This window comes from Salvelinus namaycush, unplaced genomic scaffold (assembly GCF_016432855.1).
Source record: "Salvelinus namaycush isolate Seneca unplaced genomic scaffold, SaNama_1.0 Scaffold1422, whole genome shotgun sequence".
In the NCBI taxonomy this organism is placed as follows: Eukaryota; Metazoa; Chordata; class Actinopteri; order Salmoniformes; family Salmonidae; genus Salvelinus; species Salvelinus namaycush.
Window position 1 is genome coordinate 1 of NW_024058145.1, and position 66,104 is coordinate 66,104.

At 44.0% G+C, this 66,104-nt stretch overlaps 1 protein-coding gene across 1 annotated transcript; it reads right to left on the reverse strand.

Annotated features, from left to right (window-relative positions):
• Nucleotides 1–8,756: 8,756 nt before the first annotated feature.
• On the reverse strand, nucleotides 8,757–52,919 carry LOC120036672 (protein FAM193B-like; the record flags this gene model as incomplete). Its single annotated transcript, XM_038983061.1, has 8 exons — nucleotides 52,645–52,919; nucleotides 50,972–51,250; nucleotides 34,259–34,445; nucleotides 33,753–33,965; nucleotides 32,227–32,716; nucleotides 19,643–19,832; nucleotides 9,741–9,977; nucleotides 8,757–9,011 (listed from the first exon to the last, which is right to left on the reverse strand). Coding segments are annotated over exons 1-8 (2,007 nt in total), but the record flags the coding sequence as incomplete, so codon positions are not given.
• Nucleotides 52,920–66,104: the final 13,185 nt, after the last annotated feature.

The window sequence follows — 66,104 nt, forward strand, 5'->3', positions numbered from 1 at the left end:
ACATTTAAAACCGCTAAACTGCCAGTTTAATAAACCAACATTTAAAACCGCTAAACTGCCAGTTTAATAAACCAACATTTAAACCGCTAAACTGCCAGTTTAATAAACCAACATTTAAAACAGCTAAACTCCCTTAAATCAGGGTTTCAGCTGTTTATCAGATTGCACATAATACACTCACTGAAACACTGATATGAACAGATTGAGGACTGGTTTCCTGAACACAGATTAAGCCTAGTCCTACATCTCTTTCGATGGAGACGCTCCATTGAGCTTGATGTTTTGGTCCAGGACTATGCTTGATTTGTGTCTGAGAAACCACCCCTAAAAGACACCAACTCCAGATAACATTCGACGGGTCGCAATCAACCGGTCGATCTCCAAACATATCTGTAAAAAAAAAAAAAAGAAGCCTCGAGTTCCTATTTATTTCCCTTCGTTTAGCGCTGTTGACGGTAGGTGCACTTGATTCAACAGCCCTCGTGCCGGGAAGGCGAAGCCTGGAGCGCACAGCAAAGCTGATAACCTTAAATGATGCCGGAGGCAGAAATAATGCCGTGTGACTTGAGTTTACACCATCAGCTGGATCTGTGTCCCCTTTCCTCAGCGGAGGGACGGTGAGTCAGGTGAGAGGCTGCCTCACCGCTGCTCCCTCCCTCAGACTGAGCATCAGACGCAGCCCATCAGTCCAGTAACTCAGCTGGGCCTTACCAGTAATACAACAAATTACCACTGTGATCAAATACCAATTACAAATATATATCATTTCTAAATGGTCTGAGAAGAGCAGCATTGGCATGGCACTTCATGCATAGCCAATATGCTGTGATAATGTATTGGGTCTATAGCCTACTGAGCATAGCCAATATGCAGTGATAATGTATTGGGCCTATAGCCTACTGAGTATAGCCAATATGCAGTGATAATGTATTGGGCCTATAGCCAATATGCAGTGATAATATATTGGGCCTATAGCCTACTGAGTATAGCCAATATGCAGTGATAATGTATTGGGCCTATAGCCAATATGCAGTGATAATGTATTGGGTCTATAGCCTACTGAGCATAGCCAATATGCAGTGATAATGTATTGGGCCTATAGCCTACTGAGTATAGCCAATATGCAGTGATAATGTATTGGGCCTATAGCCAATATGCAGTGATAATGTATTGGGCCTATAGCCTACTGAGTATAGCCAATATGCAGTGATAATGTATTGGGCCTATAGCCTACTGAGCATAGCCAATATGCAGTGATAATGTATTGGGTCTATAGCCTACTGAGCATAGCCAATATGCAGTGATAATGTATTGGGCCTATAGCCTACTGAGCATAGCCAATATACAGTGATAATGTATTAGGCCTATAGCCAATATGCAGTGATAATGTATTAGGCCTATAGCCAATATACAGTGATAATGTATTAGGCCTATAGCCAATATGCAGTGATAATGTATTAGGCCTATAGCCAATATACAGTGATAATGTATTAGGCCTATAGCCAATATGCAGTGATAATGTATTAGGCCTATAGCCAATATGCAGTGATAATGTATTAGGCCTATAGCCAATATGCAGTGATAATGTATTAGGCCTATAGCCAATATACAGTGATAATGTATTAGGCCTATAGCCAATATGCTGTGATAATGTATTAGGCCTATAGCCAATATACAGTGATAATGTATTAGGCCTATAGCCAATATGCAGTGATAATGTATTGGGCGTATAGCCTACTGAGCATAGCCAATATGCAGTGATAATGTATTAGGACTATAGCCTACTGAGCATAGCCAATATGCAGTGATAATGTATTGGGCCTATAGCCTACTGAGCATAGCCAATATGCAGTGATAATGTATTGGGCCTATAGCCTACTGAGCATAGCCAATATGCAGTGATAATGTATTGGGCCTATAGCCTACTGAGCATAGCCAATATGCTGTGATAATGTATTGGGTCTATAGCCTACTGAGCATAGCCAATATGCAGTGATAATGTATTGGGCCTATAGCCTACTGAGCATAGCCAATATGCTGTGATAATGTATTAGGCCTATAGCCAATATGCAGTGATAATGTATTAGGTCTACAGCCTACTGAGCATAGCCAATATGCAGTGATAATGTATTAGGCCTATAGCCAATATGCAGTGATAATGTATTAGGCCTATAGCCAATATGCAGTGATAATGTATTAGGCCTATAGCCAATATGCAGTGATAATGTATTAGGCCTATAGCCAATATGCAGTGATAATGTATTAGGCCTATAGCCAATATGCAGTGATAATGTATTAGGCCTATAGCCAATATGCAGTGATAATGTATTAGGCCTATAGCCAATATGCAGTGATAATGTATTAGGCCTATAGCCAATATGCAGTGATAATGTATTGGTCCTAAAGCCTACCGCACAAAACTCACTGCAGAACTGTTTTTAAATAGGTTTACGTTGATTTAAAAAAACATCTGAGCAGTAGATCTTGCATTTTTACTCAGAAAGTGATCTTAAATCAGAAATCACTGCTGACCACTGCAGTAGACAATGTGCGAATAATAATATGTAAGAAAAAAAACATATTTTACCATCAATAGATAGACAAACAATACAATAGGCCCTGCCATAGACTAGTGTCCTGTCCAGGGGTTGTCAAGCTGCCTCACTACAGAAACAGGAGATGGACTAGTGTCCTGGTACATCAAGCTGTCTCACTACAGAAACAGGAGATGGACTAGTGTCCTGTCCAGGAGGTGTCCTGGTACATCAAGCTGCCTCACTACAGAAACAGAGGATAGACTAGTGTCCTGTCCAGGGGGTGTCAAGCTGCCTCACTACAGAAACAGGAGATAGACTAGTGTCCTGTACATCAAGCTGTCTCACTACAGAAACAGGATATAGACTAGTGTCCTGTCCAGGGGGTGTCCTGTACATCAAGCTGTCTCACTACAGAAACAGGAGATGGACTAGTGTCCTGTCCAGGGGGTGTCCTGTACATCAAGCTGCCTCACTACAGTAACAGGATATAGACTAGTGTCCTGTACATCAAGCTGTCTCACTACAGTAACAGGATATAGACTAGTGTCCTGTACATCAAGCTGCCTCACTACAGTAACAGGATATAGACTAGTGTCCTGTACATCAAGCTGCCTCACTACAGTAACAGGAGATAGACTAGTGTCCTGTACATCAAGCTGCCTCACTACAGTAACAGGATATAGACTAGTGTCCTGTACATCAAGCTGTCTCACTACAGTAACAGGATATAGACTAGTGTCCTGTCCAGGGGGTGTCCTGGTACATCAAGCTGCCTCACTACAGAAACAGGAGATAGACTAGTGTCCTGTCCAGGGGGTGTCCTGTACATCAAGCTGTCTCACTACAGAAACAGGAGATAGACTAGTGTCCTGTCCAGGGGGTGTACTGGTACATCAAGCTGCCTCACTACAGAAACAGGAGATAGACTAGTGTCCTGTCCAGGGGGTGTCCTGTACATCAAGCTGTCTCACTACAGTAACAGGAGATAGACTAGTGTCCTGTCCAGGGGGTGTACTGGTACATCAAGCTGCCTCACTATAAAGTGCTAGAGAAACACAGACAGGGGCATTCCTGAGATGCCTCTTCAGAAAGGACAATATTAATCACTGATGCATTTTGGTAATGTCATAGTCTTGGGTAAATTAATACATTTTCTAATAAGTTCAATACGTTTATCAAATCAAAGTTTGTCACGTGCGCCGAATACAACAGTGAAATGCTGACTTACAGGCTCTAACCAACAGTGCAAAAAAGGTATTAGATGAACAATAGGTAGGTAAAGAAATAAAACAGTAAAAAGACAGTGAAAAATAACAGTAGAGAGGCTACATACAGTAGAGGGGCTACGTACAGTAGAGAGGCTACATACAGTAGAGGGGCTATATACAGTAGAGAGGCTACATACAGTAGAGAGGCTATAACAGTAGAGAGGCTATAACAGTAGAGAGGCTACATACAGTAGAGAGGCTACATACAGTAGAGAGGCTACATACAGTAGAGAGGCTACATACAGTAGAGAGGCTACATACAGTAGAGGGGCTATATACAGTAGAGAGGCTACATACAGTAGAGAGGCTACATACAGTAGAGAGGCTATATACAGTAGAGAGGCTATAACAGTAGAGAGGCTACATACAGTAGCGAGGCTACATACAGTAGAGAGGCTACATACAGTAGAGAGGCTATAACAGTAGAGAGGCAACATTCAGTAGAGAGGCTACATACAGTAGCGAGGCTACATACAGTAGAGAGGCTACATACAGTAGAGAGGCTACATACAGTAGCGAGGCTACATACAGTAGCGAGGCTACATACAGTAGCGAGGCTACATACAGTAGAGAGGCTACATACAGTAGAGAGGCTACATACAGTAGAGAGGCTACATACAGTAGAGAGGCTATATACAGTAGAGAGGCTATAACAGTAGAGAGGCTATAACAGTAGAGAGGCTACATACAGTAGAGAGGCTATATACAGTAGAGAGGCTATAACAGTAGAGAGGCTATATACAGTAGAGAGGCTACATACAGTAGAGAGGCTACATACAGTAGAGAGGCTATATACAGTAGAGAGGCTACATACAGTAGAGAGGCTACATACAGTAGAGAGGCTATAACAGTAGAGAGGCTACATACAGTAGAGAGGCTACATACAGTAGAGAGGCTACATACAGTAGAGAGGCTACATACAGTAGAGAGGCTACATACAGTAGAGAGGCTACATACAGTAGAGAGGCTATATACAGTAGAGAGGCTACATACAGTAGAGAGGCTACATACAGTAGAGAGGCTACATACAGTAGAGAGGCTACATACAGTAGCGAGGCTACATACAGTAGCGAGGCTACATACAGTAGCGAGGCTACATACAGTAGCGAGGCTATATACAGTAGAGAGGCTATAACAGTAGAGAGGCTACATACAGTAGAGAGGCTATATACAGTAGAGAGGCTATATACAGTAGAGAGGCTATAACAGTAGAGAGGCTATATACAGTAGTGAGGCTATATACAGTAGTGAGGCTATATACAGTAGAGAGGCTACATACAGTAGAGAGGCTACATACAGTAGAGAGGCTATATACAGTAGTGAGGCTATATACAGTAGAGAGGCTACATACAGTAGAGAGGCTACATACAGTAGAGAGGCTATAACAGTAGAGAGGCTACATACAGTAGAGAGGCTACATACAGTAGAGAGGCTACATACAGTAGAGAGGCTACATACAGTAGAGAGGCTATATACAGTAGAGAGGCTACATACAGTAGAGAGGCTACATACAGTAGAAAGGCTATAACAGTAGAGAGGCTACATACAGTAGAGAGGCTACATACAGTAGCGAGGCTACATACAGTAGCGAGGCTACATACAGTAGCGAGGCTACATACAGTAGAGAGGCTATATACAGTAGCGAGGCTACATACAGGAGAGGCTATAACAGTAGAGAGGCTATATACAGTAGAGAGGCTATATACAGTAGAGAGGCTATATACAGTAGAGAGGCTATATACAGTAGAGAGGCTATATACAGTAGCGAGGCTATAACAGTAGAGAGGCTATATACAGTAGAGAGGCTACATACAGTAGAGAGGCTATATACAGTAGAGAGGCTATATACAGTAGAGAGGCTATATAAAGTAGAGAGGCTATAACAGTAGAGAGGCTACGTACAGTAGAGAGGCTACGTACAGTAGAGAGGCTACGTACAGTAGAGAGGCTACATACAGTAGCGAGGCTACATACAGTAGAGAGGCTACATACAGTAGAGAGGCTACATACAGTAGAGAGGCTACATACAGTAGAGAGGCTATATACAGTAGAGAGGCTATATACAGTAGAGAGGCTATATACAGTAGAGAGGCTATATACAGTAGAGAGGCTATATACAGTAGAGAGGCTATATACAGTAGAGAGGCTATATACAGTAGAGAGGCTATATACAGTAGAGAGAGGCTATATACAGTAGAGAGAGGCTATATACAGTAGAGAGGGGCTATATACAGTAGAGAGGGGCTATATACAGTAGAGAGGGGCTATATACAGTAGAGATTCTATATACAGTAGAGAGGCTATATACAGTAGAGAGGCTACATACAGTAGAGAGGCTACATACAGTAGAGAGGCTATATACAGTAGAGAGGCTATATACAGTAGTGAGGCTATATACAGTAGAGAGGCTATATACAGTAGAGAGGCTATATACAGTAGAGAGGCTATATACAGTAGAGAGGCTATATACAGTAGAGAGGCTATATACAGTAGAGAGGGGCTATATACAGTAGAGATTCTATATACAGTAGAGAGGCTACATACAGTAGCGAGGCTACATACAGTAGCGAGGCTACATACAGTAGCGAGGCTACATACAGTAGAGAGGGGCTATATACAGTAGAGAGGCTGTATACAGTAGAGGCTATATACAGTAGAGAGGCTATATACAGTAGAGGCTATATACAGTAGAGAGGCTATATACAGTAGAGAGGCTATATACAGTAGAGAGGCTATATACAGTAGAGAGGCTATATAAAGTAGAGAGGCTATAACAGTAGAGAGGCTACGTACAGTAGAGAGGCTACGTACAGTAGAGAGGCTACGTACAGTAGAGAGGCTACGTACAGTAGAGAGGCTATATACAGTAGCGAGGCTACATACAGTAGAGAGGCTACATACAGTAGAGAGGCTACATACAGTAGAGAGGCTATATACAGTAGAGAGGCTATATACAGTAGAGAGGCTATATACAGTAGTGAGGCTATAACAGTAGTGAGGCTATATACAGTAGAGAGGCTATATACAGTAGAGAGGCTATATACAGTAGAGAGGGGCTATATACAGTAGAGAGGGGCTATATACAGTAGAGAGGGGCTATATACAGTAGAGAGGGGCTATATACAGTAGAGAGGGGCTATATACAGTAGAGAGGGGCTATATACAGTAGAGAGGGGCTATATACAGTAGAGAGGCTATATACAGTAGAGAGGCTACATACAGTAGAGAGGCTATATACAGTAGAGAGGCTATATACAGTAGTGAGGCTATAACAGTAGTGAGGCTATATACAGTAGAGAGGCTATATACAGTAGAGAGGCTATATACAGTAGAGAGGCTATATACAGTAGAGAGGCTATATACAGTAGAGAGGGGCTATATACAGTAGAGATTCTATATACAGTAGAGAGGCTACATACAGTAGAGAGGCTACATACAGTAGCGAGGCTACATACAGTAGCGAGGCTACATACAGTAGCGAGGCTACATACAGTAGAGAGGGGCTATATACAGTAGAGAGGCTGTATACAGTAGAGAGGCTATATACAGTAGAGGCTATATACAGTAGAGAGGCTATATACAGTAGAGAGGCTATATACAGTAGAGAGGCTATATACAGTAGAGAGGCTATGTACAGTAGAGAGGCTATATACAGTAGAGAGGCTATATACAGTAGAGAGGCTATATACAGTAGAGAGGCTATGTACAGTAGAGAGGCTATATACAGTAGCGAGGCTATATACAGTAGCGAGGCTATATACAGTAGCGAGGTTATATACAGTAGCGAGGTTATATACAGTAGTGAGGTTATATACAGTAGAGAGGTTATATACAGTAGAGAGGCTATATACAGTAGAGAGGCTATATACAGTAGAGAGGGGCTATATACAGTAGAGAGGGGCTATATACAGTAGAGAGGCTACATACAGTAGAGAGGCTACATACAGTAGAGAGGCTACATACAGTAGAGAGGCTACATACAGTAGAGAGGCTATATACAGTAGAGAGGGGCTATATACAGTAGAGAGGGGCTATATACAGTAGAGAGGGGCTATATACAGTAGAGAGGGGCTATATACAGTAGAGAGGGGCTATATACAGTAGAGAGGGGCTATATACAGTAGAGAGGCTATATACAGTAGAGAGGCTATATACAGTAGAGAGGCTATATACAGTAGAGAGGCTATATACAGTAGAGAGGCTACATACAGTAGAGAGGCTATATACAGTAGAGAGGCTACATACAGTAGAGAGGCTACATACAGTAGAGGGGCTATATACAGTAGAGGGGCTATATACAGTAGAGGGGCTACATACAGTAGAGAGGCTATATACAGTAGAGAGGCTACATACAGTAGAGAGGCTATATACAGTAGAGAGGCTATATACAGTAGAGAGGCTACATACAGTAGAGAGGCTACATACAGTAGAGAGGCTACATACAGTAGAGGGGCTATATACAGTAGAGGGGCTACATACAGTAGAGAGGCTATATACAGTAGAGAGGCTACATACAGTAGAGAGGCTATATACAGTAGAGAGGCTATATACAGTAGAGGCTATATACAGTAGAGAGGCTATATACAGTAGAGAGGCTACATACAGTAGAGAGGCTATATACAGTAGAGAGGCTATATACAGTAGAGAGGCTACATACAGTAGAGAGGCTACATACAGTAGAGAGGCTATATACAGTAGAGAGGCTATATACAGTAGAGAGGTTATATACAGTAGAGAGGCTATATACAGTAGTGAGGCTACATACAGTAGAGAGGCTATATACAGTAGCGAGGCTATATACAGTAGAGAGGCTATATACAGTAGAGAGGCTATATACAGTAGAGAGGCTATATACAGTAGAGAGGCTATATACAGTAGAGAGGCCTTGGTCCACAGTAGTGCATAATTTAGGGAATAGGGTGCCTGCCCTTAGGGACGCAGTTATCCTTACCTTGATGGTGTTCTTGATCTCCTCTAGCCGAGAAGTCAGGAAGGAGTTGACCCTCTCTAGTTCCAGCTGGGGCCACTCCAGCAGCCGACTAGCCTCCGGGCCTTCACCGTCCTCCCCGTCCACATCCTCCTCCTCCTCCTCCTCCTCCTCCTCCTGGCTGAAGTGGTCTGGGTCCTCACTGGGCTCTGGAGGGGTTGAAGGGGGGTCGCTACCAGCTCCCTCACAATCACCACTACCTGCCTGGCTCTGCTTCTCCTGAGGTGGGGAGAGACAGACGGTCAGACAGACGGACACGGTCAGACGGACAAACACGGTCAGACAGACGGACTTACGGTTCGACAGTCAGACAGACGGTTAGACGGTCAGACAGACAGACGGTCAGACAGACAGACGGTCAGACAGACAGACAGACGGTCAGACAGACAGACGGTCAGACAGACAGACAGATGAGTACTGAGACAGACAGAATACATCTAATTACAACTATGAAAATGTGTTTACTTCCCATTATAAATTAATTATTAGCATATAAACACAGAGCATCCTGTCCAGGGGGTGTACTGGTACTTCAAGCTGTCTCACTACAGAAACAGGAGATAGACTAGTGTCCCTTAAATCAATTCACATTTTTAAATGTAACCTTTATTTAACTAGGCAAGTCAGTTCTTATTTACATAAACCCGGACGACGCTGGGCCAATTGTGCGCCGCCCTATCGGAATCCCAATCACAGCCGGTTGTGATAGAGCCTGGATTCGAACCAGGGTGTCTGTAGGTGACGCCTCTAGCACTGAAATGCAGTGCCTTAGACCGCTGCTCCACTCGGGAGACCAAGCTGCCTCACGTAACAGAAACAGGCGATTACTACAAATATTACGTACTTACACAAATATACATGTAGACGCCCCAAACAAACACCAAACACTTTAAGATGTATTAACTGATCTGTATTGATGAGTATTCCCACCATGTAATTTGACATCACCTTCTTCTTCTGTTTATGACGTGCCCGCTTGGCAGCCTTAGCGCTGTTGGCTGGTTTGTGCTCTGAGGAGTTGATGAAGTCCAACAGCTCGTCCACGTCTCGGTGGTCGATGGAGGTGGACACGGACGGGTCAGAGTCCCGTCTCTGGGGAAGACACTCCTCCTTACGACGCGTCAGACGGGACCGGAGCTTCTCACGGATCTCTGTGTAGTTACGGCTGGTCGGAGCGGCCGGGGGCTGGAGGGAGGAGAGGACATGATCAGAGGAGACTTCAATAGCATGTGTTTCATTTCAATACCTATCTGTCTTCCTTTGCTCTTGTTCACTCCCCTTTAGACATCTGTGAAGGCTGGATATGGTGACAGTAACATGGCAGAAACTAGTTGGAGCGTACACCTATCCAGCCATCTCAGAATTAGTGGAAGGATGGCAGAAGGGAGGGGAGCATCTTTGTGGATTGAAACCCGAGCCACAATCTTTGTTGTAGTATGTTTATTGGCTAGAGAGAGACCAAGATGAAAAGGTAGGAGAGAGAGTGCTGAAAGAGCAGTGGGTGGGACTCCAACCCATGCTGGCAGCAGTACATCGTACGTGTGAGCCACAGGCAGCGGTTTAAGACTGTTAGACCACCCCAGGCCACCGGATTTCACATTTAACAACCAATGGGTTTACGTTTGGCCCCAACATGAACACAATGTTTGCCAAGTGAAAAGCCAAGTGCTCCATAAATCCATTACTAAAGAGACGGACCGCTCTGTGTCCAAAGAACTTGGCAGAAGCAGCAGTCAAAAATTACTTTTGTCACTCGCTGTTTATATCGTTCCTGCTTTTAATGCTAATTCAATAAATGACTAAGTGTGCCATACTATACATTAGGGCTGAGAATTGCCAGGGACCTCACGATTCTATATGTATTGCGATTCGAGACTGTGATTTCATTGCGATTCGAGACTGATTTCATTGCGATTCGAGACTGATTTCATTGCGATTCGAGACTGATTTCATTGCGATTCGAGACTGTGATTTCATTGCGATTCGAGACTGTGATTTCATTGCGATTCGAGACTGATTTCATTGCGATTCGAGACTGTGATTTCATTGCGATTCGAGACTGATTTCATTGCGATTCGAGACTGTGATTTCATTGCGATTCGAGACTGTGATTTCATTGCGATTCGAGACTGATTTCATTGCGATTCGAGACTGTGATTTCATTGCGATTCGAGACTGTGATTTCATTGCGATTCGAGACTGTGATTTCATTGCGATTCGATGTTCCAAACATAGTACTCGCCACATGTGAGGCTGTCTACGAGTACCCGTCGGATGTTGCACAGAACAAAAATACAGTGACAATGTAGCAAATAACTCACACAAAACAAACAGAAGAAAACGTAATTCTACAGACCAACTGCGTAGCTACATTTAGCCTCTGCATTATTATCATTATTATTATCATTAAGTAGTAGGGGGAAAAAGCAATAATATTTTTTGTGGAAATTGTAATATTGGTTGTTTTGGATACTTTAAAACCATTTTCATTATTGTAATTAGCTAGCATGCTCAATGTGAAAACGCTAGCTCAAAACTTCCCTGAGAGAGAGTCGCAGCCGATTTGGCCCACTCAAGATAACATGCTACAAATCAACGAAGTTTGGCTGGTATAGACACAGAATAATTAGCTAGCTAGTAATGTAGTGAGATAAAGTTGTCATTCCCAATCAACTCTTTTTATTTTCACAACGGAGCCAACGTTCATAAAAAGGGTCACACTTTCTTCTGATGTTGATTGATCAGTGTGCAGGCCCATTGATCAGTGTGCAGGCCCATTGATCAGTGTGCAGGCCCATTGATCAGTGTGTAGGCCCATTGATCAGTGTGTAGGCCCATTGAGCTGTGGGTAGGCCTATTGATCAGTGGGTAGGCCTATTGATCAGTGCATTGATCAGTGTGTAGGCCCATTGATCAGTGTTGTAGGCCCATTGATCAGTGTGTAGGCCTATTGATCAGTGTGTAGGCCCATTGATCAGTGTGCAGGCCCATTGATCAGTGTGCAGGCCCATTGATCAGTGTTGTAGGCCCATTGATCAGTGTGTAGGCCTATTGATCAGTGTGTAGGCCCATTGATCAGTGTTGTAGGCCCATTGATCAGTGTTGTAGGCCCATTGATCAGTGTTGTAGGCCCATTGATCAGTGTTGTAGGCCCATTGATCAGTGTGCAGGCCCATTGATCAGTGTGCAGGCCCATTGATCAGTGTGTAGGCCCATTGATCAGTGTGCAGGCCCATTGATCAGTGTGTAGGCCCATTGATCAGTGTGTAGGCCTATCAGCTGTGGGTAGGCCTATTGATCAGTGGGTAGGCCTATTGATCAGTGCATTGATCAGTGTGCAGGCCCATTGATCAGTGTGTAGGCCCATTGATCAGTGTGCAGGCCCATTGATCAGTGTGTAGGCCCATTGATCAGTGTGTAGGCCCATTGATCAGTGTGCAGGCCCCTTGATCAGTGTGTAGGCCCCTTGATCAGTGTGCAGGCCCATTGATCAGTGTGTAGGCCCATTGATCAGTGTGTAGGCCCATTGATCAGTGTGCAGGCCCATTGATCAGTGTGTAGGCCCATTGATCAGTGTGTAGGCCCATTGATCAGTGTGCAGGCCCATTGATCAGTGTGTAGGCCCATTGATCAGTGTTGCAGGCCCATTGATCAGTGTTGCAGGCCCATTGATCAGTGTTGCAGGCCCATTGATCAGTGTTGCAGGCCCATTGATCAGTGTTGCAGGCCCATTGATCAGTGTTGCAGGCCCATTGATCAGTGTTGCAGACCCATTGATCAGTGTTGCAGGCCCATTGATCAGTGTTGCAGGCCCATTGATCAGTGTTGCAGGCCTATTGATCAGTGGGTAGGCCTATTGATCAGTGCATTGATCAGTGTGTAGGCCTATTGATCAGTGTGTAGGCCTATCAGCTGTGGGTAGGCCAATCAGCTGGTCATAATGACATGAAAAGTGAACACAATATATTAACAGTATTGCAGTAATTTCAGCAGTTCAGAACGATCTAGATTTTAGGTAGCAACGCAACTGATATCCTATTCTAAAAACTTGCTGTCATAATCTGTCATTTTGAGCCCTGGCCACTCCCCTCACAGATGGAAAAGCATTGGATAGGTGTATATGACTTACCTACCCACACAGTTACACCAATCCACTGCTTTTAATCTTTGAGGGGGTGTGACCGAGTGCTCAGGGGATTGGGCTCCTGTCATCGTAACCCACCCAGTCTTTTTCTAGTTGAAGCTGACTTCTCAGATAGCCATGTTGTTAGGTGTCTGATTTAGCTAGCTAGTTGTCATTACTTTGAACTGACAAGTATTCTCTGGGATTACCGCTAATCAAGGATTATTTTACGATCGTCTGTCACCTCATCACGGATGGAGAGATGAGAGCATCTTCAATGAGGAGCCAGAAAGGTATATTAAGCTAATTAGCTAGCTAGTTAAGTACACCACAAATGGCATGTACACGCTCAAATGCATCTGCGGGGGCTGCTTCTATTGGTCGAAACGCCGCATCGCAGAACACAAGGCTGCTATTAGAAATCAAAACACAAGACCATCGAAGCCAACCACGGCTCACCTTCCTCCCTGCGCTTCGTAAACCATAGAACACGTTTCACCAAGAGGAAGTGACATCGTACGTAAAACTAAAACAAAGAGAAGGCCTTCCTTCCCCAGATCTGTGCCTCGACACAATCCTGTCTCGGAGTTCTACGGACAATTCCTTCGACCTCGTGGCTTGGTTATTGCTCTGACATGCACTGTCAACTGTGGGACATTATATGGACAGGTGGGTGCCTTTCCAAATCATGTCCAATCAAGTTGTAGAGACATCTCCAATCAAGTTGTAGAAACATCTCAAGGATGATCAATGGAAACAGGATGCACCTGAGCTCTATTTCAAGTCTCATAGGAAAGGGTCTGAATTTTTCATATATTATATTTACCCTTTATTTAATTAGGCAAGTCAGTTAAGAACAAATTCTTATCTAAAAACCCGTTTACGCTTTGTCATTATTTGGGGTATTTATTGTGTGCAGATTGATGAGGATATATATTATTTAATCCAGTTTAGAATAAGTCTAACATAACAAAAAGTTGAAAGTCAAGGGGTCTGAATACTTTCCGCAAGGCACTGTATATCTTGACATGGCCTATTGATTAACCAGACGCTCTTTAATATTAGTATTATTTGCCATTCTTCTTCTCGTCCATTGTTGTGTCATAATGGGCCACTGGGCCAGACAGATCTTGGTGAGAGTGAAACGTCTGGCTTCCTCTCTTTCTCCCCAAGACCCAACCTCACAACAATCACTTCTTCCTCTCTGACAAGACGGGCTCAACTCGATATTTGCATTTGAGGTTTGGTCCAACATCACGGGTCATAAGGACACCAACACATGGAGACATAGTGTAATGGAGAAGATAAACAAGGTGGTTGGAACGGTTGTTTCACCTCAGGTTTCAGGCAGAGCAGACACTACTAAAACAGATGTACCAATGAACTTTCATCCATGGAAAATGAAATGCTCAGTTTGTCCCGTGAGCATTACGGGGACCACGTACCGCTATCAGCATTTTAATCAAATAAAAAGGTTATACTAGCTGTTTATTTCGTTTTAAAACATTTTTCAATAAGCATAAAACTATTATATAAAGAATTGGTGACTGGTTTTCATTCTGAGAAGGTAGGACACTTGATTTGAACATGTGAACAAAGTGGACAGTCTAGCACGCTGTTCAAACGGGTGGAGACGGACAGGAGGTCGTGTTCCTAATTCAACCGTTTTGCCTTGTTAGTTGTATTCAGAACTTATACCTTGATCCAAGTTGGCTAAACTTGAAGTCTAAATATTAGCTGGCTACTCACTAGCAGGTGGGCTTGTTCTTGAGAGATTGTTTATGAGACCGGTGTTCATTTACTACATTAGTAAATGTGCATCATGCATGGTTCTGGTTACATTTAAACAAAAATATCATTTTTATAGAAGACCTGAAAGCCAGATCAGGGATTATTGCAAAAAAAAAAGCAGGTACAACTATTTTGATAAAATAAATTATTAGAGTGTGTTATGATTATGGAAGGCATATATTTAGCCATAGGTATAATTTACCAAGACCTGAATTCATTAGATTATTGCTGACTGTTTTAAATGCAGTGTATTTGACAACTAATTGTACAAAGCTTATTTCGAGAAAATATTTTTTAAAGTTGTTAAAAAAATGAAGCTGAGTTCTAGTCCATATGGCCCAGTCCTATCCCATCCTGTACAACAGATGGCAGTGAGCTATGAGTTCTAGTCCATATGGCCCAGTCCTATCCCATCCTGTACAACGGATGGCAGTGGGCTATGAGTTCTAGTCCATATGGCCCAGTCCTATCCCATCCTGTACAACGGATGGCAGTGGGCTATGAGTTCTAGTCCATATGGCCCAGTCCTATCCCATCCTGTACAACGGATGGCAGTGGGCTATGAGTTCTAGTCCATATGGCCCAGTCCTATCCCATCCTGTGCAACAGATGGCAGTGGGCTATGAGTTCTTGGCCATATGGCCCAGTCCTATCCCATCCTGTACAACGGATGGCAGTGGGCTATGAGTTCTTGGCCATATGGCCCAGTCCTATCCCATCCTGTACAACGGATGGCAGTGAGCTATGAGTTCTAGTCCATATGGCCCAGTCCTATCCCATCCTGTACAACAGATGGCAGTGAGCTATGAGTTCTAGTCCATATGGCCCAGTCCTATCCCATCCTGTACAACGGATGGCAGTGAGCTATGAGTTCTAGTCCATATGGCCCAGTCCTATCCCATCCTGTACAACAGATGGCAGTGAGCTATGAGTTCTAGTCCATATGGCCCAGTCCTATCCCATCCTGTACAACGGATGGCAGTGGGCTATGAGTTCTAGTCCATATGGCCCAGTCCTATCCCATCCTGTACAACGGATGGCAGTGGGCTATGAGTTCTAGTCCATATGGCCCAGTCCTATCCCATCCTGTACAACGGATGGCAGTGAGCTATGAGTTCTAGTCCATATGGTCCAGTCCTATCCCATCCTGTACAACAGATGGCAGTGAGCTATGAGTTCTAGTCCATATGGCCCAGTCCTATCCCATCCTGTACAACGGATGGCAGTGAGCTATGAGTTCTAGTCCATATGGCCCAGTCCTATCCCATCCTGTACAACGGATGGCAGTGAGCTATGAGTTCTAGTCCATATGGCCCAGTCCTATCCCATCCTGTACAACGGATGGCAGTGGGCTATGAGTTCTAGTCCATATGGCCCAGTCCTATCCCATCCTGTACAACGGATGGCAGTGAGCTATGAGTTCTAGTCCATATGGCCCAGTCCTATCCCATCCTGTACAACGGATGGCAGTGGGCTATGAGTTCTAGTCCATATGGCCCAGTCCTATCCCATCCTGTACAACGGATGGCAGTGAGCTATGAGTTCTAGTCCATATGGCCCAGTCCTATCCCATCCTGTACAACAGATGGCAGTGAGCTATGAGTTCTAGTCCATATGGCCCAGTCCTATCCCATCCTGTACAACGGATGGCAGTGAGCTATGAGTTCTAGTCCATATGGCCCAGTCCTATCCCATCCTGTACAACGGATGGCAGTGATCTAAAATAAATACATATTTTGTTATATGCTCCAACTCATTTCTAACTTAAATCCTTTAAAAAAAAAAAATTGTTGTTGTTGCTAAGCCCATCACACAGTGCAGTACCTAGATTTGATCAACTATCAAGCCTTCACTACCTGCCTCTCCTTTTTTAGTATTGTTCAAGGTAGGCTATAGCCACTGTTGTTATAATGACAGTCCTATTGAAGACACGCTGCTATAGCTAACGGTGGCCTAAATGTTACACTGTCACCAGGTATTCCATCATCCGTGTAACACACAAAACAAATTAGCTAGCTAACAAGAGAATGTTGATTCATTGAGAGGGAGGGAGAGAGAGAGGTCAGTTTGAAGAGTAACATAACCCCTTTGTGAGTGTGAGTGTGTGTGTGTGTGTGTGTGTGTGTGTGTGTGTGTGTGTGTGTGTGTGTGTGTGTTTAAAAACATTTGGGTCTCCATGACAATTTTTTTTTTTTATGTGGACCTCAATAAATACGAGTGATAAAGCACTAAAATATGTTTTTCTCCCTCAAGGTTAGATGATGAAGGGAACGGGCAGGCTCACGGATCTGGTGCCCAGCTCTGGATCCAAGATGGTGGCCGTCACCACGGAGCTAAAAGGTAGGAATAATGTCCTAGTAGTTTGTGTGTGTTAGAGATCTATTTGCATTTGTTTGACAGAGAGAGAGAGAGAGTCAAATTCATTCATATCAACATGAACTAAATCCTCCCCTCCCACTACCAGCCGGGCTTTCAACAACACCAGGTCGCAGTCAACACTAGTACTATTTTAGATGTATCGTGTGGTAGTGGTGTACTACCAAGTCCTTCTCTTCTCTCATGACATCCAGTTTTCTAGATTGCCAAATCAAAACAAATCATTCATGTTTTTACATTTTAAGGATGTTGTTGTTGACAGTTCATCATCTCACTAAAATGTATTATTTAGGCTCCAGATATGTATCTGTTATTTTACAATATAATCTTTAGTTCTAGTCATGATTATTTAAATCAATTCCAACAGTTACCTGTTTTAATAATAATACATCTAATCTCTTCGGGAAACAAATCACGCTGTTTTCTCTCGTTGGAATTAGAAAACAATGTAACATCTTTACGGTTTTATCCGTTCTATCCGTTTTGATTTGGGTCAACTTTTAAAAGCTCATAACTCGGATTCTGATAAATAAATCTCAAGCGATTAAAAAAAGATAAAAAAAGAATCTGGATTTGAGAGTTTGTAGTTTTCAGAACTATATAAAAAAATAAAAAATTGAAACGTCAATTTCACGCTGTGAAGGGTTTCCCTAGGCCCGCCACGTGTGTCTGCTGCAGAAGAACAAGAGAGCCATGATTAAAGTGAGTTTTGATCAGTCCTGGGGGGGAAAAGTGCTGAAAACAAATTGGCTCACTATTTAAAAAGAAGATGGAGGACAAGCTTTGTTTTGTTGCAGGTACAGCCGACTAGAGCAAAAAATAATATTGCGATATGTTCAAAAATATTGTAATACAGTGCATTCGGAAAGTATTCAGACCCCTTGACTTTTTCCACATTGCTACATTACAGCCTTATTCTAAAATGGATTAAATCGTTTTTTCCCCTCATCAATTTACACACAATACCCCATAATGACAAAGGAAAACGTTTTTTAAAATATATTTTTAAGAAATGTTAAATGTTTTATTACACATGGCGTGGGTGTGTGCTTAGGGTCGTTGTCCTGTTGGAAGGTGAACCTTCGCCCCAGTCTGAGGTCCTGAGCTCTCTGGAGCAGGTTTTCATCAAGGATCTCTCTGTACTTTGCTCCGCTCATCTTTCCCTCGATCCTGACTAGTCTCCTAGTCCCTGCCATGCTTCAGCGTAGGGATGGTGCCAGGTTTCCTCCAGATGTGACGCTTTGCATTCAGGCCAAATAGTTCAATCTTGGTTTCATCAGACAAGATAATCTTGTTTCTCATGGTCTGAGAGTCCTTTAGGTGCCTTTTGGCAAACTCTAAGAGTGGCTTCCATCTGGCCACTCTACCATAAAGGCCTAACTGATGGAGTGCTGCAGAGATGGTTGTCCTTCTGGAAGGTTCTCCCATCTCCACAGAGGAACTCTGGAGCTCTGTCAGAGTGACCATCGGGTTCTTGGTCACCTCCCTGACCAAGGCCCTTCTCCCCCGATTGCTCAGTTTGGCCGGGCGGCCAGCTCTAGGAAGAGTCTTGGTGGTTCCAAACTTCTTCCATTTAAGAATGATGAAGACCACTGTGTTCTTGGGGACCTTCAATGCTGCAGAAAGGTTTTGGTACCCTTCCCCAGATCTGTGCCCCAACACAATCCTGTCTCGGAGCTCTACAGACAATTCCTTCGACCTCATGGCTTGGTTTTTGCTCGGTCAACTGTGGGACCTTATATAGACAGGTGTGTGCCTTTCCAAATCATATCCAATCAATTGAATTTACCACTGGTGGACTCCAATCAAGTTGTAGAAACATCTCAAGGATGATCAATGGAAACAGGATGCACCTGAGCTCAATTTCAAGTCTCATAGCAAAGGGTCTGAATACTTATGTAAATAAGGTATCTGTTTTTAGAAACTCATCCAAAAAAGAAACGTCCCTTTTCCAGGACCCTGTCTTTCAAAGATAATTCGTAGAAATCCAAATAACTTCACAGATCTTCGTTGTAAAGGGTTTAAACACTGTTTCCCATGTTTGTTCAATGAACCATAAACAATTAATGCACATGCACCTGTGGAACGGTCGTTAAGACACTAACAGCTTACAGACGGTATTTTGCTGAAAATAAACGCAGTTGACAGTGAGGATGTTTCATTTTTGGCTGAGTTAATTTCATAAATTTGCTAAACTTACTAAAAACCTGTTTTTGCTTTGTCATTATGGGGTATTGTGATGTCATTAGGGGGTATTGTGATGTCATTAGGGGGTATTGTGATGTCATTAGGGGGTATTGTGATGTCATTAGGGGGTATTGTGATGTCATTAGGGGGTATTGTGATGTCATTAGGGGGTATTGTGATGTCATTATGTGGTATTGTGTGTAGATTGATGAGGAAAAACATGTATTTAATCAATTTTAGAATAAGGCTGTAACGTATCAAAATGTGGAAAAAGGGAAGGGGTCTGAATACTTTCCTAATGCACTGTATACCATCAAAAATCATATTCGATATGTAGCTGTATGCATTTTTCCCCCATCACTACTATACATACCGCGTTGTGTCCGAAGAACTCACAGTAGCAGCAGTCACAGTACTTCCCATCCTTCTGGTTGTTTGAGGAGGAAGCACAGGAGCTCCTCTCCGAACTAGAGTCCTCGTCCTCTCCCTCCTCCAGCTCCGAAGGGGGGTGACACAACCCCCCCGCCCCGTTAGACAGCTTATGTCCTTTACACGCCTGGTCCCTGGAGCATGGACACGGGATGCAGAGAACAGATAGTGCAGTCAGATGTAGAGACAGAGAAAGACAGAAACCATGCTTAGTGAGGTGACTTTTAGAAGAATTCAGCAGTGATGACAGGTAGAACCACGTCTTATCACTAGATTCTAGAGCAGTGATGACAGGTAGAACCATGTCTTATCACTAGATTCTAGAGCAGTGATGACAGGTAGAACCGTGTCTTATCACTAGATTCTAGAGCAGTGATGACAGGTAGAACCGTGTCTTATCACTAGATTCTAGAGGAGGCCATCTGAAACAATGTGTGTTCCAGAATCTCATGCAAATCATTTCGAGTCCTCGCATGTTAGCGTGAAATGTTGCTGAAATGTACAACTTAATTTAATAAAATGTCACTGCATTAGGGCAATACACCCCAAACAAACACATCTTAGAGTTTGACATTTAGTCAGTGGTTATCAATTGAACCAGATAAATAGTTTGGACATTAGTAGCAATCGAATACAAACCTTGAATTAAGTATTTACCTACTAGATTGTATAATAAACCTAAATTGTTCTTCTCCCATGAAACCATCATTATTCACATTACCTATCACTATTCACATTACCTATCATTATTCACATTACCTATGCTAGCTGTCTATTACTGCACAGTGCTTGAAAACAACCAACTATCTATGGAGCACCACTACTGTGGAAACATCACACTATGTATGGAACATCACTACTGTAGAAACACCACACTATGTATGGAACATCACACTATGTATGGAACATCACTACTGTAGAAACATCACTACTGTAGAAACATCACTACTGTAGAAACACCACACTATGTATGGAACATCACTACTGTAGAAACATCACTACTGTAGAAACATCACTACTGTAGAAACATCACTACTGTAGAAACATCACACTATGTATGGAACATCACACTATGTATGGAACACCACTACTGTAGAAACACCACACTATGTATGGAACATCACACTATGTATGGAACATCACTACTGTAGAAACACCACTACTGTAGAAACATCACACTATGTATGGAACATCACACTATGTATGGAACACCACTACTGTAGAAACACCACACTATGTATGGAACATCACACTATGTATGGAACACCACTACTGTAGAAACACCACACTATGTATGGAACATCACTACTGTAGAAACACCACTACTGTAGAAACATCACACTATGTATGGAACATCACTACTGTAGAAACACCACTACTGTAGAAACATCACATTATGTATGGAACATCACTACTGTAGAAACATCACTACTGTAGAAACATCACATTATGTATGGAACATCACTACTGTAGAAACATCACACTATGTATGAAACATCACTACTGTAGAAACATCACACTATGTATGGAACATCACCACTGTAGAAACATCACTACTGTAGAAACACACTATGTATGGAACATCACTACTGTAGAAACATCACTACTGTAGAAACATCACACTATGTATGGAACATCACACTATGTATGGAACATCACTACTGTAGAAACATCACTACTGTAGAAACAACACACTATGTATGGAACATCACCACTGTAGAAACATCACTACTGTAGAAACATCACTACTGTAGAAACACACTATGTATGGAACATCACTACTGTAGAAACATCACTACTGTAGAAACATCACTACTGTAGAAACATCACACTATGTATGGAACATCACTACTGTAGAAACATCACTACTGTAGAAACATCACTACTGTAGAAACATCACTACTGTAGAAACATCACTACTGTAGAAACATCACTACTGTAGAAACATCACTACTGTAGAAACATCACATTATGTATGGAACATCACTACTGTAGAAACATCACTACTGTAGAAACACCACTACTGTAGAAACACCACTACTGTAGAAACATCACATTATGTATGGAACATCACTACTGTAGAAACATCACACTATGTATGAAACATCACTACTGTAGAAACATCACACTATGTATGGAACATCACCACTGTAGAAACATCACTACTGTAGAAACAACACACTATGTATGGAACATCACTACTGTAGAAACATCACTACTGTAGAAACATCACACTATGTATGGAACATCACACTATGTATGGAACATCACTACTGTAGAAACATCACTACTGTAGAAACATCACTACTGTAGAAACATCACTACTGTAGAAACATCACTACTGTAGAAACAACACACTATGTATGGAACATCACCACTGTAGAAACATCACTACTGTAGAAACATCACTACTGTAGAAACACACTATGTATGGAACATCACTACTGTAGAAACATCACACTATGTATGGAACATCACTACTGTAGAAACATCACTACTGTAGAAACATCACTACTGTAGAAACATCACTACTGTAGAAACATCACACTATGTATGGAACATCACACTATGTATGGAACATCACTACTGTAGAAACATCACTACTGTAGAAACATCACACTATGTATGGAACATCACTACTGTAGAAACATCGCTACTGTAGAAACATCACTACTGTAGAAACATCACACTATGTATGGAACATCACACTATGTATGGAACATCACTACTGTAGAAACATCACTACTGTAGAAACATCACACTATGTATGGAACATCACTACTGTAGAAACAACACACTATGTATGGAACATCACTACTGTAGAAACATCACACTATGTATGGAACATCACTACTGTAGAAACAGCACACTATGTATGGAACATCACTACTGTAGAAACAACACACTATGTATGGAACATCACTACTGTAGAAACATCACACTATGTATGGAACATCACTACTGTAGAAACATCACACTATGTATGGAACATCACTACTGTAGAAACATCACACTATGTATGGAACATCACTACTGTAGAAACATCACTACTGTAGAAACATCACACTATGTATGGAACATCACTACTGTAGAAACATCACACTATGTATGGAACATCACTACTGTAGAAACATCACTACTGTAGAAACATCACACTATGTATGGAACATCACTACTGTAGAAACATCACACTATGTATGGAACATCACTACTGTAGAAACATCACACTATGTATGGAACATCACTACTGTAGAAACATCACACTATGTATGGAACATCACTACTGTAGAAACATCACTACTGTAGAAACATCACACTATGTATGGAACATCACTACTGTAGAAAAATCACTACTGTAGAAACATCACTACTGTAGAAACATCACACTATGTATGGAACATCACTACTGTAGAAACATCACACTATGTATGGAACATCACTACTGTAGAAACATCACTACTGTAGAAACATCACACTATGTATGGAACATCACTACTGTAGAAACATCACACTATGTATGGAACATCACTACTGTAGAAACATCACACTATGTATGGAACACCATTACTGTAGAAACAACACACTATGTATGGAACATCACTACTGTAGAAACATCACACTATGTATGGAACATCACTACTGTAGAAACAACACACTATGTATGGAACACCACTACTGTAGAAACATCACTACTGTAGAAACATCAATACTGTAGAAACATCACATTATGTATGGAACATCACTACTGTAGAAACATCACATTATGTATGGAACATCACTACTGTAGAAACATCACACTATGTATGAAACATCACTACTGTAGAAACATCAATACTGTAGAAACATCACATTATGTATGGAACATCACTACTGTAGAAACATCACACTATGTATGGAACATCACTACTGTAGAAACACCACTACTGTAGAAACATCAAACTATGTATGGAACATCACTACTGTAGAAACACCACTACTGTAGAAACATCACACTATGTATGGAACATCACTACTGTAGAAACATCACACTATGTATGGAACATCACACTATGTATGGAACAACACTACTGTAGAAACATCACACTATGTATGGAACATCACTACTGTAGAAACATCACACTATGTATGGAACATCACTACTGTAGAAACATCACACTATGTATGGAACATCACTACTGTAGAAACAACACACTATGTATGGAACACCACTACTGTAGAAACAACACACTATGTATGGAACATCACTACTGTAGAAACATCACTACTGTAGAAACATCACACTATGTATGGAACATCACTACTGTAGAAACAACACACTATGTATGGAACACCACTACTGTAGAAACATCACACTATGTATGGAACATCACTACTGTAGAAACATCACACTATGTATGGAACATCACTACTGTAGAAACATCACTACTGTAGAAACATCACACTATGTATGGAACATCACTACTGTAGAAACATCACACTATGTATGGAACATCACTACTGTAGAAACATCACTACTGTAGAAACATCACACTATGTATGGAACATCACTACTGTAGAAACATCACACTATGTATGGAACATCACTACTGTAGAAACATCACTACTGTAGAAACATCACACTATGTATGGATCATCACTACTGTAGAAACAACACACTATGTATGGAACACCACTACTGTAGAAACAACACATTATGTATGGAACATCACTACTGTAGAAACAACACACTATGTATGGAACACCACTACTGTAGAAACAACACACTATGTATGGAACATCACTACTGTAGAAACATCACACTATGTATGGAACATCACTACTGTAGAAACATCACACTATGTATGGAACATCACTACTGTAGAAACATCACTACTGTAGAAACATCACACTATGTAAAAACACCACTACTGTAGAAACAACACACTATGTATGGAACATCACTACTGTAGAAACATCACACTATGTATGGAACATCACTACTGTAGAAACATCACATTATGTATGGAACACCACTACTGTAGAAACATCACACTGTGTATGGAACATCACTACTGTAGAAACATCACACTATGTATGGAACATCACTACTGTAGAAACATCACACTGTGTATGGAACATCACTACTGTAGAAACATCACTACTGTAGAAACATCACACTATGTATGGAACACCACTACTGTAGAAACATCACAATATGTATGGAACATCACTACTGTAGAAACATCACTACTGTAGAAACATCACACTATGTATGGAACATCACACTATGTATGGAACATCACTACTGTAGAAACATCACTACTGTAGAAACATCACACTATGTATGGAACATCACTACTGTAGAAACATCACTACTGTAGAAACATCACTACTGTAGAAACATCACTACTGTAGAAACATCACACTGTGTATGGAACATCACTACTGTAGAAACATCACTACTGTAGAAACATCACTACTGTAGAAACATCACTACTGTAGAAACATCACTACTGTAGAAACATCACTACTGTAGAAACATCACTACTGTAGAAACATCACACTATGTATGAAACATCACTACTGTAGAAACATCACTACTGTAGAAACATCACTACTGTAGAAACATCACTACTGTAGAAACATCACACTATGTATGGAACATCACTACTGTAGAAACATCACTACTGTAGAAACATCACTACTGTAGAAACATCACTACTGTAGAAACCTCACATTATGTATGGAACACCACTACTGTAGAAACACCACACTATGTATGGAACACCACTACTGTAGAAACAACACACTATGTATGGAACATCACACTATGTATGGAACACCACTACTGTAGAAACAACACACTATGTATGGAACATCACTACTGTAGAAACATCACTACTGTAGAAACATCACACTATGTATGGAACATCACTACTGTAGAAACAACACACTATGTATGGAACACCACTACTGTAGAAACATCACACTATGTATGGAACATCACTACTGTAGAAACATCACACTATGTATGGAACATCACTACTGTAGAAACATCACACTATGTATGGAACATCACTACTGTAGAAACATCACTACTGTAGAAACATCACACTATGTATGGAACATCACTACTGTAGAAACATCACACTATGTATGGAACATCACTACTGTAGAAAAATCACTACTGTAGAAACATCACACTATGTATGGATCATCACTACTGTAGAAACAACACACTATGTATGGAACACCACTACTGTAGAAACAACACATTATGTATGGAACATCACTACTGTAGAAACAACACACTATGTATGGAACACCACTACTGTAGAAACAACACACTATGTATGGAACATCACTACTGTAGAAACATCACACTATGTATGGAACATCACTACTGTAGAAACATCACTACTGTAGAAACATCACACTATGTAAAAACACCACTACTGTAGAAACAACACACTATGTATGGAACATCACTACTGTAGAAACATCACACTATGTATGGAACATCACTACTGTAGAAACATCACACTATGTATGGAACATCACTACTGTAGAAACATCACACTATGTATGGAACATCACTACTGTAGAAACATCACATTATGTATGGAACACCACTACTGTAGAAACATCACACTATGTATGGAACATCACTACTGTAGAAACATCACACTATGTATGGAACATCACTACTGTAGAAACATCACACTGTGTATGGAACATCACTACTGTAGAAACATCACTACTGTAGAAACATCACTACTGTAGAAACATCACTATGTATGGAACACCACTACTGTAGAAACATCACATTATGTATGGAACATCACTACTGTAGAAACATCACTACTGTAGAAACATCACACTATGTATGGAACATCACACTATGTATGGAACATCACTACTGTAGAAACATCACTACTGTAGAAACATCACACTATGTATGGAACATCACTACTGTAGAAACATCACTACTGTAGAAACATCACACTGTGTATGGAACATCACTACTGTAGAAACATCACTACTGTAGAAACATCACTACTGTAGAAACATCACTACTGTAGAAACATCACTACTGTAGAAACATCACTACTGTAGAAACATCACTATTGTAGAAACATCACTACTGTAGAAACATCACACTATGTATGAAACATCACTACTGTAGAAACATCACTACTGTAGAAACATCACTACTGTAGAAACATCACTACTGTAGAAACATCACACTATGTATGGAACATCACTACTGTAGAAACATCACTACTGTAGAAACATCACTACTGTAGAAACATCACTACTGTAGAAACCTCACATTATGTATGGAACACCACTACTGTAGAAACACCACACTATGTATGGAACACCACTACTGTAGAAACAACACACTATGTATGGAACATCACACTATGTATGGAACACCACTACTGTAGAAACAACACACTATGTATGGAACATCACTACTGTAGAAACATCACTACTGTAGAAACATCACACTATGTATGGAACATCACTACTGTAGAAACAACACACTATGTATGGAACACCACTACTGTAGAAACATCACACTATGTATGGAACATCACTACTGTAGAAACATCACACTATGTATGGAACATCACTACTGTAGAAACATCACACTATGTATGGAACATCACTACTGTAGAAACATCACTACTGTAGAAACATCACACTATGTATGGAACATCACTACTGTAGAAACATCACACTATGTATGGAACATCACTACTGTAGAAACATCACTACTGTAGAAACATCACACTATGTATGGAACATCACTACTGTAGAAACATCACACTATGTATGGAACATCACTACTGTAGAAACATCACTACTGTAGAAACATCACACTATGTATGGATCATCACTACTGTAGAAACAACACACTATGTATGGAACACCACTACTGTAGAAACAACACATTATGTATGGAACATCACTACTGTAGAAACAACACACTATGTATGGAACACCACTACTGTAGAAACAACACACTATGTATGGAACATCACTACTGTAGAAACATCACACTATGTATGGAACATCACTACTGTAGAAACATCACTACTGTAGAAACATCACACTATGTAAAAACACCACTACTGTAGAAACAACACACTATGTATGGAACATCACTACTGTAGAAACATCACACTATGTATGGAACATCACTACTGTAGAAACATCACACTATGTATGGAACATCACTACTGTAGAAACATCACACTATGTATGGAACATCACTACTGTAGAAACATCACATTATGTATGGAACACCACTACTGTAGAAACATCACACTATGTATGGAACATCACTACTGTAGAAACATCACACTATGTATGGAACATCACTACTGTAGAAACATCACACTGTGTATGGAACATCACTACTGTAGAAACATCACTACTGTAGAAACATCACTATGTATGGAACACCACTACTGTAGAAACATCACATTATGTATGGAACATCACTACTGTAGAAACATCACTACTGTAGAAACATCACACTATGTATGGAACATCACACTATGTATGGAACATCACTACTGTAGAAACATCACTACTGTAGAAACATCACACTATGTATGGAACATCACTACTGTAGAAACATCACTACTGTAGAAACATCACACTGTGTATGGAACATCACTACTGTAGAAACATCACTACTGTAGAAACATCACTACTGTAGAAACATCACTACTGTAGAAACATCACTACTGTAGAAACATCACTACTGTAGAAACATCACACTATGTATGAAACATCACTACTGTAGAAACATCACTACTGTAGAAACATCACTACTGTAGAAACATCACACTATGTATGGAACATCACTACTGTAGAAACATCACTACTGTAGAAACATCACTACTGTAGAAACATCACTACTGTAGAAACATCACTACTGTAGAAACCTCACATTATGTATGGAACACCACTACTGTAGAAACACCACACTATGTATGGAACACCACTACTGTAGAAACAACACACTATGTATGGAACATCACACTATGTATGGAACACCACTACTGTAGAAACAACACACTATGTATGGAACATCACACTATGTATGGAACATCACTACTGTAGAAACATCACTACTGTAGAAACATCACATTATGTATGAAACATCACTACTGTAGAAACATCACTACTGTAGAAACATCACTACTGTAGAAACATCACTATGTATGGAACATCACTACTGTAGAAACATCACACTATGTATGGAACATCACTACTGTAGAAACATCACACTATGTATGGAACATCACACTATGTATGGAACATCACACTATGTATGGAACATCACTACTGTAGAAACATCACTACTGTAGAAACATCACACTATGTATGGAACATCACTACTGTAGAAACATCACTACTGTAGAAACATCACACTATGTATGGAACATCACTACTGTAGAAACATCACACTATGTATGGAATATCACTACTGTAGAAACATCACTACTGTAGAAACATCACACTATGTATGGAACATCACTACTGTAGAAACATCACACTATGTATGGAACATCACTACTGTAGAAACATCACTACTGTAGAAACATCACACTGTGTATGGAACATCACTACTGTAGAAACATCACTACTGTAGAAACATCACACTATGTATGGAACATCACTACTGTAGAAACATCACTACTGTAGAAACATCACACTATGTATGGAACATCACTACTGTAGAAACATCACACTATGGAACATCACTACTGTAGAAACATCACTACTGTAGAAACATCACACTATGTATGGAACATCACTACTGTAGAAACATCACTACTGTAGAAACATCACACTATGTATGGAACATCACTACTGTAGAAACATCACACTATGTATGGAACATCACTACTGTAGAAACATCACACTATGTATGGAACATCACTACTGTAGAAACATCACACTATGTATGGAACATCACTACTGTAGAAACACCACACTATGTATGGAACACCACTACTGTAGAAACATCACTACTGTAGAAACATCACACTATGTAATGAACATCACTACTGTAGAAACATCACTACTGTAGAAACATCACACTATGTATGGAACATCACTACTGTAGAAACACCACTACTGTAGAAACATCACACTATGTATGGAACATCACTACTGTAGAAACATCACTACTGTAAAAACACCACACTATGTATGGAACATCACTACTGTAGAAACATCACACTATGTATGGAACATCACTACTGTAGAAACACCACTACTGTAGAAACAACACACTATGTATGGAACATCACTACTGTAGAAACATCACTACTGTAGAAACACCACACTATGTATGGAACATCACTACTGTAGAAACATCACACTATGTATGGAACACCACTACTGTAGAAACATCACATTATGTATGGAACATCACTACTGTAGAAACATCACTACTGTAGAAACATCACACTATGTATGGAACATCACTACTGTAGAAACATCACACTATGTATGGAACATCACTACTGTAGAAACATCACTACTGTAGAAACATCACTACTGTAGAAACATCACTACTGTAGAAACATCACTACTGTAGAAACATCACTACTGTAGAAACAACACACTATGTATGGAACATCACTACTGTAGAAACATCACACTATGTATGGAACATCACTACTGTAGAAACATCACTACTGTAGAAACATCACACTATGTATGGAACATCACTACTGTAGAAACATCACACTATGTATGGAACACCACACTATGTATGGAACATCACACTATGTATGGAACATCACACTATGTATGGAACATCACACTATGTATGGAACATCACACTATGTATGGAACACCACACTATGTATGGAACATCACACTATGTATGGAACATCACTACTGTAGAAACATCAATACTGTAGAAACATCACACTATGTATGGAACATCACACTATGTATGGAACATCACACTATGTATGGAACACCACAACCGTAGTTGGAAGTTGAAAGTGACAACCAAAACCTGTCTCATCACTAGATAGTATCTATCACTACATTGAACCTACAGTGGCATGAAAAAGTATGTGAACCCTTTGGATTTAATAACTGGTTGACCCTCCTTTGGCAGCAATAACTTCAACCAAACGTTTTCTGTAGTTGCGGATCAGACCTGCACAACGGTCAGGAGGAATTTTGGACCAAACTGTTTCAGTTCAGCAATGTTCTTGGGATGTCTGGTGTGAACCGCTCGAGGTCATGCCACAGCATCTCAAATCGGGTTGAGGTCAGGACTCTGACACTCCAGAAGGTGTATTTTCTTCTGTTGATTTATTTTGTTTTGGGTCGTTGTCCTGTTGCATCACCCAACTGCTGTTGAGCTTCAATTGGCGGACAGATAGCCTTACATTCTCCTGCAAAATGTCTTGATAATCTTGGGAATTCATTTTTCCGTCGATGATAGCAAGCTGTCCAGGTCCTGAGGCAGCAAAGCAGATCCAAACCATGAAGCTCCCTCCACCATACTTTACAGTTGAGAAGAGGCTTTGATGTTGGTGTGCTGTGCCTTTTCTTCTCCACATAGTGTTGTGTGTTCCTTCCAAACAACTCATCTGTAGTTTCATCTGTCCACAGAATATTTTTCCAGTAGCGCTGTGGAACATCCAGGTGCACTTTTGCGGATTTCAGACGTGCAGCAATGTTTATTTTGGACAGCAGTGGCTTCTTCTGTGGTGTCCTCACATGAACACTATTCTTGTTTAGTGTTTTACGTATCTTAGACTCGTCAACAGAGATGTTAGCGTGTTCCAGAGATGTCTGTAAGTCTTTAGCTGACACTCTAGGATTCTTCTTAAACTCGTTGAGCGTTCTGCGCTGTGCTCTTCTAGTCATCTTTGCAGGACGGCCACTCCTAGGGAGAGTAGCAACAGTGCTGAACTTTCTCCATTTATAGACTATTTTTCTTACCGTCGTGGACTGACGAACATCAAGGCTTTTAGAGATACTTTTGTAACCCTTTCCAGCTTTATGCAAGTCAACAATTCTTAATCTTATGTCTTCTGAGATCTCTTTTGTTCGAGGCATGGTTCACATCAGGCACTGCTTCTTGTGAATAGAAAACTCAAATTTTGTGAGTGTTTTTTTATAGGGCAGGGCAGCTCCAACCAACATCTCCAATCTGGTGTCATTGATTGGACTCCAGGTCAGCTGACTCCTGACTCCAATTAGCTTTTGGAGAAGTCATTAGCCTAGGGGTTCACATACTTTTTCCAACCTACACTGTGAATGTTTAAATAATGTATTCAATATAGACAAGAAAAATACAATAATTTGTGTGTTATTAGTTTAAGCAGATTGTGTTTGTCTATTGTTGTGACTTAGATGAAGATCAGATCACATTTGATGACCAATTTATGCAGAAGTCCAGGTAATTCCAAAGGGTTCATAGACTTTTTCTTGCCACTGTACATTGTTCTTCTCCATCTAATTCCTGTGAAACTAATCTACCAAACTACCAACCTGCATGCTCCAGCGGTCAGGTGTTGCCCAGCGGTCAGGTGTTGCCCAGCGGTCAGGTGTTGCCCAGCGGTCAGGTGTCCCACGTTGGAAGAGGGCAGTGCCCCTCCACTGTGGCCATTGCATGGGTGGTTACAGCCCATCAGGGAGGGGCCCAGTTTGCTGTGCTGACCGTTCACAGGAGGAATGTGTGAGTTCTTACATGCCAAGGGCTTATGGAGGGCCCCTGTTGGGCAGTCAGGGCCACCCAGGGCCCCCAGCTTGGCCCCTGCCGCGGGGACGTGGAGGTTTGGTACCAGCGGGGAGAAGGGAGCGTGAGCAGCTAGACCGGGAGAGGAGGAGGATGTGACATGGCCGTGCTGCTGCCCTCCGGAGCTCTGCTTGAGGGGCAGGGGAGAGGAATGCTGAGAGGAGGAGGAGAGGCCAGTGGGGCTGTTGGGGGGGACAGACAGGTCTGAGTGTTGGTGGTGGTCGCTGGGGTGGAATGCTTCGCCTGGAGGAGAGACAAACGTGTTGAGTATATTGGACAAACATAGTTGTGATTCCCAGTGGATACAGATGTCTGCTTCTCTCTAGATGTGTAATCTATGGGCCATATCTCTGCTTCTCTCTAGATGTGTAATCTATGGGCCATATCTCTGCTTCTCTCTAGATGTGTAATCTATGGGCCATATCTCTGCTTCTCTCTAGATTATTAATCTATGGGCCATATCTCTGCTTCTCTCTAGATGTGTAATCTATGGGCCATATCTCTGCTTCTCTCTAGAGGTGTAATCTATGGGCCATATCTCTGCTTCTCTCTAGATGTGTAATCTATGGGCCATATCTCTGCTTCTCTCTAGATTAATAATCTATGGGCCATATCTCTGCTTCTCTCTAGAGGTGTAATCTATGGGCCATATCCCTGCTTCTCTCTAGATTATTAATCTATGGGCCATATCTCTGCTTCTCTCTAGAGGTGTAATCTATGGGCCATATCTCTGCTTCTCTCTAGATTATTAATCTATGGGCCATATCTCTGCTTCTCTCTAGAGGTGTAATCTATGGGCCATATCTCTGCTTCTCTCTAGATTATTAATCTATGGGCCATATCTCTGCTTCTCTCTAGATTATTAATCTATGGGCCATATCTCTGCTTCTCTCTAGAGGTGTAATCTATGGGCCATATCCCTGCTTCTCTCTAGATTATTAATCTATGGGCCATATCTCTGCTTCTCTCTAGAGGTGTAATCTATGGGCCATATCCCTGCTTCTCTCTAGATTATGAATCTATGGGCCATATCTCTGCTTCTCTCTAGAGGTGTAATCTATGGGCCATATCTCTGCTTCTCTCTAGAGGTGTAATCTATGGGCCATATCTCTGCTTCTCTCTAGATTATTAATCTATGGGCCATATCTCTACTTCTCTCTAGAGGTGTAATCTATGCGCTATTGTCAACAGGACACGTGAACAGTAATTCAGGTTAGATGCCGGTATGTCTTGAATTCTCTGTGTCCTAAAAAGGTTGAGAGAAAAAGAGAGATCTCACCAGGCGGAGTTGGTCGTCGGCACATGGTTTTGAAATGCTTTGGGGTGGTCTTACAGAGGTCCCCGGAGGTAGAGAGCGGGTTCCCGGGGGACGAACCACTGGAATTCTGGGAAGGGTGACTGTAGGGGCACACCTTGGCCCCAGGCGTTTTAGCAGATTTCCCAGGAGCCTCGTGAGAGACTCGCTTCTCGTGACACGCTGGTCCCCCTGTTCCTATTGGACCAGAGGAGGAGGGAGGGATAATGAAAAGGAGGAGAGAAGGAAGAAGGTTTTACTCAGAGGAGTAACAGGTTGTGTTTCTGTAGTCAGTAGCTAGCTACACACTGAAGTACAGTTCCCTCCATTTTGTCAGTGTAAATGTTACAATTTTGTTATAGTAAATTAAATGAAAACACGCCAAATAATGAAATGTCTAAATTAGTTTGCATCTGTTTACGACTTAACCTTGAGAGATCTGAGCAGAGAGAGAGAGAGAGAGAGAGGTGTGGGGTCAAGGTGTGTTTTACCTTGCTGTGCGTGCGAGGCAGTGCTGTGGTTACAGTGGATCCCTCCGTTGCTGTGAGCCGAGTTCCAGAGACCAGAAAGCTTGTGGGCTGAGAGGAAGGAAGATGGGTCCCAGTCTACGGAGCTCTGCTCTGGGTAACCTTCACCACAACTCTGAGCCTTACACGACGACGAGTGGGACAACGGAACCTGAGGGGAGGAGAGAGAGAAGATGCTAGTTCAGGACATGGTTGATTAGGTACAGCCTTTCCCCCCCCCCCCACTAACATTTGATGCTGTAGCTAGAGCAGAAATGAAGGAAGACAATGCTATTGATTTACATTAACTGGAGCTGTCTGACTGGTACCTGGGAGATGAGGAGACAGGAGAAACAGATGTTAGTTCAGGGTCAAAACACTGCACCACTTTTAACCAGGAGGCCTGGTCAAAACACTGCACCACTTTTAACCAGGAGGCCTGGTCAAAACACTGCACCACTTTTAACCAGGAGGCCTGTAGGTCTGGTCAAAACACTGCACCACTTTTAACCAGGAGGCCTGGTCAAAACACTGCACCACTTTTAACCAGGAGGCCTGGTCAAAACACTGCACCACTTTTAACCAGGAGGCCTACAGGGCTGGTCAAAACACTGCACCACTTTTAACCAGGAGGCCTGGTCAAAACACTGCACTACTTTAAACCAGGAGGCCTGGTCAAAACACTGCACTACTTTAAACCAGGAGGCCTGTAGGCCTGGTCAAAACACTGCACTACTTTTAACCAGGAGGCCTACAGGGCTGGTCAAAACACTGCACTACTTTTAACCAGGAGGCCTGATCAAAACACTGCACTACTTTTAACCAGGAGGCCTGATCAAAACACTGCACTACTTTTAACCAGGAGGCCTGTAGGGCTGGTCAAAACACTGCACTACTTTTAACCAGGAGGCCTGATCAAAACACTGCACTACTTTTAACCAGGAGGCCTGATCAAAACACTGCTCTACTTTTAACCAGGAGGCCTGATCAAAACACTGCACTACTTTTAACCAGGAGGCCTGGTCAAAACACTGCACCACTTTTAACCAGGAGGCCTGGTCAAAACACTGCACTACTTTAAACCAGGAGGCCTGGTCAAAACACTGCACTACTTTTAACCAGGAGGCCTGGTCAAAACACTGCACTACTTTTAACCAGGAGGCCTGATCAAAACACTGCACTACTTTAAACCAGGAGGCCTGATCAAAACACTGCACTACTTTTAACCAGGAGGCCTGTAGGGCTGGTCAAAACACTGCACTACTTTTAACCAGGAGGCCTGTAGGCCTGGTCAAAACACTGCACCACTTTTAACCAGGAGGCCTGGTCAAAACACTGCACTACTTTAAACCAGGAGGCCTGGTCAAAACACTGCACTACTTTTAACCAGGAGGCCTGGTCAAAACACTGCACTACTTTTAACCAGGAGGCCTGATCAAAACACTGCACTACTTTAAACCAGGAGGCCTGATCAAAACACTGCACTACTTTTAACCAGGAGGCCTGGTCAAAATACTGCACTACTTTTAACCAGGAGGCCTGTAGGGCTGGTCAAAACACTGCACTACTTTTAACCAGGAGGCCTGGTCAAAACACTGCACTACTTTTAACCAGGAGGCCTGATCAAAACACTGCACTACTTTAAACCAGGAGGCCTGATCAAAACACTGCACTACTTTTAACCAGGAGGCCTGGTCAAAACACTGCACTACTTTAAACCAGGAGGCCTGATCAAAACACTGCACTACTTTTAACCAGGAGGCCTGGTCAAAACACTGCACTACTTTTAACCAGGAGGCCTGATCAAAACACTGCACTACTTTCAACCAGGAGGCCTACAGGGCTGGTCAAAACACTGCACTACTTTTAACCAGGAGGCCTGTAGGCCTGGTCAAAACACTGCACTACTTTTAACCAGGAGGCCTGTAGGCCTGGTCAAAACACTGCACTACTTTTAACCAGGAGGCCTGTAGGGCTGGTCAAAACACTGCTCTACTTTTAACCAGGAGGCCTGATCAAAACACTGCACTACTTTTAACCAGGAGGCCTGGTCAAAACACTGCTCTACGGCAAACTCAGCTCCATCATTCATTGAATCAGATGGCTCGTTCGTCACAAAACCCACTGATATTGTCAAATACTTTAATGATTTTTTTTTATTAGCAAGATTAGCAAACGTAGACATGACATGCCAGCAACAAACACTGACACTACACATCCAAGTATGTCTGAACAAATTATGAAAGACAAGAATTGTAATTTTGAATTTCAGTAAAGTGAGTGTGGAAGAGGTGAAACAATTATTGTTGTCTATCGACAATGACAAGCCACCGGACTCTGACAACTTGGATGGAAAATGACTGAGGATAATAGCGGACGATATTACCACTGCTATTTGCCATATCTTCAGTCTAAGCCTACTAGAAAGTGTGTGGCCTCAGGCCTGGAGGGAAGCTAAAGTCATTCCGCTACCTAAGAATAGTAAAGCCCCCTTTACTGGCTCAAATAGCCGACCAATCAGCCTGTTACCAACCCTTAGTAAACTTCTGGAAAAAATGGTGTTTGCCCAGATACAATGCTATTTCACAGTAAACAAATTGACAACAGACTTTCAGCATGCTAATAGGGAACTCAACAAGCACAGCACTTACACAAATGACTGATTAGCTGAGAGAAATTGATGATAAAAAGATTGTGGGAGCTGTTTTGTTAGACTTCAGTACGGCTTTTGACATTATCGATCGTAGTCTGCTGCTGGAAAAACGTGTGTTGTGGCTTTACACCCCCTGCTATAATGTGTTGTGGCTTTACACCCCCTGCTATAATGTGTTGTGGCTTTACACCCCCTGCTATAATGTGTTGTGGCTTTACACCCCCTGCTATAATGTGTTATGGCTTTACACCCCCTGCTATAATGTGTTGTGGCTTTACACCCCCTGCTATAATGTGTTGTGGCTTTACACCCCCTGCTATAATGTGTTGTGGCTTTACACCCCCTGCTATAATGTGTTGTGGCTTTACACCCCCTGCTATATTGTGTTGTGGCTTTACACCCCCTGCTATGATGTGTTGTGGCTTTACACCCCCTGCTATGATGTGTTGTGGCTTTACACCCCCTGCTATAATGTGTTGTGGCTTTACACCCCCTGCTATAATGTGTTGTGGCTTTACACCCCCTGCTATAATGTGTTGTGGCTTTACACCCCCTGCTATAATGTGTTGTGGCTTTACACCCCCTGCTATATTGTGTTGTGGCTTTACACCCCCTGCTATGATGTGTTGTGGCTTTACACCCACTGCTATGATGTGTTGTGGCTTTACACCCCCTGCTATAATGTGTTGTGGCTTTACACCCCCTGCTATAATGTGTTGTGGCTTTACACCCCCTGCTATAATGTGTTGTGGCTTTACACCCCCTGCTATAATGTGTTGTGGCTTTACACCCCCTGCTATAATGTGTTGTGGCTTTACACCCCCTGCTATGTGTTGTGGCTTTACACCCCCTGCTATGATGTGTTGTGGCTTTACACCCCCTGCTATAATGTGTTGTGGCTTTACACCCCCTGCTATAATGTGTTGTGGCTTTACACCCCCTGCTATAATGTGTTGTGGCTTTACACCCCCTGCTATATTGTGTTATGGCTTTACACCCCCTGCTATAATGTGTTGTGGCTTTACACCCCCTGCTATATTGTGTTATGGCTTTACACCCCCTGCTATAATGTGTTGTGGCTTTACACCCCCTGCTATAATGTGTTGTGGCTTTACACCCCCTGCTATAATGTGTTGTGGCTTTACACCCCCTGCTATAATGTGTTATGGCTTTACACCCCCTGCTATAATGTGTTCTGGCTTTACACCCCCTGCTATAATGTGTTGTGGCTTTACACCCCCTGCTATAATGTGTTATGGCTTTACACCCCCTGCTATAATGTGTTGTGGCTTTACACCCCCTGCTATAATGTGTTATGGCTTTACACCCCCTGCTATATTCTGTTGTGGCTTTACACCCCCTGCTATAATGTGTTGTGGCTTTACACCCCCTGCTATAATGTGTTGTGGCTTTACACCCCCTGCTATAATGTGTTGTGGCTTTACACCCCCTGCTATAATGTGTTATGGCTTTACACCCCCTGCTATATTCTGTTGTGGCTTTACACCCCCTGCTATAATGTGTTGTGGCTTTACACCCCCTGCTATAATGTGTTCTGGCTTTACACCCCCTGCTATAATGTGTTGTGGCTTTACACCCCCTGCTATAATGTGTTATGGCTTTACACCCCCTGCTATATTCTGTTGTGGCTTTACACCCCCTGCTATAATGTGTTGTGGCTTTACACCCCCTGCTATAATGTGTTGTGGCTTTACACCCCCTGCTATAATGTGGATGAAGAGTTACCTGTCTAACAGAACACAGAGGGTGTTCTTTAACCTTTATTTAAACTAGGAAAGTCAGTTAAGAACAAATTCTTATTTATAATGACGTCCTACTGGGGAACAGTGGGTTAACTACCTTGTTCAGGGGAACAGTGGGTTAACTGCCTTGTTCAGGGGAACAGTGGTTTAACTACCTTGTTCAGGGGAACAGTGGGTTAACTTCCTTGTTCAGGGGGAACAGTGGGATAACTACCTTGTTCAGGGGAACAGTGGGTTAACTGCCTTGTTCAGGGGAACAGTGGGTTAACTGCCTTGTTCAGGGGAACAGTGGGTTAACTGCCTTGTTCAGGGGAACAGTGGGTTAACTGCCTTGTTCAGGGGAACAGTGGGTTAACTGCCTTGTTCAGGGGAACAGTGGTTTAACTACCTTGTTCAGGGGAACAGTGGGTTAACTACCTTGTTCAGGGGAACAGTGGGTTAACTGCCTTGTTCAGGGGAACAGTGGGTTAACTTCCTTGTTCAGGGGGAACAGTGGGATAACTACCTTGTTCAGGGGGAACAGTGGGTTAACTACCTTGTTCAGGGGAACAGTGGGTTAACTACCTTGTTCAGGGGAACAGTGGGTTAACTGCCTTGTTCAGGGGAACAGTGGTTTAACTACCTTGTTCAGGGGAACAGTGGGTTAAACTTCCTTGTTCAGGGGGAACAGTGGGATAACTACCTTGTTCAGGGGAACAGTGGGTTAACTGCCTTGTTCAGGGGAACAGTGGGTTAACTGCCTTGTTCAGGGGAACAGTGGGTTAACTGCCTTGTTCAGGGGAACAGTGGGTTAACTACCTTGTTCAGGGGAACAGTGGGTTAACTTCCTTGTTCAGGGGGAACAGTGGGTTAACTTCCTTGTTCAGGGGGAACAGTGGGTTAACTGCCTTGTTCAGGGGGAACAGTGGGTTAACTGCCTTGTTCAGGGGAACAGTGGGTTAACTGCCTTGTTCAGGGGAACAGTGGGTTAACTGCCTTGTTCAGGGGAACAGTGGGTTAACTGCCTTGTTCAGGGGGAACAGTGGGTTAACTGCCTTGTTCAGGGGGAACAGTGGGTTTAACTGCCTTGTTCAGGGGGAACAGTGGGTTTAACTGCCTTGTTCAGGGGAACAGTGGGTTAACTGCCTTGTTCAGGGGAACAGTGGGTTAACTGCCTTGTTCAGGGGAACAGTGGGTTAACTGCCTTGTTCAGGGGAACAGTGGGTTAACTGCCTTGTTCAGGGGAACAGTGGGTTAACTGCCTTGTTCAGGGGAACAGTGGGTTAACTGCCTTGTTCAGGGGAACAGTGGGTTAACTGCCTTGTTCAGGGGAACAGTGGGTTTAACTGCCTTGTTCAGGGGAACAGTGGGTTTAACTGCCTTGTTCAGGGGAACAGTGGGTTTAACTGCCTTGTTCAGGGGAACAGTGGGTTTAACTGCCTTGTTCAGGGGAACAGTGGGTTTAACTGCCTTGTTCAGGGGGAACAGTGAGTTAACTGCCTTGTTCAGGGGGAACAGCGAGTTAACTGCCTTGTTCAGGGGAACAGCGGGTTAACTGCCTTGTTCAGGGGAACAGCGGGTTAACTGCCTTGTTCAGGGGAACAGCGGGTTAACTGCCTTGTTCAGGGGAACAGCGGGTTAACTGCCTTGTTCAGGGGAACAGCGGGTTAACTGCCTTGTTCAGGGGGAACAGCGGGTTTAACTGCCTTGTTCAGGGGGAACAGCGGGTTTAACTGCCTTGTTCAGGGGGAACAGCGGGTTTAACTGCCTTGTTCAGGGGGAACAGCGGGTTTACTGCCTTGTTCAGGGGGAACAGCGGGTTAACTGCCTTGTTCAGGGGAACAGCGGGTTAACTGCCTTGTTCAGGGGAACAGCGGGTTAACTGCCTTGTTCAGGGGAACAGCGGGTTAACTGCCTTGTTCAGGGGAACAGTGGGGTTAACTGCCTTGTTCAGGGGAACAGTGGGGTTAACTGCCTTGTTCAGGGGAACAGTGGGGTTAACTGCCTTGTTCAGGGGAACAGTGGGGTTAACTGCCTTGTTCAGGGGAACAGTGGGGTTAACTGCCTTGTTCAGGGGAACAGTGGGGTTAACTGCCTTGTTCAGGGGAACAGTGGGGTTAACTGCCTTGTTCAGGGGAACAGTGGGGTTAACTGCCTTGTTCAGGGGAACAGTGGGGTTAACTGCCTTGTTCAGGGGAACAGTGGGGTTAACTGCCTTGTTCAGGGGAACAGTGGGGTTAACTGCCTTGTTCAGGGGAACAGTGGGGTTAACTGCCTTGTTCAGGGGAACAGTGGGGTTAACTGCCTTGTTCAGGGGAACAGTGGGGTTAACTGCCTTGTTCAGGGGAACAGTGGGGTTAACTGCCTTGTTCAGGGGAACAGTGGGGTTAACTGCCTTGTTCAGGGGAACAGTGGGGTTAACTGCCTTGTTCAGGGGAACAGTGGGGTTAACTGCCTTGTTCAGGGGAACAGTGGGGTTAACTGCCTTGTTCAGGGGAACAGTGGGGTTAACTGCCTTGTTCAGGGGAACAGTGGGGTTAACTGCCTTGTTCAGGGGAACAGTGGGGTTAACTGCCTTGTTCAGGGGAACAGTGGGGTTAACTGCCTTGTTCAGGGGAACAGTGGGGTTAACTGCCTTGTTCAGGGGAACAGTGGGGTTAACTGCCTTGTTCAGGGGAACAGTGGGTTAACTGCCTTGTTCAGGGGAACAGTGGGTTAACTGCCTTGTTCAGGGGAACAGTGGGTTAACTGCCTTGTTCAGGGGAACAGTGGGTTAACTGCCTTGTTCAGGGGAACAGTGGGTTAACTGCCTTGTTCAGGGGAACAGTGGGTTAACTGCCTTGTTCAGGGGAACAGTGGGTTAACTGCCTTGTTCAGGGGAACAGTGGGTTAACTGCCTTGTTCAGGGGAACAGTGGGTTAACTGCCTTGTTCAGGGGAACAGTGGGGTTAACTGCCTTGTTCAGGGGGAACAGTGGGGTTAGCTGCCTTGTTCAGGGGGAACAGTGGGGTTAGCTGCCTTGTTCAGGGGAACAGTGGGGTTAACTGCCTTGTTCAGGGGAACAGTGGGGTTAACTGCCTTGTTCAGGGGAACAGTGGGGTTAACTGCCTTGTTCAGGGGAACAGTGGGTTAACTGCCTTGTTCAGGGGAACAGTGGGTTAACTGCCTTGTTCAGGGGAACAGTGGGTTAACTGCCTTGTTCAGGGGAACAGTGGGTTAACTGCCTTGTTCAGGGGAACAGTGGGTTAACTGCCTTGTTCAGGGGAACAGTGGGTTAACTGCCTTGTTCAGGGGAACAGTGGGTTAACTGCCTTGTTCAGGGGAACAGTGGGTTAACTGCCTTGTTCAGGGGAACAGTGGGTTAACTTCCTTGTTCAGGGGAACAGTGGGGTTAACTGCCTTGTTCAGGGGAACAGTGGGGTTAACTGCCTTGTTCAGGGGAACAGTGGGTTAACTGCCTTGTTCAGGGGAACAGTGGGTTAACTGCCTTGTTCAGGGGGAACAGTGGGGTTAACTGCCTTGTTCAGGGGGAACAGTGGGGTTAACTGCCTTGTTCAGGGGAACAGTGGGTTAACTGCCTTGTTCAGGGGAACAGTGGGTTAACTGCCTTGTTCAGGGGAACAGTGGGTTTAACTGCCTTGTTCAGGGGAACAGTGGGTTTAACTGCCTTGTTCAGGGGAACAGTGGGTGAACTGCCTTGTTCAGGGGAACAGTGGGTTAACTGCCTTGTTCAGGGGAACAGTGGGTTAACTGCCTTGTTCAGGGGAACAGTGGGTTAACTGCCCTGTTCAGGGGAACAGTGGGTTAACTGCCTTGTTCAGGGGAACAGTGGGTTAACTGCCCTGTTCAGGGGAACAGTGGGTTAACTGCCTTGTTCAGGGGGAACAGTGGGTTAACTGCCTTGTTCAGGGGGAACAGTGGGTTAACTGCCTTGTTCAGGGGAACAGTGGGTTAACTGCCTTGTTCAGGGGAACAGTGGGTTAACTGCCTTGTTCAGGGGAACGGTGGGTTAACTGCCTTGTTCAGGGGAACGGTGGGTTAACTGCCTTGTTCAGGGGAACGGTGGGTTAACTGCCTTGTTCAGGGGAACGGTGGGTTAACTGCCTTGTTCAGGGGAACGGTGGGTTAACTGCCTTGTTCAGGGGAACAGTGGGTTAACTGCCTTGTTCAGGGGGAACAGTGGGTTAACTGCCTTGTTCAGGGGAACAGTGGGTTAACTGCCTTGTTCAGGGGAACGGTGGGTTAACTGCCTTGTTCAGGGGAACGGTGGGTTAACTGCCTTGTTCAGGGGAACAGTGGGTTAACTGCCTTGTTCAGGGGAACAGTGGGTTAACTGCCTTGTTCAGGGGAACAGTGGGTTAACTGCCTTGTTCAGGGGAACAGTGGGTTAACTGCCTTGTTCAGGGGGAACAGTGGGTTAACTGCCTTGTTCAGGGGGAACAGTGGGTTAACTGCCTTGTTCAGGGGGAACAGTGGGTTAACTGCCTTGTTCAGGGGAACAGTGGGTTAACTGCCTTGTTCAGGGGAACAGTGGGTTAACTGCCTTGTTCAGGGGAACAGTGGGTTAACTGCCTTGTTCAGGGGAACAGTGGGGTTAACTGCCTTGTTCAGGGGAACAGTGGGTTAACTGCCTTGTTCAGGGGAACAGTGGGTTAACTGCCTAGTTCAGGGGAACAGTGGGTTTAACTGCCTTGTTCAGGGGAACAGTGGGTTAACTTCCTTGTTCAGGGGAACAGTGGGTTTAACTGCCTTGTTCAGCATATTTTTACCTTGTCAGCTTGGGGATTCAGTCCAGAAACCTTTTGGTTACTGGCCCAATGCTCTAACCACTAGGCTACCTGCCGCCTCTACGCTCTAACCACTAGGCTACCTGCCGCCTCTACGCTCTAACCACTAGGCTACCTGCCGCCTCTACGCTCTAACCACTAGGCTACCTGCCGCCTCTACGCTCTAACCACTAGGCTACCTGCCGCCTCTACGCTCTAACCACTAGGCTACCTGCCGCCTCTACGCTCTAACCACTAGGCTACCTGCCGCCTCTACGCTCTAACCACTAGGCTACCTGCCGCCTCTACGCTCTAACCACTAGGCTACCTGCCGCCCCTACGCTCTAACCACTAGGCTACCTGCCGCCCCTACGCTCTAACCACTAGGCTACCTGCAGCCCCTACACTCTAACCACTAGGATACATGCCGCCTCTACACTCTAACCACTAGGCCAGGTAGAATCAGGAATTCCCCAGGGCAGCTGTCTAGTCCCCTTACTTTTTCCATCTTTACTAATGACATGCCACTGGCTTTGAGTGAAGCCAGTGTGTCTATGTATGCGGATGACTCAACACTATACACGTCAGTTACTACAGCGACTGAAAACAGTTAGTTTAGTTAGTTAGTCCTAAATATTTCAGAAACTAAAAACATTTTATTTGGGACAAATCATTCACTAAACCCTAAACCTCAACTAAACCTTGTATTAAATAATGTGGAAATGGAGCAAGTTGAGTTGACTAAACTGCTTGGAGTAACCCTAGATTGTAAACTGTCATGGTCAAAACATATTGATTCAACAGTAGCTAAGATGGGGAGAAATCTGTCCATAATAAAGCACTGCTCTACCTTCTTAACAACACACTTAACAAGGCAGGTCCTACAGACCCTGGTTTTGTCACCTGACCACACATACTGTTCAGTCGTGTGGTCAGGTGCTACAAAGAGGGACCTCGGGAAACTACAATTGTCTCAGAACAGGGCAGCGTGTCTGGCCCTTGGATGTACACAGAGAGCTAACATTAATAATATGCATCTAAATCTCTCATGGCTCAAAGTGGAAGAGAGATTGACTTCATCACTACTTGTTTATTAAGTAAGAGGTGTTGACAAGCTGAAGGTACCGAGCTGTCTGTTTAAAAATACTAGCACACAGCTCAGACACCCCACAAGACATGTCACCAGAGGTTTCTTCACAGTCCCCAAGTCCAGAACAGACTATGGGAGGCACACAGTACTACATAGAGCCATGACTACATGGATCCATAATAAACCCCAGGAAGAGAAGCTGCTGCCTTGGCAGGAACTAATGGGGATCCATAATAAACCCCAGGAAGAGTAGCTGCTGCCTTGGCAGGAACTAATGGGGATCCATAATAAACCCCAGGAAGAGTAGCTGCTGCCTTGGCAGGAACTAATGGGGATCCATAATAAACCCCAGGAAGAGTAGCTGCTGCCTTGGCAGGAACTAATGGTGATCCATAATAAACCCCAGGAAGAGTAGCTGCTGCCTTGGCAGGAACTAATGGGGATCCATTATAAACCCCAGGAAGAGTAGCTGCTGCCTTGGCAGGAACTAATGGGGATCCATTATAAACCCCCAGGAAGAGTAGCTGCTGCCTTGGCAGGAACTAATGGGGATCCATAATAAACCCCAGGAAGAGTAGCTGCTGCCTTGGCAGGAACTAATGGGGATCCATAATAAACCCCAGGAAGAGTAGCTGCTGCCTCAGCAGGAACTAATGGGGATCCATAATAAACCTCAGGAAGAGTAGCTGCTGCCTTGGCAGGAACTAATGGGGATCCATTATAAACCCCTGGAAGAGTAGCCGCTGCCTTGGCAGGAACTAATGGGGATCCATAATAAACCCCAAGAAGAGTAGCTGCTGCCTTGGCAGGAACTAATGGGGATCCATAATAAACCCCAGGAAGAGTAGCTGCTGCCTTGGCAGGAACTAATGGGGATCCATTATAAACCCCTGGAAGAGTAGCTGCTGCCTTGGCAGGAACTAATGGGGATCCATAATAAACCCCAGGAAGAGTAGCTGCTGCCTTGGTAGGAACTAATGGGGATCCATAATAAACCTCAGGAAGAGTAGCTGCTGCCTTGGCAGGAACTAATGGGGATCCATAATAAACCCCAGGAAGAGTAGCTGCTGCCTTGGCAGGAACTAACGGGGATCCATAATAAACCTCAGGAAGAGTAGCTGCTGCCTTGGCAGGAACTAACGGGGATCCATAATAAACCCCAGGAAGAGAAGCTGCTGCCTTGGCAGGAACTAATGGGGATCCATAATAAACCCCAGGAAGAGTAGCTGCTGCCTTGGCAGGAACTAATGGGGATCCATTATAAACCCCTGGAAGAGTAGCTGCTGCCTTGGCAGGAACTAATGGGGATCCATAATAAACCCCAGGAAGAGTAGCTGCTGCCTTGGTAGGAACTAATGGGGATCCATAATAAACCTCAGGAAGAGTAGCTGCTGCCTTGGCAGGAACTAATGGGGATCCATAATAAACCCCAGGAAGAGTAGCTGCTGCCTTGGCAGGAACTAACGGGGATCCATAATAAACCTCAGGAAGAGTAGCTGCTGCCTTGGCAGGAACTAACGGGGATCCATAATAAACCCCAGGAAGAGAAGCTGCTGCCTTGGCAGGAACTAATGGGGATCCATAATAAACCTCAGGAAGAGTAGCTGCTGCCTTGGCAGGAACTAACGGGGATCCATAATAAACCTCAGGAAGATTAGCTGCTGCCTTGGCAGGAACTAATGGGGATCCATTACAAACCCCAGGAAGAGAAGCTGCTGCCTTGGCAGGAACTAATGGGGATCCATAATAAACCCCAGGAAGAGTAGCTGCTGCCTTGGCAGGAACTAATGGGGATCCATAATAAACCCCAGGAAGAGTAGCTGCTGCCTTGGCAGGAACTAATGGTGATCCATAATAAACCCCAGGAAGAATAGCTGCTGCCTTGGCAGGAACTAATGGGGATCCATAATAAACCCAGGAAGAGTAGCAGCTGCCTTGGCAGGAACTAATGGGAGTCTAGTTTTACCAGAACACATTGTGTTTTACAGCAAAGACCTGAGTAAGAGGATAGAGGAGTTGAAGAAGCACTTGAGCAGTCTCCTGGATGTGTGTTGCATTTAAATAGGGACAGGAGAGAAGACATTAGTTCAGGGTGAGAGGCGGGGCCCTGAGTTTCTCCTGACCTCACCAGGAGGGTGGAAGCTAAAACTAGGTACCATTTGTCCTGGTCATTTACATGACCTTGCCTTGGCCATACAATAGACTAGCATCCCGTCTAGGCTAGGGGTGTACTTGTACATCAAGCTGCCTCACACTACAGAAACAGTAGATGGACTCCTGCCCTATGGGCCGTTCTGGTTCACTGTACAGAAACAGTAGATGGACTCCTGCCCTATGGGCCGTTCTGGTTCACTGTACAGTAACAGGAGATGGACTCCTGCCCTATGGGCCGTTCTGGTTCACTCTACAGAAACAGGAGATGGACTCCTGCCCTATGGGCCGTTCTGGTTCACTCTCCAGAAACAGGAGATGGACTCCTGCCCTATGGGCCGTTCTGGTTCACTGTACAGAAACAGGAGATGGACTCCTGCCCTATGGGCCGTTCTGGTTCACTCTACAGAAACAGGAGATGGACTCCTGCCCTATGGGCCGTTCTGGTTCACTGTACAGAAACAGGAGATGGACTCCTGCCCTATGGGCCGTTCTGGTTCACTGTATAGAAACAGGAGATGGACTCCTGCCCTATGGGCCGTTCTGGTTCACTATACAGAAACAGGAGATGGACTCCTGCCCTATGGGCCGTTCTGGTTCACTGTATAGAAACAGGAGATGGACTCCTGCCCTATGGGCCGTTCTGGTTCACTGTACAGAAACAGGAGATGGACTCCTGCCCTATGGGCCGTTCTGGTTCACTATACAGAAACAGGAGATGGACTCCTGCCCTATGGGCCGTTCTGGTTCACTGTACAGAAACAGGAGATGGTCTCCTGCCCTACGGGCCGTTCTGGCTCACTATACAGAAACAGGAGATGGACTCCTGCCCTACGGGCCGTTCTGGTTCACTCTACAGAAACAGGAGATGGACTCCTGCCCTACGGGCCGTTCTGGTTCACTATACAGAAACAGGAGATGGACTCCTGCCCTACGGGCCGTTCTGGTTCACTGTACAGTAACAGGAGATGGACTCCTGCCCTATGGGCCGTTCTGGTTCACTGTACAGAAACAGGAGATGGACTCCTGCCCTATGGGCCGTTCTGGTTCACTCTACAGAAACAGGAGATGGACTCCTGCCCTATGGGCCGTTCTGGTTCACTGTACAGAAACAGGAGATGGACTGCTGCCCTATGGGCCGTTCTGGTTCACTCTCCAGAAACAGGAGATGGACTCCTGCCCTATGGGCCGTTCTGGTTCACTGTACAGAAACAGGAGATGGACTCCTGCCCTATGGGCCGTTCTGGTTCACTCTCCAGAAACAGGAGATGGACTCCTGCCCTATGGGCCGTTCTGGTTCACTCTCCAGAAACAGGAGATGGACTCCTGCCCTATGGGCCGTTCTGGTTCACTGTACAGAAACAGGAGATGGACTCCTGCCCTATGGGCCGTTCTGGTTCACTCTACAGAAACAGGAGATGGACTCCTGCCCTATGGGCCGTTCTGGTTCACTGTACAGAAACAGGAGATAGACTCCTGCCTAGACAAAAATCCATATTGTGATAAATTGCCTGAATGAACAATGAAAAGAACGATACGTTTATAACATGAATAATGTGCTCCACAGTTTAACATGAATAATGTGCTCCAACATGAATAATGTGCTCCACAGTTTAACATGAATAATGTGCTCCACCGTTTAGCATGAATAATGTGCTCCAACATGAATAATGTGCTCCACAGTTTAACATGAATAATGTGCTCCGCCGTTTAGCATGAATAATGTGCTCCACCGTTTAACATGAATAATGTGCTCCACCGTTTAGCATGAATAATGTGCTCCACCGTTTAACATGAATAATGTGCTCCACCGTTTAGCATGAATAATGTGCTCCACCATTTAACATGAATAATGTGCTCCGCCATTTAACATGAATAATGTGCTCCACCGTTTAACATGAATAATGTGCTCCACCATTTAACATGAATAATGTGCTCCACCGTTTAACATGAATAATGTGCTCCACCGTTTAGCATGAATAATGTGCTCCACCGTTTAACATGAATAATGTGCTCCACCGTTTAGCATGAATAATGTGCTCCACCGTTTAACATGAATAATGTGCTCCACCATTTAACATGAATAATGTGCTCCACCATTTAACATGAATAATGTGCTCCACCATTTAACATGAATAATGTGCTCCACCGTTTAGCATGAATAATGTGCTCCACCGTTTAGCATGAATAATGTGCTCCACCGTTTAGCATGAATAATGTGCTCCACCGTTTAGCATGAATAATGTGCTCCACCGTTTAGCATGAATAATGTGCTCCACCGTTTAGCATGAATAATGTGCTCCACCGTTTAGCATGAATAATGTGCTCCACCGTTTAACATGAATAATGTGCTCCGCCGTTTAACATGAATAATGTGCTCCACAGTTTAACATGAATAATGTGCTCCACCGTTTAACATGAATAATGTGCTCCACCGTTTAACATGAATAATGTGCTCCACCATTGTTTTTATTCTCCTTTAAACCACTACTACCAGTTTAATGGTTGAAGCCATTAATTGTCCCATGAACAATCACACGTATTATCAAACTTATTTAAATTTCAAAATTTGACATTTGTCTAGTATAGAGCTACTTATCGTAATGAACGAGATCAGCAAAATGCCTGTGATAAGTGGTTGGTCGGTGTCGATCATTGTAGGTTTATTATCCCAGCTCTACTCCAACCTCATGGGTCTGTCTGGCTCTTACAAAACTAGTTACACTACATGACCAAAAGTATGTGGACACCTGCTCGTTTAACATCTCATTACAAAATCATGGGCATTAATATGGAGTTGGTCCCCCCCTCTTTGCTGCTATAACAGCCTCCACTCTTCTGGGAAGGCTTTCCACTAGATGTTGGAACATTGCTGCTATAACAGCCTCCACTCTTCTGGGAAGGCTTTCCACTAGATGTTGGAACATTGCTGCTATAACAGCCTCCACTCTTCTGGGAAGGCTTTCCACTAGATGTTGGAACATTGCTGCCAGGACTTGCTACCATTCAGCCACGAGCATTAGTGAGGTCGGGCACTGATGTTGGGCGATTAGGCCTGGCTCGCAGTCGGTGTTCCAATTCATCCCAAAGCTTTTCGATGGGGTTGAGGTCAGGGCTCTGTGTAGGCCAGTCAAGTTCTTACACACCGATCTCGACAAACCATTTCTGTATGGACCTCGCTTTGTGCACGGGGCCATTCTCATGCTGAAACAGGAAAGGGCCTTCCCCCAATTGGTGAAGAGTGATTCTTCACTCCAGAGAACCCGTTTCAACTGCTCCAGAGTCCAATGGCGGCGAGCTTTACACCACTCCAGCTGACGCTTGGCATTGCGCATGGTGATCTGACGCTTGTGTGTGGCTGCTCGGCCATGGAAACCCATTTCATGAAGCTCCCGACGAACAGTTCTGGTGCTGACGTTGCTTCCAGAGGCAGTTTGGAACTCGGTAGTGAGAGTTGCAACCCGAGGACAGATGTTTTTTAATGCGCTACGGGGTTCAGCACTTGTGCATTTAATTTAAATATGTAAAGTGTTTATGTAAAAACGCCTCTAAGACAGAAAGTATATTTTTCCTCAAGAATCCACATGAATAAGACTACCTCGGTGCCTCTGCTTGTGAAGGGAGAAGGCCAAGTCTGACAGAGAACAAACAGCTTCCGAAGAGACAGGATTCTTAGTATGTGGTATTCATTTAGCCATGCAGAATGGAACACTGTAACGCCACAAACAGCCACAGGATAGCAGTACTGACTGTATCCATCCACAGTTAGAGAATTGCGCAGGTTTCATCATCACCAAATCCTGTGCCTTTCAGCTTCTTGGTGGATGACGTGACCAGACATACCACCCCCTTTTTTTTTTGTGTGTTTTTTTTTTAGACCTTGAGAAAACAGCCCAGAGCTAGCAAGCTGTAACACGGGTTTTCATGTAACTGTAAATAGTGCTAATGGTTGGCTAGCTTGAGGTGCATACATGGTCTTGTCATATTCAGCAGTGCAGGCGTCTCTTGGGCACTCAGTCTCTCCTCCTCCTCTCCCTCCCCCTCTTACCGGTGCAGGTGTCTCCTGGGCACTCCGTCTCTCCTCCTCACCTACCTTCTATCCTCTCCTCTCACTCCCCTACCTCTTCCACCCCCCTACTTTCCTCCACCCTCTTACCAGTGCGGGCATCTCCTGGACAGTCTGCCTCTCCCCTACCTCCTCCTCCTCCTCTCCCTCCCCCTCTTACCAGTGCAGGCATCTCCTGGGCAGTCCGCCTCTCCCCTACCTCCTCCTCCTCCTCTCCATCCCCCTCTTACCGGTGCAGGCGTTTCCTGTGCGCTCCGTCTCTCCTCCTCCTCGACGCTCTTCCGGCAGCTCTGGCAGATCCAGAGCGGCACCTCTCCCAGTAGAGACTGGCTCAGCGAAGGCACGGTGTCGGATAGCTTCCGGCCCGGCACCTCTCTGAGCAGGGCCTGGGACAGGGCTGGGACAGCGTCAGCTAGCTTCGCCCCGTGGCCCCCAGGCAGACCGTTGGCAGAGCTCGCCCCCCAGTCCTTAAACTCACGGTGACACAGGAGGCAGCAGGTGTGCATTGGCTGGGGGAGAGCGACAGAGAGGTGAGCCAGTGATATTAGGAATGCAGCGGAGAGGAGGAGAGACAGAGATCAATCATCTAGGTGAAGGACAGGTGAAAGTAGGGGGAGGAGAGGAGAAGAGCGGAGGATGGGGAGGAGAAGAGAGGAGGATGGGGAGGAGAAGAGAGGAGGATGGAGGAGGGATGGAAGAAGGGAGGAAGAGGGGAGGATGGGGAGGAGAAGAGAGGAGGATGGAGGAGGGATGGAAGAAGGGAGGAAGAGGGGAGGATGGTTGGAGGAGAGCAGAGAGGAGGATGTTTTAGGTCAAGATCAGGGGTGGAGGAGAGGATGGGATCTGAGGAGAAGTGGATGTTAGTGAGATTGACATGGAGCATAATAAAGTTGTCCCCTGGACACTGATCTAAGGTCAAGTTTTTAACACAGAGATTAGAATTTCACGAGTAAGAACTGACCATGTTGACAAGGATCACAATAATATTTGTATTGCAAAGAGGAAGTAGAAGTTGACCATGGCGCCAGCTTGGCACATGCAGTGGTTTCTTAGAACAAACAGTGGTTAGAATGTAGTGATTGATTTCATGTGTCCCATGTCCACACTAGCTAGTGGTCTGCTGGTACAGTAAGCTTTGTTGACCACAAATACCGCATACACCTACAAGGGCGTCCATGTAATGTTTAGGTAAAAACTTCGACGCATACATATGACACTTGAGATGTGCAGAGAAAGTGTAAACTTAACTAAAGCAAGCCATGCATGGTTCTAGTCAAAACGTTAACACTATTTACAGTTAAAGTTACTCAGATGACTACCTCTGGGATGTAGTTTGTTAGTCAACTAGCTAAGCACGTGTAGTTACAGTACCGGTGTACAGTATATGGTGTACTAGCTGCCAAGTGTGATTACATGTCAGCAAACTTTCAATACCACCGTGAGTTAGGAGCTAACAAGCTAGATACAATTTTAACCGCAACATTTTACGACTTATCCGTGGCAAGCGCGCAACAATGTCAATCTTGCGACTGACACTAACTAACGTTACTACCAGAAAATGCAGACTGGATGTCGTTAGCTAGCTAGCCTAGTTGGCTAAAACTAATGTGAATGTGTATTTATTGATGGCTTGTACAATTTACAACGCTGGCTAAGTTTTAATTATTTATTAAGCTAGTGGAGCTAGCTATTACTCCGCCCCGATCAGATTGTAAATGAACAAAAAAATACAACCCCGGAGCACTAGTTAGTTATGCAACTTAGCTAGCTAGAATCCCCAATCAACCATCCAAACACCGAAGGAATTAACGTTAGCAGAAATACAGGATGTCCCTAAATGATTGGTAGGTTAGCTAACCTTTTAGCTAGCCCACTAGTTATTTATGCGGCTAGCTAACGTTACCTGATTCGCCCTGGCCGCCAGTCTATCCAGCCCTGCATCTCCGCCACCACCGCCAGCTGTATCTCCGGGAGAGACGGGGCTCTTCGGTATGCTCTGTTGTCCGGGCACTAGCTCCTTGCTCCCGACTCCTTGCTGTTTGCTCTTCTTCCTCGCCATCACGCAGGTGTCGGATATATCCTTTAGCCAAGGTTGCACTAGTTTAGAGGTGTTTAAAAGCACGGTTTCGATTCTTCTAGTATCACAAATGCTCACTATCTTCTCCAGTCAAGACAACAGTCAATATGGCGGAGCGCTGCCACACTCGGGGGTTCATAGGTCAAAGATAGTACTGGCAAAATGGCTTCACTATGATGAAGCTAAGCAGTCGCCATGTTGAGTGAGGGCAACCGTTCCAGGTAAATCACACAGTATAACGTTTTGTACAAAATCTCTGGTTTACAGGCCACAAATTGGTGCATTTCACATTTTGGATTTATTGGCATAATTCATATTTCCACCTGAACTATTATATAATGATAATAGTCTATCAATGACTGGCTACCACACCATTCAACGTCATGTTATTACACACAACGTCATGTTATTACACACAACGTCATGTTATTACACACACCGTCATGTTATTACACACAACGTCATGTTATTACACACACCGTCATGTTATTACACACACCGTCATGTTATTACACACAACGTCATGTTATTACACACACCGTCATGTTATTACACACACCGTCATGTTATTACACACACCGTCATGTTATTACACACACCGTTATGTTATTACACACAACGTCATGTTATTACACACACCGTCATGTTATTACACACACCGTCATGTTATTACACACACCGTCATGTTATTACACACAACGTCATGTTATTACACACAACGTCATGTTATTACACCCCTATGTTCCCTGGGCCCTATGTTCCCTGGGCCCTATGTTCCCTGGGCCCTATATTTCCTGGGCCCTATGTTCCCTGGGCCCTATGTTCCCTGGGCCCTATGTTCCCTGGGCCCTATGTTCCCTGGGCCCTGTGTTCCCTGGGCCCTATGTTCCCTGGGCCCTATGTTCCCTGGGCCCTGTGTTTCCTGGGCCCTATGTTCCCTGGGCCCTATGTTCCCTGGGCCCTATTTTCCCTGGGCCCTATGTTCCCTGGGCCCTATATTTCCTGGGCCCTATATTTCCTGGAAACATAGAGCTGAGGGAACATAGAGCTGAGGGGAATATTTCAAGTTTCTTGGTGTCCACATCACCAACGAACTATCATGGTCCAAACATACCAAGACAGTTGTGAAGAGGGCACGACAACACCTTTTCCCCCTCAGGAGACTGTAAAGATTTGGCATGGGTCCCCAGATCCTCAAAATATTCTACAGCTGCACCATCTAGCATCCTGACCGGTTTCATCACCACTTGGTATGGCAACTGCTCGGCTTCTGACCGTAAGGCGCTACAGAGGGTAGTGCGAATGGCCCAGTACATGACTGGGGCCAAGCTTCCTGCCATCCAGGACCTATATACTAGGCAGTGTCAGAGGAAGGCCCAAACAATTGTCAAAGACTCTAGTTACCCAAGTCATAGACTGTTCTCTCTGCTTCTGCACGGTAAGCGGTACCCGAGCGCCAAGTCTTGGACCAAAAGGCTCCTTAACAGCTGCGGAACAATTTATCAAATGGCCACCCTGACTATTTACATTGACACCCCCCTATTTACATATTATCTATGCGTAGTCACTTTACAAACTACCTCGACTAACCTGTACCCCCCGCACATTGACTCTGTACCGGTATATATGTATATAGCCTCATTATTGTTATGTAATTTTCTTGTGTCACTTTTTGATTAGATTTTTTTTTTTTCCTTTTTTTAAAAACTTTTTTAAAACTTTTTTTAACTTTACTTTACTGTAAATATTTTCTTAACTCTATTTCTTGAACTGCATTGTTGGTTAAGGGCTCGTAAATACGAACATAGGTTTGAGGGAACATAGGGCTGAGGGAACATACTGTAGGGCTGAGGGAACATAGGGCTGAGGGAACATAGGGCTGAGGGAACATAGGGCTGAGGGAACATAGGGCTGAGGGAACATAGGGCTGAGGGAACATACTGTAGGGCTGAGGGAACATTGGGCTGAGGGAACATAGGGCTGAGGGAACATAGGGCTGAGGGAACATAGGGCTGAGGGAACATAGGGCTGAGGGAACATAGGGCTGAGGGAACATACTGTAGGGCTGAGGGAACATTGGGCTGAGGGAACATAGGGCTGAGGGAACATAGGTTTGAGGGAACATAGGGCTGAGGGAACATACTGTAGGGCTGAGGGAACATTGGGCTGAGGGAACATAGGGCTGAGGGAACATAGGGCTGAGGGAACATAGGGCTGAGGGAACATAGGTTTGAGGGAACATAGGGCTGAGGGAACATACTGTAGGGCTGAGGGAACATAGGGCTGAGGGAACATAGGGCTGAGGGAACATAGGGCTGAGGGAACATATGGCTGAGGGAACATAGGGCTGAGGGATTATAGGGCTGAGGGAACATATGGCTGAGGGAACATAGAGCTGAGGGAACATAGGGCTGAGGGAACATAGGGCTGAGGGAACATAGGGCTGAGGGAACATAGGTTTGAGGGAACATAGGGCTGAGGGAACATACTGTAGGGCTGAGGGAACATAGGGCTGAGGGAACATAGGGCTGAGGGAACATAGGGCTGAGGGAACATAGGACTGAGGGAACATAGGGTGGACCTAAAGGTCATAAAATTTGGCATTTGCAGAACATTTTGTAGCAAGCTATTGAATTCAGTGTACAATGAAATACTTTGTATCGTCTTTGCAATAATGCACAGTTCTGTGTGTCCTTTGGACGACCATGGAAGCCACCAGATGAGGGTTCCCCAACTGAAACGAGTGGACGATCCCTGCCCTAGACTATTGTGGAATGATTATAAATATACAGACTCAATCCTCTTGAACACCAAATCAGAAGAAGACAAAACGACTGACGGCATAAAAACTTCTCACTTTGAGCTGGTTTCAGTTTCAACATACTGGAAGCTACGTCTCATTATAAAAAATAAAAGAAAAAATTGAAAACGTATTTTTTTAGATGTCAATACAACATATTTCGGATTTTTTTAAATATAATCGTTTAAGGTCATATTTCGAGAAAATGTGTCGATCTGTTGTTCTGTTCTATTATTAGGCTGTTCACAATTCAAAGTGAAAATCGCGCGCTCTCGGACGGAGGCGGCTGGAAAACAAGGGAGCGGTAGTCTTGGGAGGTGGCGGACTGACGTCAATCACGTCGCCAGAGAAGGTGATTCCTTACTGAAGTGCAGAAGACCAAGCACATACTATTGCAGCACTCTGTCGTTGAGATACATTTTGACTGGTGTATTTACCTATATTTCAACTATTTACAATGGACGCGAACACTTGCAACATTCAGGTTCTTCTGCAAGCTGCTGAATTCTTGGAGAGAAGAGAACGAGGTAACTTAAGGTTTCTGTTCCGTCTGTCAACTTCACTTGTCAACCAGCTGGGGTACAATAACGAAATGTACACAAATAGCGACTATCTATTAATTAACTGCAAATATCTGACATACATTGTGCATGTTACGGTTAAGATCGTTACTATTCAGTAATAAATCGATGCAATAAGCAGTTAAGGGAGCCTAGGTTTTATTCGGCGCTTCATATCTGACTCTGTGACCTAGATACGGGACTCATCATTGTACACAAAGGCGCCAAGTCTGGAGCGGTTTGAAAATATAGCCAGAACAGCGACAGAATTTATGAATGACAATGAATGAACTAATAAAGATTTTGCAATTCCAGCAGTTGTTCTTTGTAGCCAACTGGCATGAATAACCAAAATTGCCCATGTTGATGTAATGTGATACAATTGCGTGATCGCGCCAAAAAACCCCGAAAAACACAACGTCAGCAGCATCTGTGTCTGACACTTGGATGGAAGAATAGAACAGAATGCACCCGGCTTTCTTTCTTCTGCACAATAGCCAGCCGCCCAAAATTGATCTTTGTGTGTTTGCAATCACAGCTATTTCCTCACTTTACCTGTTTATTGAGTGTTGTTCAATATCCCATGTAGCAGTTAAGTTCTGGGGACTCGCCGGTATATTTGTCATCTGAAACATCCTACAATTTTGCAGCGCCTTCAGAACGTATTCAATACCTCTTGACTTATTCCACATGTTGTTGTGTTTACAGCCCTGAATTCTAAATGGGTAAAAACAATTATTTCACCAATCTACCCACAATACCCCATAATGAAAAAGTCAAAACATTTAGAAATGTTAGCAAATTTATTGAAAATGAAATACAGAAATATCTAATTTACATAAGTATTCACACCCCTGAGTCGATTCTTTGTAGAATAACCTTTGGCAGCGATTACAGTTGTGAGTCTGGCTAAGTCTCTAAAACAGACTGTGAATTACACCGTGACATTCTAGGGTCTCTATTGGCAGCATGTGCCTGCACAATTTTCTTTATGGACCTAATAATAAAGACGTCATTTAACGGTAAAAATTAATGACCTTTTAATGTGGCATGAACACAACCAGTCATGATGTTTTCCTCTGATAGTCAAACAAATCACTTGACAAAGTAGGCTACCTGTCCACTCCAAAGTAATCCCAGCATCTAAACAGTTCACTGCATACACACTCGCACTATTTGACGAGTGGAAATAGACACCTGTTTACCAAACACCACAGTGTGACTTATGACGTCCGCGAATGCCATTGATTAAGCCTGCATTCATAGATTACCATTGATTAGGCCTATATTAATTGATTGCCATTGATTAGGCCTACATTAATTGATTGCCATTTATTAGGCCTACATTCATATATTACCATTGATTAGGCCTACATTAATATATTACCATTGATTAGGCCTACATTCATATATTACCATTGATTAGGCCTACATTCATATATTACCATTGATTAGGCCTACATTCATATATTACCATTGATTAGGCCTACATTCATATATTACCATTGATTAGGCCTACATTCATATATTACCATTGATTAGGCCTACATTCATATATTACCATTGATTAGGCCTACATTCATATATTACCATTGATTAGGCCTACATTAATTGATACGTCATGCTGACAAATTTACCTTTTTTTTTTGTAGCCTGAAAAGTAGGGACACCTGAAATGGGGCTGAAACTGTCTAGAGGAAAAAAGGAATGGTCCCCCTAACTCACATGGTACATTTACTATGAACTTCCAACAGGCCTAGTGGCAGACAGTGATGTAGTGGTAAAATAAATAGGTGGGTCATTCTGATTGCTGGTTGCAGTGAAAAAATGCAACACTCCCTCTATTGCCAATGCATTTATCTGGAAAAGGTGGGGAAACTGTGTTTACATGCACTAGGACTACAGTACTGCTGGTAGTCTACCCTTCACTAGGACTACAGTACTGCTGGTAGTCTACCCTCCACTAGGACTACAGTACTGCTGGTAGTCTACCCTCCACTAGGACCACAGTACTGCTGGTAGTCTACCCTCCACTAGGACTACAGTACTGCTGGTAGTCTACCCTCCACTAGGACTACAGTACTGCTGGTAGTCTACCCTCCACTAGGACTACAGTACTGCTGGTAGTCTACCCTCCACTAGGACTACAGTACTGCTGGTAGTCTACCCTCCACTAGGACTACAGTACTGCTGGTAGTCTACCCTCCACTAGGACTACAGTACTGCTGGTAGTCTACCCTCCACTAGGACTACAGTACTGCTGGTAGTCTACCCTCCACTAGGACTACAGTACTGCTGGTAGTCTACCCTCCACTAGGACTACAGTACTGCTGGTAGTCTACCCTCCACTAGGACTACAGTACTGCTGGTAGTCTACCCTCCACTAGGACTACAGTACTGCTGGTAGTCTACCCTCCACTAGGACTACAGTACTGCTGGTAGTCTACCCTCCACTAGGACTACAGTACTGCTGGTAGTCTACCCTCCACTAGGACTACAGTACTGCTGGTAGTCTACCCTCCACTAGGACTACAGTACTGCTGGTAGTCTACCCTCCACTAGGACTACAGTACTGCTGGTAGTCTACCCTCCACTAGGACTACAGTACTGCTGGTAGTCTACCCTCCACTAGGACTACAGTACTGCTGGTAGTCTACCCTCCACTAGGACTACAGTACTGCTGGTAGTCTACCCTCCACTAGGACTACAGTACTGCTGGTAGTCTACCCTCCACTAGGACTACAGTACTGCTGGTAGTCTACCCTCCACTAGGACTACAGTACTGCTGGTAGTCTACCCTCCACTAGGACTACAGTACTGCTGGTAGTCTACCCTCCACTAGGACTACAGTACTGCTGGTAGTCTACCCTCCACTAGGACTACAGTACTGCTGGTAGTCTACCCTCCACTAGGACTACAGTACTGCTGGTAGTCTACCCTCCACTAGGACTACAGTACTGCTGGTAGTCTACCCTCCACTAGGACTACAGTACTGCTGGTAGTCTACCCTCCACTAGGACTACAGTACTGCTGGTAGTCTACCCTCCACTAGGACTACAGTACTGCTGGTAGTCTACCCTCCACTAGGACTACAGTACTGCTGGTAGTCTACCCTTCACTAGGACTACAGTACTGCTGGTAGTCTACCCTCCACTAGGACTACAGTACTGCTGGTAGTCTACCCTCCACTAGGACTACAGTACTGCTGGTAGTCTACCCTCCACTAGGACTACAGTACTGCTGGTAGTCTACCCCCCACTAGGACTACAGTACTGCTGGTAGTCTACCCTCCACTAGGACTACAGTACTGCTGGTAGTCTACCCCCCACTAGGACTACAGTACTGCTGGTAGTCTACCCTCCACTAGGACTACAGTACTGCCGGTAGTCTACCCTCCACTAGGACTACAGTACTGCTGGTAGTCTACCCTCCACTAGGACTACAGTACTGCCGGTAGTCTACCCTCCACTAGGACTACAGTACTGCTGGTAGTCTACCCTCCACTAGGACTACAGTACTGCTGGTAGTCTACCCTCCACTAGGACTACAGTACTGCTGGTAGTCTACCCTCCACTAGGACTACAGTACTGCTGGTAGTCTACCCTCCACTAGGACTACAGTACTGCTGGTAGTCTACCCTCCACTAGGACTACAGTACTGCTGGTAGTCTACCCTCCACTAGGACTACAGTACTGCTGGTAGTCTACCCTCCACTAGGACTACAGTACTGCTGGTAGTCTACCCTCCACTAGGACTACAGTACTGCTGGTAGTCTACCCTCCACTAGGACTACAGTACTGCTGGTAGTCTACCCTCCACTAGGACCACAGTACTGCTGGTAGTCTACCCTCCACTAGGACTACAGTACTGCTGGTAGTCTACCCTCCACTAGGACTACAGTACTGCTGGTAGTCTACCCTCCACTAGGACTACAGTACTGCTGGTAGTCTACCCTCCACTAGGACTACAGTACTGCTGGTAGTCTACCCTCCACTAGGACTACAGTACTGCTGGTAGTCTACCCTCCACTAGGACTACAGTACTGCTGGTAGTCTACCCTCCACTAGGACTACAGTACTGCTGGTAGTCTACCCTCCACTAGGACTACAGTACTGCTGGTAGTCTACCCTCCACTAGGACTACAGTACTGCTGGTAGTCTACCCTCCACTAGGACTACAGTACTGCTGGTAGTCTACCCTCCACTAGGACTACAGTACTGCTGGTAGTCTACCCTCCACTAGGACTACAGTACTGCTGGTAGTCTACCCTCCACTAGGACTACAGTACTGCTGGTAGTCTACCCTCCACTAGGACTACAGTACTGCTGGTAGTCTACCCTCCACTAGGACTACAGTACTGCTGGTAGTCTACCCTCCACTAGGACTACAGTACTGCTGGTAGTCTACCCTCCACTAGGACTACAGTACTGCTGGTAGTCTACCCTCCACTAGGACTACAGTACTGCTGGTAGTCTACCCTCCACTAGGACTACAGTACTGCTGGTAGTCTACCCTCCACTAGGACTACAGTACTGCTGGTAGTCTACCCTCCACTAGGACTACAGTACTGCTGGTAGTCTACCCTCCACTAGGACTACAGTACTGCTGGTAGTCTACCCTCCACTAGGACTACAGTACTGCTGGTAGTCTACCCTCCACTAGGACTACAGTACTGCTGGTAGTCTACCCTCCACTAGGACTACAGTACTGCTGGTAGTCTACCCTCCACTAGGACTACAGTACTGCTGGTAGTCTACCCTCCACTAGGACTACAGTACTGCTGGTAGTCTACCCTCCACTAGGACTACAGTACTGCTGGTAGTCTACCCTCCACTAGGACTACAGTACTGCTGGTAGTCTACCCTCCACTAGGACTACAGTACTGCTGGTAGTCTACCCTCCACTAGGACCACAGTACTGCTGGTAGTCTACCCTCCACTAGGACTACAGTACTGCTGGTAGTCTACCCTCCACTAGGACTACAGTACTGCTGGTAGTCTACCCTCCACTAGGACTACAGTACTGCTGGTAGTCTACCCTCCACTAGGACTACAGTACTGCTGGTAGTCTACCCTCCACTAGGACTACAGTACTGCTGGTAGTCTACCCTCCACTAGGACTACAGTACTGCTGGTAGTCTACCCTCCACTAGGACTACAGTACTGCTGGTAGTCTACCCTCCACTAGGACCACAGTACTGCTGGTAGTCTACCCTCCACTAGGACTACAGTACTGCTGGTAGTCTACCCTCCACTAGGACTACAGTACTGCTGGTAGTCTACCCTCCACTAGGACTACAGTACTGCTGGTAGTCTACCCTCCACTAGGAACACACACAGAACAGGTAGCCTATATTCAATATAATACACACGTTTAATCAACACGTGTTTTACACCCTAGTTCAAGATTTAATGGTTGTCTTCACAGATCGGGCGACACCTTTCTTTCCTTACATTAATGCCATTTATAACAGTGTTATTAGTAATTATTAAGCATTTAACAATTGAAGTACAACAGTGAACTTAATCTCTAAACGAATCCTAGATCTTGGAGATTTCAGGGGGAAATGCACTGTAAGTGTAGCTATGCCTACGTGACATTTAATGTTGTTTCTCCGCGAAAACAGTTCTCATTGGCACACAAATCCACAATAATGTAGGCCTATGCTACATTACATTACATACATAGGGATTCCTGAGTGGCGCAGCGGTCTAAGGCACTGCATTGCAAGAGGTCCATGGTTCGAATCCTGGCTGTATCACATCCAGCCGTGATTGGGAGTCCCATAGGGCGGCTCAAAATTGGCCCAGCGTCGTCTGGGTTTGGCCCGGGGTAGGCCGCCATTGTAAATAAGAATTTGTTCTTAACTGACTTGCCAAGTTAAATTTAGGTTAAATTTAAAAAATATAACAGAAAGAGACAACTATAGGCATCAGCCTGCTGTCATTAATGTATTTTATCTTTATTTAACTAGTCAGTTAAGAACTAATTCTTATTTATCAATGATGGCCTAGGAACAGTGGGTTAGTGATATTGGTGTCTAGCTGTAGGCTAGTTGTCTAGTGATATTGGTGTCTAGCTGTAGACTAGTTGTCTAGTGATATTGGTGTCTAGTGATATTGGTGTCTAGTGATATTGGTGTCTAGTGATATTGGTGTCTAGTGATATTGGTGTCTAGCTGTAGGCTAGTTGTCTAGTGATATTGGTGTCTAGCTGTAGGCTAGTTGTCTAGTGATATTGGTGTCTAGTTGTAGGCTAGTTGTCTAGTGATATTGGTGTCTAGCTGTAGGCTAGTTGTCTAGTGATATTGGTGTCTAGCTGTAGACTAGTTGTCTAGTGATATTGGTGTCTAGTGATATTGGTGTCTAGCTGTAGGCTAGTTGTCTAGTGATATTGGTGTCTAGTGATATTGGTGTCTAGTGATATTGGTGTCTAGCTGTAGACTAGTTGTCTAGTGATATTGGTGTCTAGTTGTAGGCTAGTTGTCTAGTGATATTGGTGTCTAGCTGTAGACTAGTTGTCTAGTGATATTGGTAACTAGCTGTAGGCTAGTTGTCTAGTGATATTGGTAACTAGCTGTAGGCTAGTTGTCTAGTGATATTGGTGTCTAGTGATATTGGTAACTAGCTGTAGGCTAGTTGTCTAGTGATATTGGTGTCTAGCTGTAGACTAGTTGGCTAGTGATATTGGTAACTAGCTGTAGGCTAGTTGTCTAGTGATATTGGTAACTAGCTGTAGACTAGTTGTCTAGTGATATTGGTAACTAGCTGTAGGCTAGTTGTCTAGTGATATTGGTGTCTAGCTGTAGACTAGTTGGCTAGTGATATTGGTGTCTAGCTGTAGGCTAGTTGTCTAGTGATATTGGTGTCTAGTGATATTGGTATCTAGTGATATTGGTGTCTAGCTGTAGACTAGGTGTCTAGTGATATCGGTGTCTAGTGATATTGGTGTCTAGTGATATTGGTATCTAGTTGTCTAGTGATATTGGTGTCTAGTTGTAGACTAGTTGTCTAGTGATATTGGTGTCTAGCTGTAGGCTAGTTGTCTAGTGATATTGGTGTCTAGCTGTAGGCTAGTTGTCTAGTGATATTGGTGTCTAGCTGTAGGCTAGTTGTCTAGTGATATTGGTGTCTAGCTGTAGACTAGTTGTCTAGTGATATTGGTGTCTAGTTGTAGACTAGTTGTCTAGTGATATTGGTGTCTAGCTGTAGGCTAGTTGTCTAGTGATGTTGGTGTCTAGCTGTAGACTAGTTGTCTAGTGATATTGGTGTCTAGTGATATTGGTGTCTAGTGATATTGGTGTCTAGTGATATTGGTGTCTAGCTGTAGACTAGGTGTCTAGTGATATTGGTGTCTAGTGATATTGGTGTCTAGCTGTAGACTAGTTGACTAGTGATATTGGTGTCTAGCTGTAGGCTAGTTGTCTAGTGATATTGGTGTCTAGCTGTAGGCTAGTTGTCTAGTGATATTGGTGTCTAGCTGTAGACTAGTTGTCTAGTGATATTGGTGTCTAGCTGTAGGCTAGTTGTCTAGTGATATTGGTGTCTAGTTGTAGGCTAGTTGTCTAGTGATATTGGTGTCTAGCTGTAGGCTAGTTGTCTAGTGATATTGGTGTCTAGCTGTAGGCTAGTTGTCTAGTGATATTGGTGTCTAGTGATATTGGTGTCTAGCTGTAGACTAGTTGTCTAGTGATATTGGTGTCTAGTTGTAGGCTAGTTGTCTAGTGATATTGGTGTCTAGCTGTAGGCTAGTTGTCTAGTGATATTGGTGTCTAGCTGTAGACTAGTTGTCTAGTGATATTGGTGTCTAGTTGTAGGCTAGTTGTCTAGTGATATTGGTGTCTAGCTGTAGGCTAGTTGTCTAGTGATATTGGTGTCTAGTTGTAGACTAGTTGTCTAGTGATATTGGTGTCTAGCTGTAGGCTAGTTGTCTAGTGATATTGGTGTCTAGCTGTAGGCTAGTTGTCTAGTGATATTGGTGTCTAGCTGTAGGCTAGTTGACTAGTGATATTGGTGTCTAGCTGTAGGCTAGTTGTCTAGTGATATTGGTGTCTAGCTGTAGGCTAGTTGACTAGTGATATTGGTGTCTAGCTGAAGGCTAGTTGTCTAGTGATATTGGTGTCTAGCTGTAGGCTAGTTGTCTAGTGATATTGGTGTCTAGCTGTAGACTAGTTGACTAGTGATATTGGTGTCTAGCTGAAGGCTAGTTGTCTAGTGATATTGGTGTCTAGCTGTAGGCTAGTTGTCTAGTGATATTGGTGTCTAGCTGTAGACTAGTTGTCTAGTGATATTGGTGTCTAGCTGTAGGCTAGTTGTCTAGTGATATTGGTGTCTAGTGATATTGGTGTCTAGTGATATTGGTGTCTAGTGATATTGGTGTCTAGTGATATTGGTGTCTAGTGATATTGGTGTCTAGTGATATTGGTGTCTAGTGATATTGGTGTCTAGTGATATTGGTGTCTAGTGATATTGGTGTCTAGTGATATTGGTGTCTAGTGATATTGGTATCTAGCTGTAGGCTAGTTGTCTAGTGATATTGGTGTCTAGCTGTAGACTAGTTGTCTAGTGATATTGGTGTCTAGCTGTAGGCTAGTTGTCTAGTGATATTGGTAACTAGCTGTAGACTAGTTGTCTAGTGATATTGGTGTCTAGCTGTAGACTAGTTGTCTAGTGATATTGGTGTCTAGCTGTAGGCTAGTTGTCTAGTGATATTGGTGTCTAGCTGTAGGCTAGTTGTCTAGTGATATTGGTGTCTAGTGATATTGGTGTCTAGTGATATTGGTGTCTAGCTGTAGACTAGTTGTCTAGTGATATTGGTGTCTAGCTGTAGACTAGTTGTCTAGTGATATTGGTGTCTAGCTGTAGGCTAGTTGTCTAGTGATGTTGGTGTCTAGTGATATTGGTGTCTAGCTGTAGACTAGTTGTCTAGTGATATTGGTGTCTAGTGATATTGGTGTCTAGTGATATTGGTGTCTAGCTGTAGACTAGTTGTCTAGTGATATTGGTGTCTAGTGATATTGGTGTCTAGCTGTAGACTAGTTGTCTAGTGATATTGGTGTCTAGCTGAAGGCTAGTTGTCTAGTGATATTGGTGTCTAGCTGTAGACTAGTTGTCTAGTGATATTGGTGTCTAGCTGTAGGCTAGTTGTCTAGTGATGTTGGTGTCTAGTGATATTGGTGTCTAGCTGTAGACTAGTTGTCTAGTGATATTGGTGTCTAGTGATATTGGTGTCTAGTGATATTGGTGTCTAGCTGTAGACTAGTTGTCTAGTGATATTGGTGTCTAGCTGTAGGCTAGTTGTCTAGTGATATTGGTGTCTAGCTGTAGACTAGTTGTCTAGTGATATTGGTGTCTAGCTGTAGACTAGTTGTCTAGTGATATTGGTGTCTAGCTGTAGGCTAGTTGTCTAGTGATATTGGTGTCTAGTGATATTGGTGTCTAGCTGTAGACTAGTTGTCTAGTGATATTGGTGTCTAGCTGTAGGCTAGTTGTCTAGTGATATTGGTGTCTAGTTGAAGGCTAGTTGTCTAGTGATATTGGTGTCTAGCTGTAGGCTAGTTGTCTAGTGATATTGGTGTCTAGCTGTAGGCTAGTTGTCTAGTGATATTGGTGTCTAGCTGTAGGCTAGTTGTCTAGTGATATTGGTGTCTAGCTGTAGGCTAGTTGTCTAGTGATATTGGTGTCTAGTGATATTGGTGTCTAGCTGTAGGCTAGTTGTCTAGTGATATTGGTGTCTAGCTGTAGACTAGTTGTCTAGTGATATTGGTGTCTAGCTGTAGACTAGTTGTCTAGTGATATTGGTGTCTAGTTGTAGGCTAGTTGTCTAGTGATATTGGTGTCTAGTTGTAGGCTAGTTGTCTAGTGATATTGGTGTCTAGTGATATTGGTGGCTAGTTGTCTAGTGATGTTGGTGTCTAGCTGTAGACT